At 41.2% G+C, this 60,948-nt stretch overlaps 1 protein-coding gene and 1 non-coding gene across 2 annotated transcripts; one reads left to right on the top strand and one right to left on the bottom strand.

The window, feature by feature from the left end:
* Window positions 1-4,237: 4,237 nt before the first annotated feature.
* Window positions 4,238-54,816, bottom strand: Tsc22d2 (TSC22 domain family member 2). Its single transcript, XM_020156335.2, has 4 exons — window positions 53,869-54,816; window positions 43,737-43,808; window positions 11,733-11,784; window positions 4,238-10,894 (listed from the first exon to the last, which is right to left on the bottom strand). The coding sequence occupies exons 1-4, from the start codon at window positions 54,711-54,713 to the stop codon at window positions 10,634-10,636; spliced, it is 1,230 nt and encodes a 409-aa protein (XP_020011924.1). The 5' UTR covers window positions 54,714-54,816; the 3' UTR covers window positions 4,238-10,633.
* Window positions 54,817-57,103: 2,287 nt separating this feature from the next.
* LOC141418651 (U6 spliceosomal RNA) lies at window positions 57,104-57,207 on the top strand. The gene has a single exon (XR_012443318.1). It is a non-coding gene; the product is annotated as a U6 spliceosomal RNA (small nuclear RNA).
* The last annotated feature ends 3,741 nt before the right edge of the window (window positions 57,208-60,948 follow it).

The raw sequence follows: 60,948 nt of genomic DNA, 5'->3' as shown, positions 1-60,948 counted from the left end.
TGGAGATTTAATGAGTGTTTACTCTGTTTAGGAAAATAGAGCTGTCCTTCAGCTCAAGCGACGCAGCAATGTTGACTTTTTCTTAGATGCAGTAGGGAGAAAACCCCATTCCTTGAAGAAAGGGATTAAATATTACTTTTCCTACACTTTCTTAAGGTCAGGACTTTATCTATGAAAAGCAGCACAGTGGTGTTTGTCACCTGCATTCAGCAGCTGGCGTTCAGTCTTTTCTCATTGAGGGTTAGAACGATGAATACCAGTGTACTTGTCTTGGGCTGCTGTTTGTCCATCCTAATCAGAATTGCTAAATGATAGGATTCAAAAACTTGCTACATGCTATCATTTGGTGTGCTGATAATCGGATAAAGGACTTTGTCATGCAAAAAAGCTTTTTTATTAGAACTGTTCAATGAGCTTAAGAAAATACACATTTCTTATTTTTTCACTTTATTAGCATATATGTTTTATTAGCATGGATGGGGGGTTTGTTATGACATTGTACATTGGTTAGGTTACCCCCTCCGTCTCTCCCCAACCACTTAAAGCAATTACAAGAGGTTTTATCGTTCCATTTCCTTTATGTATATGAAGACCACCAACCCCATTCCTTCATCTAAATAAACCACCAGTGCCCATCTGCTGAGTTCAGAAAACTGAAGTCCATCTGGATGGAGACTAACCTTACTTCCTCCCAAGGAAGGCATTCTGTCTTATGCTGTCCTCGTTTTGCCCATTCAATAAATGTCATTTATTCAACTCAGACCCACCTCAAGGAGATCAAATAGAACTATAATGAGGAACAGGCCGGGTTCAGCTTCTGTTCCAGAAAAGGAGTTTTGTATTCTGTGACCTCTAACCCGCTTAAACTCCACGGGGAGGGAAATGTGGCCTGGAGTCCAATTCTGTCACTGGCCACGTCTGAAACCTTGCATGGACCACAAGCTGTCTGGATTCTCTGAACCTGGTTCCAAACCCATCAGATGAGGAAACCCTTGCTTCCCTAAGCCTTCTAGAGCCGTCTCGGTCTAGAGAGGTAAGGGGGAAATAGGTTTGGTCAGGTTAACGCCGTGAAATGCACGCATGTTATTTGGGGAAGGCAGCTGGCCTCGTGTGGCTGAGCTGAGTCGTCATCCTTGCTACATCCAGGGCCCAGTCTTTCTGCAGAGACTCTGGGCATAAAGTGCTGAGAGGAGCTCTGGTGGAGCGGCTGGGAAGAGAGAGCATGGCTTTAGCCAGATGCCCAGAGGAGGTGAGGGGCCTATGTCCTTACCATGGGTGGCATCCCCGTTCCGTGACTTACGTGCGTTATTCTGCTTGAGCGTCACCATGAGCCTGTGACCTACACTGGCCAGAAAAGGAAGAGTCAATCAATGACGAGACAGGTGTGACTCGGCTCTTGCTCACTCATTCTTTCAGTAAGAGGACGAGGTGCCAGGAGAGGCAAGAGTGAGCACAGAAGTCCCTGCTCTCACCGAACACACCTCGGAAGGGGACCTGGCGGAGGTTTCCCAGCTAGCAGGGGCAATTCTCACTAACTTCAACCACTTTAGGGTCTGGCATCCTTCTGCCCAGGACCCTGATCCCCCAGCCCTGGCGTCCCCAGCCCTGGCGTCCCCTGCCTGGGCTGGCAGTCTCGGGCATCTGGGGGTAGAAGCCGTGTTTAAGGGCTTTTTCCTCCCGGGTGTGATCCTAAGAAGGCAACCTCCGGAAGGCTTCAGATGAGTCACTCATCACTCCTCACGGCCATTACCTCATGCTGAGCTGGAGGGTTCGGGAAGTCAGGGCAGTGACGAGCCAAGACTCACAGGTTTGGAACTTGAAGCCGCCGGAGCAGGGGCTGGCTGTCACTGCCACCAGTGCCAGGTCTCCCGCCACTTGTTCGCTCTCTAGAGAACACACAGGGCTGTCTTCAAGACGGGGGCTCCTTCCAGTTGTTCCCAGCGAGCGCTTTAGCAAGACTAGGGTAGGAGGGAAGGGGAGAGGGGAGGAGGGGGACGGTGCTGGCTGGAGAACTGGTTACGGGGGGCCAGGCATAGCTAGGTTCAGGGGTCAGCCACCTCGATTCTCAAGCAACGTCCCAACACTAAAGCCTTTCCTCGTGTCCAAAAGGATGAAACTGGTCTTCATGGAACGCCAAGGCCTAGGAGCCAGTGCTCTTGAGCCACTGTTCCCTTGCTTAGAAAGTGTTGCAAGGGCTGGGCAGTAGAGCCCTGCCTGGCAAGCTTGGGAGGTCCCGAGTTCAAACCCCAGCACTGCCAAATAGCCATAATGTCGCCTGTGCTAGTGGTACCCACCCGTGCTGTGTGTCTCAGGAAGCTTTCTGGCTTGTGAGCTTGTGAGGCAGTGTGTGTGTGTCCCCTCACTTCGGGGGAAAGTGAGCAACAGAAGCCCAGGACTCCTGGGCTCCTCAGGACGACTTGACTTGCTCTTCTCTGGCTATTGCTGCTTCTTTTGGATCAGGGGCGATTCTGCCCAGATGTGGGCTTCCTAGCCCCATCCCCACCCGGCACTCTTGACTCAGAAGTCATCCCTGACTCAGCAGCACACAGACAAGTCTTCAAGCTGTTGCCTCCTATCATCAGTTGTTTGCTTTTTAAAAACTTCCTAGCTTCTCCCCACAAGCCCTGTTAGTTCAGTGCCCCAAATCAACTCCCCTCCTTCTTCCTAGAGTGAAACATCAGAGCACGTCTTCCTTAATCACTGCGTTAATTTCATTCCTTTGTAGGTACTCAATTAATTATTTTGAAAACTGGAAATAAAAGGAAAGAGGTCTCTGCTTTTCTTACATTAGCTACAACAAGGCAACCAAAGTGACAAGAACAATTGTCTCCCTAGAGCAGTGTCACTAATGAGTGAGAGGAATAATGTATTAGGTAACAATTATCAATGCTGCCAACATCACAAGGTAGAGGTGACCAGGCATGATGTGACAGGAGTTTATACTACCACTCATGAATTAAGTTTGACAAAATATAAACCTCAATCTGCTTAAGGTTCGAGATCCCCTAGGAAACCCAGAAGGCGAAAGACTACAGGAAGGCCGCCAGGACACGCAGACTTCAGGAGAAGCTGAGGCAAACCACCCACACTGTGAACGAATTCCAAGGGAAGAGAGTTGAACGCAGAGCCTACAGCTTGAAGCAGACTCAGGGGCATGTCAACCAGTTACAAGGCATGGCCCTCACTTTGATCCAAACTCATACACCACCAAAATATCTGACAAGCTGGGTGCCATGGCTCACACCTGTAATCCTAGCTACTCAGGAGGCAGAGATCAGGACTGCAGTTTGAAGCCAGCCCGGGCAAATAGTTCCCAAGACCCTAGCTCAAAAAAACCCATCACAAAAAAGGGGCTGGTGGAGTGGCTCAAGGCCTGAGTTCAAGCCCCAGTACTGCAAAACAAGAAAAAGAAAAAGAAAAAACCCTCTGCGACACGCACATTGCCCAGATTTTTAGTGACGTTAACCCAGAGGATATGATGGTAGCACCACGGACACTTTTAAAAGAACCCTTACCTTTTGAGATACATCTGAAATATATAGGAATGGAGTCTGTGATCATGGGTGTCCTTCAAGAGAATCCAGAGCCTCACGGGGGTCGTGGGTGGGAGTTTAGCACTGTGCAGGAGTACATGACAGTTTAAGCTGGGTGACAGGTGCACGGGAGTTCATCCTACTGTTGACTTTTGATATGACTTTCACAACTTCACGGTAAACTTGCAAGGGACCCTAAGAGAATGGAATTGGAATATCTAGCTTCCAAACCACAAAGGGTTAAAAAAACGACTCGCCGATTGAATGAGGTAGAAGGGAAAGTGCAAAGGCCACAGAAACATTCTAAGAGAAAATGCAGAAACTGATGGCAGAAGTACATCCAAATTTGCCAGAAATAAGTGGCGACAGATTAAATCTTATATCCATTAAGAGACAGATTGGGTGTAAATATAAAAAAAAAGAACCAACTATATACTTTTTACAAGAGAAACTCCTAAAAGATGAAAAGGAGTAAATGAAAGTGAAGAAAAATCGAGAAACAAACAGAAAACCGTCTCCTGTGCTGATCAAACACTAACAAGCACAAGTTAGACACCATGGCTCAGTAAGAACATCATTCAGTCCTTGGCCTGTGTAAACACGGATGTAAGGAAGCCAGAGGAAGCCAGAGAAGTGGAAAGCTGAAGGTGGGAAGCAGGGCGCCAGGGGAGATATCAGCAAAGACAAGAAGAAAACACCGTCTATTTAATTTTATTTTGAATTTATTAATTTGTCAATACACAAACAATACATGAATGCATATTCAAAAACATCAGACATTACAGTTAAAGCCAAATGCACGCCACCAAGCTACCTTTAACAGTTTGGTTATGTTTCCACACTCTTATTTCTAGGTACACGGGTAGGTACGCAGAGTGCCCCACACAGCAATCGTGGGAGCGCGTGTGTTCACGGCTACAGTATCTTCTGTATGCGCCACTGCCCTCGATCCCCCCAGCTACGGGCAAACGGAGCAATGGATCCCAGGGCCTCTCCGTATCAGCACAGGCAGGCGGGGCGCTATTCTCTCTCACTGGACCCTAAGACTTCATAAAGCCTGTCACATTCCATCCTCTTGGTGGGCACTTTGCTTCTCTCCAATTATAAAGCATTACGAGTGCTGGTTCTGTACAAGCTGCCATGTGCAATGTGTCTTTCTTTAGGGTTTATATTAAACGCGGAATTGTTGGGTGGCAGGGGACGTGAATTTTAAAATTCAGTGGAGAATAAGTTTAGAAATGTGTTTATAAGTGGCTGTGCCTGCTTGAGTGATCACCAGCAACTCGGGACTCCTGTTTCCACTTCTTCTTCATCTACATACTTAACGTTTGCCGCCGGAGCTGAGATTGTGTCTTGTGTTTTCCTGCTCGTTTTTTTGTATCTTGCTGAGGTTGCGTTTTCTCCTCACCATCTATTTGTAAAACTTTTTACTTAGATGCATGATCAGAACAATCAATTTCTAAAGAGACATGTGCCCCCAAAATAGAAGATTCATGCCAGTGAATATTCATTTTTCTGAGAAATCTGAATGAGTGGCTGCGCTGTGGCAATACTAACTGTTGACTAATTCTTTCTCTTCTGATGTGAAACGTCACTTCGATCGATTGATCGATTGGGAACAGGTGTATTTAGATGCTCAGTTCTATTAGATTTTTGCCATCCGGTACCTATTTCCTCACTTGGTTCACTGAATACAATGACTGGTCAGCCAACATAAACGTGCTACTTATGAGACAAGAGACGTGTAATTCATGGCACACGACTATTCTAGGTCAGTTAGGTCTACATCAGTTCCAATAGCTAAAAACTTGAGTATTAAAAGTGTGTAAACTTCTCTTCCGGACTCGTTCTGTTTTTGGGGGGACACTGCACAGGCTCAATGTCGAAGAAGGAGGCTACAGTTCCCTCCATTTCCAGAAATGTTATTTGGTGTTAAAGCTTTTTGGTGATTCAGTTATGCTGGGCAACTGCAAAGGGTTTTGCGTGGCATGGCAATATTCCTGCAGAGCTGTAAGACCCTGTCACTTCGCTAATGCTGAGGCCCCAAACCATGATGCCGACTGTGGACAGACGACATGGCGCTCCAGCCTTCCTGCTCACACAGCACAGCGAGCTCCTGAGGGCGCAAATCACGCCCGTCCGTCGTTCTATCCTCGAACAACCAGTAGAGGGTGCGGTGCCTGAACTGGGGTAGAATTGCATTGCATTTCAACAAGGTTTCTCTAAAAAAAAACAAAACAAAAACCAAGCTTCTCCAAAACTTCAGCTTGGGGGCGTTGCAGAATTATACAGATTTTTTTCTAGTCTGCTGCCTGATCAAATGATATGTTTTAGTTTTTAGCAGAAAAACTAGAACTAGACACTGACCTGGTATGTCATGCCCAAGTGTGGGGAAAACGCTCCTTTGCTGTCGGTGGGCTTCCTCGGGTGTCATCTGTCTGTGGATGTGTTGCTGGCCTGGGAAATGACGGCTAAGACTTGTGGTCTTTTGTATGGCAGCGGGCACTTGTCATCTGGACATACTGAAGGCAGAGGACTGAAACAAAAAGGTGACTTCAAGTGTGGCATTTATCTTGTTTTAAAATCTCATTTTTTTTCACGCCTTTTCCTTCCCTCTTCCCAAGGGATAACTATGGCTTCTGTAGGCGATGCCAGTTTGTAAACTTAGAAACTCCAGCCCCATGATACGATAGTGGAAAAACTCAGCAAACTGCTAATCTATCAGTTTCCCTGGTAAGGAGGAGAAATAAAGTCAATTCTCGATCTAGGTTGAACAAGTTCATTGACCAAGTGGACTGCACCAGTGAGAAATATCAGCTTCTTCCTTTGCGGTCACCAATCCCGAAATGCTGTCTTACTTTTTGACGGTTCCATTAAAAAAAAAAAAAGTGCATCTGTGAACTTTCACTTGCTTTTTGCATAGTACCTCACTTAGCAGTTTTTGCTTTAAATACAGCACTTCACAGCAGCTGTACTCACTAAGGAAAGTTACCGAAGCACCTGAAAATTAAGTAGTCCTCCACCTACTAAGGTGGCATGGAAGCATGAGTCAGGGATGTATTCTGGAATGTCGAAAAGGGGAAACGGGTGCAAATACATATTACAAAGCAGTAAACGATGAGTATTGCTAGAAAACAGGTGTCGATTATCAGGAGGCTCTAGATGGGGGGAAAGGCGCAGTTCTGCAATGAGCAGACTCACAGAGGACGGCCACTGGGCTCATCTATGCTGAAGCTCAGAAACCTACTGATTTGGGTTGTCAGTACCTGCAATGGGGCAGAACAAGGACTAGCTCTCAGGGAGAGGATTAAATTTAGTCTACCTTTTGGGATGAAGTTAAATTCCTTAAAGAGGCATAATGTGACGACCAGGCAATTCCCCTTTTTGTTAAACTTGGGGAATTCCTTTAGCAGTAAACAAAGATATTTGCGTCATAGATCCATGGCTGCTGGACATAAAACCAGACCGAAACTTTCAAGTATGTGTCGAGGTTTGCTGATTTATCTCGAAGGGCAGGAACAGCATGAGGTTGGGAGTGAAGCACTTGCTGAAAACAGAAAACTTCCAAGTCACACTTCCTTCGTGAGCGTCACAAGGCTGCCTGTGTCACTTGCTTTTCACCATTTCCCTTGTGGATTATGGAACTCCTCAAGTATTTCTCAGCTTCCAGCTTCAGTCCTCCAATCTACCCCCCACTTGCCACTGCGACAGGGTTGAGCACAATAGCCTACTCGTGAAATCGTTCAGGAAGCCATTCCTGCTTTCTTAGTAGATGTCACACTGCCAGCGTTGGTGGGCCAGTCACTGTCCCAGCGAATTCTGGGGCTTGGATATGACTTTAGATCTTTGAGTTTTCTTGTGCTTGGAATGCCCTTCCCCTTGGCTCTTGTGACCTTTAAGACGCAGATGTCACCGCTTAGGAAACTATCCTGAAGCCATCCCTGACTGTAGCTAAGTATTTCTTGTTACACTGTACCAGTTGGCTTGTTTATCTCCTTAAACTGTGACTCTTCAAGGCGGGGACTAGCCTTTTAGCAGGACTATTAAAAGTACAGCGCTTCATTTAACTTAACAATTGAAGTAACTTAATGTTAATACTTAATCCCAACTCCCTACTTGTCTGTTTTGTTGGGAAGCTGTATAGTCACATTGGAGCTGCCTAAAATGAATTTTCTTTGGGGAAAGTTAAATTGTAAACACTTCTTACCTACGATTTCCTGGTTGGCTGAATTACACCAACAGAAAGCTTATGTAGCACCTTGGTCTAGAGGAAACTCCAGTAAGACTAAGCTTCCAAACTGGATTTCAATTAGGTAACTGTAGCTATCTGGAGCAAGAGATCCTAAGTCTCCAAGGTAAAACTGAGTTCAAGGTCCTAAGCGATGTGACCAACTAAGGGTAGCCCGACATTTCCAACCACAAGAACGGCTTCCCCGCCTTCAGGTTGTTCCTCACTCTGGAGTGTGGGGTGTGTGCTTCACAGGAAGACATCTTTCCATGGCTTTTTTATTTTGAGGGGGCTTTTGGGGTAGTTTGGGTTTTAAGGGCAGAAGTGAGTAAATGGAGGATAGGCACAATAATTTTGCATTTTTGAACACTGCACCATGAATTGACATACGGCATTAAGCTGACTTTTCTTAATGTTTAAGGCTCTTGATAACACATTGCTGAATTGCGTTCTGGAGTCACAGCAAAGCCTGCCTTACTACAGTAAGACTTGCACTTAAGAGATGGAATAATTCGGTAAAAGTACTAATTTGCATTTCTTAGGTTTCTAGAGGTTGAACCTTTAGAAACCAATTTATTTTTTCTGTTAACTGTTTTCTTTTTGTATTTTTTAAATATAGTAGCAACTACTGTTAATTATTATTTTAAACTTTAACATATTAATCCTATCTTTGATGACTACTATCATACTTCGCTTACGAATTATATTTTCTATTCCCAGAATCAAAACCTATCTGTTCATGAAAACTGCCACTGGTTTTTCTGCGGTGCCAGGGATTGAACCCAAGGCCTGACGTATGCTGGGAAAGTGGTTTACCACTGGGTGCCTCCCCAGCCCTTTCTAGGGTTAGTTTCCAGCACTGTCAGGACGCACCCCAACAGCAAAGTTCCAGGGCCTGCCTCACCTGTGGCACTCCACGCTGAAGGTTACTCAAGTCCACATACTCAGCTCCTTTCAACTTTCCTAGCATCATTAGTTAGCATTCAGACTTTGCTCACTGAACCCTTATCCTGCAGCATTACAATATAAAATATTTGGCAATCCCACGTACACCTCAATTTTATGCCTTTAGTTTGTGGCTAGTCTATTCCAAACAGATAACCCTCTTTACACACAGAGAGCTCACTACTGCTTTTCTTTAACTCCTGACCAGCTGGCGGGCTACAGATACAATGCATGTTAATCTCTGCAGGCACCTTTCTGAATTCAAGTAAAAGTTTTGGTAGACAAGGATTTCTTACTATCATTAACATAGTAATATGAATATTGAGTACAAATATTGCTCAGCATTCTTCAAATAATTTTACTTTGAGAATTTAAGAACTATCATTAAGTCATTAATAACACAGGTTTCCATTTAAGGAATATTTTGAACTGTGAAAATACAAATCTAGTCAAATTTTGAACACATATAGAGCCAAATATTTCAACAAAACTGCAGTTTAATTTCAGAAAATGTGTTAAAATATAATTTATACATCAATTTCTGACATACACTTAATGTGTTAGTATCCACAAAATGATGCTTTCTCTTGAAACTGTATTTATGAAATGTACAATTTAATTTAAATACTCAGTATACACTGCACTTAATCTGCATGTTGCATTTATTAAATACATTAAAATCTGCAATGTAACAAAATGTTTTTTTGCATACGAAATTCAAAACACCATTTTAAATGAACAAAAGATGGCTCACTTCATTTTTGTTTTTGTACAACTAGTGCACTGTGCACTACTCAGCTCCACCACACGACCTCTTCGTTCTTTTTTTATTTGACGCTGTTCACAGACTAGTACATATCACAATAAGAGTGCTGGGTAAAACGTGAGGTACGAAAGGGTTCAAAGGTTATAGGTCATGCAGATCATGCTAGACAGCAAAGAAAATTGTGACCCAGAAAATACTAAATAAAATACATAAAGAATGTGCATTATTAAAAAAAACAAAACAAAACAAAACTCCATTACACAGCTTTGCTTCTTTGGTTACAAAGTAGGTTGAACAATTTCACAGCTTTTTATTCCCACCCAAAAAAAAAGTCATACGAAATGTTGAAAAGCAGAGGAATCGTGGCAATTTCTCTATAAGAAAGTAGAAACAAATGAACAAAGTTTTCTTCATCAAAATAGCCCAATTATTTATTATATCACAATAACTGGTGACTACCTGTACAGTTGCACTATGTTCTTCATCTTACACTATACAAAATTTACATTCGAGCTGGGTCTTTACTACTGAAAATAAATACCAAGGGTAAATTGCCATTAGTGTTAGAAATATGCCAGGATTCTTTTGTTCAATTATTGCCTAAACGTTTTACCTATTAGATGCAATCCTGTCTTCAATTCCTTTACTGATACTTATAATTATTCAAAAAAAATTAAAAAAGTTCTGTGACATTGTTCATGTACATTATGAAAATAGCAGCCCTGTAATAAATAAAACACAAATAAATGAAAACTTATGTAGGCAAATGTTACTGATATGGAAAGAAAAGTGGCTCTTTAGATGAACTGTTATTTATAATGAGAGGAAGGCTCAAGGTAAATCTATGGGCAACAGGAAACACAAGAGAGCCACCAAAACTCTTCAAGACCCTACCCAGGCAGACCTTGCTTTGCTCTGTAAACCCCTTCTTTCTACCATTCTCCTTGTGCACTGATGACAAGACAGGATACCCACTGTGCTGAGGACATCTCAGAGAGAGGAAAAGCTCTTGTAGGATGATTGTCTAATACTGAAAAGGCAAACACACAACCGAAGCGTGGCTACTTGCTTTCGTACAAAGTGGGAATTTAGAACACCAGTGGCACACAGGAAAGACTGCTGTCAGTCTTCTGCACTGCACTGAGCAGGCGTGAGAGGGCTTTAGGCTGAGGAGACATTCGGCTGCTGTGGAGGCTGTGCTGGCTGAGGAGGCTGTGCTATCGCTGCTTGCTGCTGAGAGGTGCTACTGGGGTTGGCCTGTTGGGCTGGGAGTTGGGATAACTGATCATTGTTGGAAAGAGATTTTAACAGTGCATTTTCTCGTTCAAGTAAAGAGTTTCTTTCAACTAATTCTTTTATTTGTTCCTTTAGAACTTCCACTTCTTCTCTTACTGCGTACATCAAATGGCTTTTCACCAGATCCTGTAAAAGACAAAACCAGGAACGTCAAAGTGAGTAAAGGGGTGCACTGTTGTTAGTTCTCCTGCCATCTCTGCCTGGTCTACGGGAGACGGGGTGGGAAAAAAATCTGGTGCAGTGAGCGCGGTTTCTTTTCAAAATTTAGAATCATTTCCAAAAATGTTCACTCCCTAAATTGCCAATTGTAAGCTTAGAATTTTTTTAAAAAGTCTGAAATCATATGCCTACATATGTTAGAGCAAGAGAACAAAGGAGTAATACTTCAATGGAAAACTATCTGACATGAAACTGGTCATAGCAGTACTTCGAGATTAAAGTGACATGTGATTTCCAATTTAAAATATTAGGATTTTTTTCTAATAGTTTGAGATAAATAGTCCTTATTTATAGCTTTATCTATACTTTCAATAAACTTGAATCAAAGTATTTTATAAAGTCTAAACAAAGTATCTTTAAGGGAACAAAAAAACTGATAGCAATATCAAGAACCAGAACCAAGTCTACTTATGAAAGCTTATTCAACAGTGCCTGGAAATAACCGAAGGATGAGGATGAAGACTTTGTGCTGAACACACTGCGTTTAACTGTGCACACCACTCTCCAGCGGCTCCACTCTAGGGCAATGCATGCTGCATGAGGTGTTGAAACAGGAGAAAGCTACTCCACTGTGCTTCTCGACTTACAAATTCTCAGTGTTCAACATTTTCAATTGATTCTCACTCTCAAAAATATAATTTTATCATCACTGGTTTAAAGAATGTAGGTGCTTGTGGTCTAGGCTTGATAAAAACAAAGTGTTTCACACAATCCATGAAATGAGGGACTAAAAACTTTTACTTACCATTGCTTGTTCTATTTTGTTGTCAATGGCTACAACACCTCCCCCAGATGCACTGGAAAAAATTAGAATATTTCATTATATTATTCTTAAAATTTTAACCTCCCTTCCAACTCTTTAAGATAATGTAAGACATGTGTTTTACTACAAACCAAACCTGAGCATTTAAAATAGTTTCTTAATTTGTAACTTCAATATTCAGAGCCCTGACTTTTAAAATGAGGGCCTCAGTAAATGGATGACTTTTAAAATCCTTTTGTGGTTCAACATTTACAATTTGCCTGATACACAGCTGCCTTACTCAGGAACTCTCTTCAGTACCCTCTCATTCTCCCTCAAACTTCATTAGCCACCTATCCATTCTAGTGCTTTTCCTGTGAAAATCACTGTGATTACTTATTGCATTAAACTCATATGATGATTTTCCTTCTACATGCTTTTATTTTAGTATCTGTTTTTTTAAATTTGTAGGAATGGGCTTTTAGAAAGGCTGGTTAAGAAGGAACTTAACATCTGGTACACCTACATGCTTTGATTGTAGGCTACTTGCTGGCAAAAGGCATGTGGTTTAGACGAGTTTGTCCTGAAAATAATTAGAAGTAGTCTAGCCAGTACAAACATCCCAAGTTCAAACATCACCTCAGCATTTGTACAATCACACAGAGGGTTAAGTAATTGTTCTCTTTGGTGGTTTATATCCCCCCATGTATGAAGCAGTAAGCAAGAATTTATATCCTCTGGTATTTTTAAATTTTGAAATAGCAACTAGATTTAAAAAAGAAAAATTACTCATACAGGAAAATCTGATACTTCATCAGTACAAAATAGGTCTTAAAACAATTTTTATACAAAATATCAGTAAATACTCTTCATAAAGTATACCCCACCTTAGAAGATTATGGAGCTAAAATGTCTGAGGCTATTTTACTTTACATGTGTGGCCCCTCAATGTTACAATGCTACATTAGATGGGGCTCAGAAATACCCTGACTGGCATGTATGTTTGAGACTGTGATCCCAGTAGGCCTGGCCAGATCCCTGTTCCGTTAACTCACGCTACCCATGTAATCACCAGCAAATTGCCGTCTGCTTAACTTCCCTGGGCTTCAGCTTCCCTATCTGTGAAATGCAGGGGTTGGGGCCCATGGGTCAATGGACTGCCCACTCCTCAGTCCTTAAAACCCTAAATCAACACAGGAAACCACTAACCAAGGGATATGGTACACAATTTAGTTCTGCTGCTGCTAGATGACAAGGCCTATGCAGACCCTATCTGGAAGGATGTTCAGATCATTCACCAGTGCTCTTCACATGCTGGGCTTTTGATGCCGGCAGAGCTGTGCAAGCAAAGTGAGATCAGCTACATAAAGTGTGGGCCTCAGTGCGAGAGTCTACGTAAACACACTCACCACCAGTGTCAACTGCACTTGGACAAAAAAGATGGCAACAGGCACTCAGCTCATTATTTCCTTGACAATCTTAGATTACACTTTCTGTATTTTTATTCCGACAGGTAAAGACTGAATTACTTTAAGTCATTTTAGGGCTTAAATACATACTATTCTTTTAACACATTTGGGCGAAATACAGTACCTTAAAATATTAACTTCAGTATCAGTTTTATAGGTTTAACAAGCGGTGTGTACGAACTCATCAAAAAGGACTTCCTGCTTCTTTTTAAAATAGGTAACGTGCCATCTTTCCCCTCTTGTGGCGCCCGTGCAAACTCGAGGCAAGCGTGCTACAACTGAGCTGCGCCCCAGCCCTTCCCTTCCAATGCTGATCTCACAAAAACTCTGTCCTGACTCTCATCTCTTCTGCAGCAACAGAGGAAACAGACTCACAAGGTACAAATGGATTGTGTTAAGATATGTATCCCAGAAAAGGTATAAAGCTCCAGTTGTGTTGAATACTGACACTAGTGGCAGTGAAACAGTCACCGTTACTGTCACTGTGGTGGCCTCAGCAAGCAGTCATGGGGGCGGTCTCTGACTCAATAGGCAGGGCTAGGACCCAGACAAGGGCGAATCTCCTGCCTGACCATGCTTGGAGAACCACAGGCTGACAATCATGAAAGGTACAGGAGAAAGAATGAACAAAACCAAAAAATAAATAAAACTCTTAATACTATTTAAACAATTTCTGGTTTGGAGTACAAAATCCCTCATGAGCTCGACCTCTGCCTTCCAGAGGTTGGTGCGTCTCTCCTCCCCCGACCTCCTGTTTTACTCTTACACGGTAGTGCAGTCTGTGCAGTACGTGCTCTCTCGGGCCTCCTGGCTTTGCACAAACTGCTCCCTCAGCTGGAGGTGCATAGCTGGGATGACAAGCATGTACCAACATGCCTGGCTTGTTGGTTGAGATGGGGTCTCCTTAACCTCTTGCTCAGGCTGGCCTTGAACCACCTCCTGAGCAGCTGAGATTATAGGCATGAACAACCATGTCTGGCCTTAATTGTTTTGAATTCAGATACGTTTGATTTTTAAAGTGTAGTTCCTAGATCAGAAGCATCATCACCTGGGAACTTGCAAGAAATGGAGCTATCTGGACCCTTAGACCTGAATTACATCCTCTTGGGATGAAGCAGGTAATGATTTTTGGGGGAGCGGAGGGAAGGGCAGTGGGATTCGAACTCAGGCTCATCTTTGCTAGGAAATGCTTTACCACTGAGCCAGATCCCAGCTCCAGGTAATGTTGTTTTTTTTTTTTTTAAATAAACCCTCCAGGTGACTGATACACACTAAAGTTTGAGAACCACTACTTTAAAATAGCCAGGTCTATAATACAAATACCACTATGGTAATCTTAACAAGTAAGAGGGTACTGTTTTATTCTAATTCCAGAACATGACTTAAAAATACTCTCGCAATAAAGGTAGAGAGGAGCTTTCTCTGCTTTCTCTGGTGCGGAGGCTAACAGCGACTTGGGGCTTCCTTTTAACACAATTTCCCTCATCTACTGCTGCACAATTACTCATGTTTCTTTGTATTTTCACACCCGCCACCCCCTATTTTGATGGCAGCCAGCTTCTGAACTTAAGCCCATCAAGGGAGGAAGGGTTTCCGGTATTTCTTTTTTGTACCCCATACCCAGTATACAACTAGGCACCCCAAAAGTTGGCAGGAAGAACAGACCTATACCACAGATTAAGGGCTGTGTGTGCACACAGACATTCAAGCCAAAATGAACCAATTTAAACCAGGGGCTGTCATCACTGCTATAGAAGAGGGAGTAAAGAGCTTGGAGGGTTCTTGTTGAGTTGCTTTTTCCACAAACTCTAAATGCTACAGAAAAATCAAAGGAGAATTTTCATTTTGTTTTCTTTTTTGGTGGTACTGAGGTTTGAACTCAAGGCCTCACACTTGCTAGGCAGGCGCTCTGCCACTTGAGCCACTCCACCAGCCCTGTTCTGTGATGGGTATTTTCAAGGTCAGGTCTCGAATTATTTGCCTGGACTGGGCCTCAATCCACAATCCTCCTGAATAGCTAGGATTAAAGACGTGAGCCACAGGCCCCTGGCTTAAAAGATAATTTTTAAAAAGAAACTTTCTGTTTATTATTCTTTTAGAAAAAAAAAAATCAAAACTTGATTAGTACTGACAGATAAATTAAAAACTGTAGGTATGGAAAGATGTGCGTAAGGAAGACAGTAAGAACTATGGTATTTTCTATACACTGAATATTACTGGAATCGCCCCCAAAGAACCACATGAGCTTGGGGTAGAGGGGTGCAGTGCTGGGGTCTGAACCCAGGGTACTGTACATGCTAGACATTGAACTACATCCCTAACCCTAAACTTGGTGTTTATTTAAATAAAGCCAATTACAATCCCATTCACAGCAAAGTAAAACTCCATACACATCAACACTGCAGAGCGGCCTGCTTTCCACACTGTCCTCTCTAATACAGCCTTTCCCCAGCTTCCTTGCCCTCGTGACAAGAGATCACCTGCAAGTCACAGAAGACACGAGGCCAGATAAGAACCCCTCCACTTGGCGAGTGGAAATTAGTGAAGGCAACTAACTTGATTACACAGTTTAAAAAATTCTGTGAGATATCAATTTTTCTTTGTCCGTAGTAATGGGACAGGTACATCATAGTTACTTGTATAAAATAAGAACAGTGAAATTTAACTTCTTTTCTTTCTCCAAGTGGACATATTTTGCCTTCCTTATCTTCTGTCCTCCCCTCTATATAAATGCTAGTTAATAAATAAAGCAATAAGGTTGAGGAAAATAAGAACTCATGACTGTCCACTTATCTGCAGTGATGCCTAATGAACCTGCGTGCTATCTTCATTTTACAAATAAGGAAACTGAGGTCAAGAAACTTGCTCAAAGGTACAACGACAGGAACAGTTTCAAACAGACCTTCTGTCAAAACACATCTTTTTTCCCCTAACAGTTAAGACCAAAAGAAAGCAACTGTGTGTAATAGCCTAACCCCCGCCCCCGCCCCCCAGAGCAGGGTATATAATCAAGAGCGCTTTAAAAAGCACCAAATTTAGTTGTGACACCATAAGCATGATCCAAAGATTAACGCACGTTCCTAACCTGCTATTTATCTTATCTAGCACGTTCCCAGAAGAAGTTCCGCTCTGAGAATGAGGGAGGCGACTTCTCAGAAAAGGCCCTTGCTAGGTGATCTTTGGACAGTCAGTATCACATGCCTATTCACTAAGAAATAAAATGTTCTTTTCATTTGTTTGAGAGCTCATAATCTTACAATTGTATGTATCTCTAAGTAGAAAACTTTAAACAAACAAACAAGAAAGTACCTGGCTTCACTTGAAAATCCTTCTTTCTGTGTAGAACCACAAGCACAATTACAAATGAGATAAAGGAACTCCTCAAATCACAGAATGAATTGTTGTAGTGAGAACTAACTCCTTGAAGCTGACAGATTTGACTCCTTAGCCCTAGGGGAAGCCAGGGAAGGCTTGATGCCTCCCTCAAACTCCCAAGAAGAGAATGCTGCATGCTTTCTGGGAGCTCAGTCCTCAGAAACCACACACTGCTTACAGAAAACTACCTGCCGCCCCCACAACATCCACTCCCAACAGAGCTAATGGTGTCATTGCACTAAAATGTATTAATTTTAATCTGGCTAGCCTGCTTTTTTTTTTTTTTTTTTAAGTGAGAAAATTAAGAAATTACGGTCACTTAGAATTTGCAAAAGAGTAAATTGAATTAATGTATACTCTAAAAGCCTATGAAAATTAAATTGTAAAAACTCTACAATTCTTTTGTTAACAGGGGGCTAAAAATATTTATAGTTCAACTCTTTTAATTTAAGAGCAAGAGAGCTTACATAGATAACGTCTATGTAGAATTAATATCTGGCCAAGTGCAAATGTCTATGGTTAAAAATATTAAGGGCTGGAGATGTAGCTCAGGCATGTGTGGGACCGTGCGTGAGAGAGAGGGGGGGAAAGGCAAACAAATATTAGATGAAAAGAAGAGTAAACTAAGTTAAGCGCTCAGTTTTGGGTTTTTTTTTTTTTTTTTTGCAGTACTGGTGTTTGAACTCAGGGCCACACCATGAGGCAGATGCTCTTACTGCTTGAGTCACTTTGTCAGCCACTTCTTTCCTCCTTTTACACATTTAAAAAAAATGCACAAAAATGCCCCATGGAGATTATTTTTAGCCACATAAAAGAAATGATTTGAAGAGCTACTATTTTTCCTGAGTAAGGAGGATATTTTGAAAACTTATGCGTTGTTTCCTCAAGTAACCAGTCTTGTGCTAGAGGCATACCACAAGTGATAGAAGGCTTGTCTAGCAAATGCAAGGCCCTGGGTTCAAATCCAAGTACTACCAAAAAACAAAACAAAACACCCCACAGTCAAGTATACAGTCTAATAGTGTGTGAAGAAACTTTTACCAAGAGCTATTAAAAATGGGCTAAATGTTTATGTAGTGATTGATACTTCTTGTTACCATGTTCTACAAAAATCAGTTCACAAATGCCTTTAGTATGTGTTACATTCATGAAGGTAACCGTACAGCAAATTCCTGGCCAGAAAAGAAAATGTTTAAAAGGAGAAAAGAAGGGCTGGTGGAGTGGCTCAAGCGCAGAGCGCCTGCCTAGCAAGTAGGAGGCCTCAGGACCACCTCCTCCTCCTCCCCCCAGAAAAGGAGGGTAGACCAAGCCACCTTTCTGGTTCTGACACTGCACTACAGTCATGTAAGACACTGTCGTGGGGAGCTTGTGATAAGTGCACAAGATGCCTGCGCATGCATGCATGCATGCATGCAATTTCTTACGAAACTTTTCAAAATAAAAGTTTTAAAAAGATATAGTCATATGGTTAAAAAATAAATTCAGAGTATGCATAAAAAAGTATGCAATCAACACAAAGTTCCTTTCCTACCTCAGTCTCCCTTTGTCCAAAGTCAACCATATTGTATTTAGGGCCTCAAGGAATCAATTTCATAGGAATAACTTCTTTAATACTTTGGAGTGGAAAATGCCTATCTAACTATATTCCAGGAAATACAGGAAAGTCGAACATTTCTTCAATCATTTCCCTAAGCTACCAAATACTTGTGTGAGACCAGAAGCCCAAGAGAATTTCACAAGAAGACATGAAATCACAATCAACGCAGGAAGAGTAATAATGCAACACATTCCCACCAGGCCTCCCACCAGCTTCACCCTCTTTATTCTCTCCTCACACCAGCAATTTTGTACCTGAGAATTTTCCCTCTAGACATTTACATGCACAGAGGGCAGAGCACTGCATTTATAAAGCTTCTCACGACAGCACCATTTGTGAGAGCAGGGCTCCCGTCGACAGAGTTAACGGGCTGAAAGATCACGGCCTAGCCATCCATGGTGGATAGTCTGCATCCATAAAAGACCCGTGAAGACGTGTACCTACGCACTGAGACAGGGTCAGTATGTCCCAGAGATCTTTAAAAGTACAGGCACACATGTGCACAATGCAGTGTCCTTTACATTTGCTCGTATACGTGTACAAAGAAACCGAAACCAAGAAAGTAGTCATCTGCTTGGGAAGGTGGGCAGAGGACAGAGATGGGATCAAGACGGGCTTCACTACACTCTGGAAAAAAACACATTCCAGAGTGAAAGTGATGTTGGAAGAAGTCACTGCCCCGAACCAGGCACTCTTGACATGAACAAATGGCAGGGAGGAAAAGTTTGTAGCAAGAGGAAATAGGGAAAGGAGGAGGGAGGGAGACGTGCCGACTCCTGTTTGTCTAGGAACTGTTTCATTTTGGAAACATGAGGCAATAATTAATGTAAGCGATATTTATGATTTATAAAATTAATGTCCTTAGTTTAGGGTGAATTATAACTACTTAAGAACATGGTATAAGTGCTGATTTGTAACTACCAGTATAGTTATATCTACCTATTCAAAGTCAATTGGTAAGTAGTAAAAACTGTGGCAAACATGTATGAAACAAGACCACAAAAACTTACACAATAAAAATGTTACATTGAAATGCATCCCAAAGAAGATGTAAAAGTAACAGAAACAGAACCTTCTTTTTTCTGTATCTCATTACATTTCTAAGTATTTTGAAGGGATCATTCCAAAATGTATCAATAAAATTACGATATTAGTTTTTCTTGCAGGGTCACTCTAAGGAAACCTATAAATTAAAATTCTATTAAAACTCTTAAAATGGAAGATATAAGCATTTAGCCTGGAAAAACTGAACACTGATAGAAAAGTGAAGTTTGCATGGCAGTATCACTACTTAAATTCAAATATTTCAAATAAACTAAAACAGATTAATTAAGCCAGGTACTGGTGGCTCACACCTGCAGCCAGCCCTGGGCAAATAGTTCACAAACCATATCCTGAAAATACCTGACATAAGAAAGAGCTGGTGGAGTGGCTCAAGTGGTAGAGCACCTGGCTAGCAATCATGAGGCCCTGAGTTTAAATCCCAGCATCACCAAAAAAAAAAAAAAAAAAAAGCTAATTGATACTGTATTAAATACTTCTAAGAACATGGAATCATATCCACTCAAGATAAATGACTTTATGCACTAGCTATTTTTCTTTGCCTTTTTTTGGAGACAGGGCCTCTCTATGCAGCCCAGACCGGATTACAGCACCACCACACAAAACTCACTACTTATTTCTTATGACACTAACACTGGGCAGATGAAAAACCATTTCCTTCTTCTGAATCAGAATGAAATAAGAAAGGATGTGAGAAACGGGCATTTCCACAATGCTACAGTGCTTACATTTAGGAGGCTTTCTTGAAAGAAGCTTCATTAGTGTTTACACAGCAGTAAGGTAATGTGTAGTATTGAGGAGTGAGAAGGGATTTAAATTCAAATACGAAACAGTGCTACAGTACTACAGTGCTGAGTACTTTCAATTATGTCCTGGAGACTGGGAAATAGTGTGTGCTTGACAATTACCTATACTTAGATGGACACTGTACTTAAGGAAAAATAGGAAGGAGTAGAAAAGGTATCACATTTTACCAGTGATTTCTAGCCCCAACACCTAAAAAAAAAAAAAAAAAACCAAAAAAACCAACCCAAACCCTAAATGATGTACTTATGCTGAAAAGGAGAAAGTACAGTTCCATGTGTTTGTTCTACTTTTAAAGGGTTCTCTCCTCAAAAGTACAAAATTTTAATTAAGGAGATGAAACCAACAAAAGTCTTACTCTGCAGGCATCTATCTAAAAACAAAGATTCAGGTGACTTGGGCTAGCCTGGGCTGGGAAAGGGTAAGGGTATGAGTACCAAGTGGATGTCAATTCTGCTTTGGGTGAGCCGCAGCAATCCTTTCCTTGACTAAGAACAAAGATGGCATTCTCTCTACTAGCTCTCTTGTGGTACTGGGACTTGAACTCAGGGCCTCATACTTGCTAGGCAGTCACTCTACCACTTGAGACACACCTCCAGCCATAATGGCATTTTTGCTACCTAAGGAACACATGGTGTGACATGGTGTGAAAATGAACACAATCAGAGAAAGATAAGACAGGAAAGAATGCCATTGGAAATAAAATGGAAAGCTTTATTAAGATCAAGATTTGTGCTAAATTTCACAAACCAACAAATACTGAATAAATTTTCACCCAATAGTGGGGCACAAAAACATTCTTATATATAGAATGGAAAGGTAAATCCAGTTAACCTTTCTAAAAACTCAGAATTCTTCAGTAATGACAAAGTGGGCCAAAAAAATCAGTAACTTGCTTATTTGTTATGAGTCCTAACCTTTCTATTCTTACCCCACTTCAAATGTTTACTCAAATTTTAAGTGGGATATTCTTCACTCCTTGCAACCCTCCGTGGGGTAGTCTTTTATTCTTCCATAGCTTACAGCTCAAATGCTTTCTCTTCTGTAAAGGCTTCTCTAACTAACAAAAGTAAGGGTATTACCATACAGAAAGCCAGGACCCAGACTGCCCTCTGGCATTCACCACACATACCATGGTAACTCAAGCCTTAAGGTGCTGTGTAAAACCCACCACACATCTAAGTCATCTGCTCAAGAATGCACAGCTCTGCACTCACTTGAAATGTGAGTCTTAGTATGTCACTTGCAGGCTGCTTTCCCTAGGCATTTCTGGCACTCATTTGCATACTGGCTTCATACAGCAGCTCTTGTTGCCCAGAGGATTCCAGCATGGCTAGTGCTATAATTTTAAATGCCCAGGAAAATGGCCCTGAATCTCATTCCTTATTTTTAATCTGAAGCTAAACTTGGCTCATGCTCTCGCAGCTAAGTGTCTAATTCGCAGATTTAGATAACAGGTCACAAATTCTTATCAGCTCTTACTTCCTATATAGCCAAATCTCATTAGCATACACCTTTCTGGATGACTCTCATTGAAAAATGACAAATTCCATTTTGTCTTTCCTACACGATGACTGACATTCAGAAATACTGGCTGAAGACCAGGTGGGTAGCATCCACCAGTGGGAAGGTCTCTGGAAGTGGAACTAGCAAGTACATATTGTGCCTCAGCCTGCCTCCAAGTGATTTGTCCTCTAGAAAATTACTCTTCGGACTTACCCTGTTATAAGTTAGGTTCAGAGTTTTATGCAACTTAGTGTAACTGTGCAAATATTGTTGGCTTCTTCCTTTCTTTTTTAGGTGGAAGAGTTGGCAAGAAAAGGTAGATATGTAATAATATTCAAGAACAGGTCCTGGGGAAAAAGTTAAACAAGAGAAGCAGAAGCACTAACAGCAGGACCTTGCAAAATGCTTGATGACAGGTATGAAAAAGCACAGCATATTAAGGGGAAAAATAATTTAGTCACTGATACAGAAAATGTGGTGAGTGATCAGAGATGATGAGGGAAAGAGACTCACCCGTGATCAAGAAAATGCCAAGGACCATGGGGGTTTTAGCTTAGAGCGACTAGATGATCACTGTCTTAAGGAAGATGATTAGTTTTTGGTGTATGGGGGTCACAGTTGTGCTGTCTTAACTTATTGCTGTCAGGGGGTGAGGCTGTTCACCATGGTAAATAGATGCTGTGTGAGTCAATTTGGACTTGGCACCATCCAAGGTCTGCTTTTCCAGTGTAGTCTTAAATCACAAGTTAAATAAGAGTTAAGCTCCTGAGACAGTGAGGTGTAAATAAAAACCGTTTTTGATTAGTGTTAAGAAACAGGTTTTGCAGTTGTGTCTCACTCAAAAGAACAATTTTAGTTATGACCTAATAAGCTGACTTGATTTTTTGGTATTCAGTGAGTCAAGTTGTTAGACTTAATGCAACCCTAAACATATGTGAATAAGGACTGTTTAACTTGAGATTTAAATACACAATAAGGTGTATTAAACACAACAATCCTGTGGGCTGAACATTATACAGTGTTTCTAATCCTCCCTAGCTGCTCAAAGTTTCACTGTTTAGAATAAAATACTAACAACTCACTATGGGAAAATATCCAAAGGCCACTGAAATAGAAATGAATCATTCAAAAAATCTCTAAAAAGAGGATTAGTAACTAAAATTAATCCCAGGTCACATGAAATTTCAATGATAAGTATTATTAAAAGCAAAAACAACAGTGGGGTAAAGCATTGTTTTTAAACCACTTATGCTAGGAGTCACTGCTTCAGAATTACTGAATTCAAAGAGGGATTCTGATACAGAATAAAGTATAAAAGAGCACTAGAGAAAATCTCAAGGATTACAAGCATTTTGGTTTTTCCAATCCAGTAGACCTGTATTCAAACAGGCACATGGTCAGTGAGAAAAGCTGTTAACAGCTGACAGCTTTCTCTCATCTCCAACTAGATACATGTCTCTCAACTCTTCTAGGTAGTGACAATGACACAGTACAGAGATGGTGAATGACAGAGCTTTGTAACAGTTGCACCATTAGTTTGTGTAACCTTTCACGATGAATTCCAGATTTACACAACAACCTGTGTTTGTTAAATCAATTTAGATTCCAGGATGTCACCTGAGACTAGGATGCCTCTTCAGGCCTTTTCTTCTCACCAAAGGGCTTCACCTCTTTGATTCTTCCATATATAATTTTGATTCTGTTGTCATTATCAAATGTTCTCCTTTGAATTACAACTTAAAGACAGAAATTACTCATCTCAAGGATCTACTTATTATAACTGCGTATTCTTGACACTGAACATGTTACTCAAAGAAACATATGGAATGCAACTTATATTTAACATAATATTTTGAAAAAGAACTTTAGAAATATGTTCAGATTTTAATACCTGGGTTCCAATGACCCGGAACCCAGATTAGGGCAGCTATAAAAACACAGAAGTAACTATAGAATGTGACCGTTCAATATTTCCACAGAATCTGTAGTACAGCTAATATTCTTTTATATGTTTCAAGTAGTAATCATTTGATTTCTGCTTGTACAGGAAGAGTATGTGAAAGGTTTAAACATGATACAAAAAGAAAAAAGAATATGATACCAAGGTAACCATCACTGGAGGTGAACCAGTGGTTCAAACAGGAGGTGACAAATTGGAAGGTATATTGTAGACATGTTCAGGTGGGGGACAAGTGGTCAGCATAAATGACCATTAAATTCCCTGCAATTCTGGGGCTTCAGTGAGATAACGCACTGGTGTCTGGCACATGGCAAACACTTGGCATGTTACCTATTTAATTTGTATTAGTAAGTTATAGTGGCCAAAATCTAAATATCATGAAATACATAAGGAACACTAAATCAGGAGTTAGATGATCTGTCTTCTACATTTGATTTTAGTCTCTGATAGTACATAATGATTTCGGACACTGTTTAAAGATACCAATTTTTGTGATGCTACTTTCTAGAGTGTTTTAATATACTTAAACATTTATCAGAGTTTGAGTTTCCAGGAGATATACAGGTTACAGTCTTGGTAAGTGCTAAGACAGGACAAGATTTTAGAGGGTGTTTGGGGGCAAATAACCTCTACTAGGCTCAGGGAAAATGTTTAGTAGAGAAAGCATCACAGCTTGTGCGGAAAAGAACACATACAAAACAGTTACAAGAAAAAACAGAGAAAGCATAGACAAGCTACAGGAAGAAAGCACTTCACCTCATCTTCAGGGTACAGACACGAGCTGTAAGTTTAAATAGACAAAGAATTTGGTGTCGGGGCATAATTATGGAACAGGCCTGATCAGAGTATGGCCTGGCTGATAATTATGAGTAGTTCTGGAGAAGCTGTTATGTTGTCACATGAGTGGGAACAGTCTGGTCAAGGAATACAAAAGGCATTATTGCCTGTCCTATGGAGGCTGGGGTATGCTTTTCTTGGGGGCAGTTCCCTCTACCATCCTTGTTATTGCCATTGGATCAATAACATCTGTTATTGTCCTTCCTGGATTCCAAGGTGATTGAAAATGAGTGCCGTAGGAATAGCTCAGTGCAAAGAACATATACAAAATGGAGACAGAGAGGTCAAGCTTTTCTCCTGTTTTTAGTTAATTCATTGGCCCAATAAGGAGTCAGCGCTTTTTAACAAATTAGATTTTTTTTTAGGGGTGGGGGCAGTATTGTGGCTTGAACTTAGGGCCTACACCTTGAGCCACCCCACCAGTCCTTTTTTGTGATGTTTTTTCAAGATAGGGTCTCACAAACTATTTTGCCTGGGCTGGCTTCGAGCTGTGATCCTCCTGATCTCTGCCTCCTGAGGAGCTAGGATTACAAGGTGTGAGCCACCGGCACCTGGCTGCAAATTACTTTCTAAATACCTGTTACATTAACATGGTCATTTGATCATCAAACAGGTCTTGATCAAACCCTAACAACAGTCCACTTAAAAATGGACAAGTTTTCTTTTCTCATTCAACTTCTCATCTCATTGGTTAACTGTGAATTAAAACATTCATTTTATAGCACCTAGGATAATTCTCGACACACGTAGTTGTAAAAATCTTAATTCACTTCCTCTCTTTCGTTATGAAAGTTCTGTAATAGAGACATGTCACTCTTTTTTTTGGTCAAACTCACTGCTACTAGAAATACTGAACTTGTGTGTTCTAAGTAAGAGTAGATGAAAGTGATTTCAGCAATTCAATTTTTTCTGCCAATTTCTGTCTGCAGTACTTAGTCCAAGAACTAAGCATTTATACCAAAAAATAAAAATAGGCACACTTAACCCCATGAGACCAGTGAGAAGACTGCTGCATTTCTACCTAAGAAAGGGCAGTGCTCTGAACAGAGATGAGTAAGATGGGGAGGATTAAGGAACACTCAGTACTTTGTGACTGAACCGATGATTCGAGATCAGGGAAACCTGAATGCTGAAAAAATGCCCTAGGCTGGAAGTAACCAATATGAGTGCCTAGAGGATACGGATGGCTTCCTATAGCATAAAGACAACACGTAAAGCCACCCACATGATCTCAGTATAATGAAGAATGTGAAAAAACATGGAATGCATTCTGAGGACTCCAGTAATATTTAGAAGGAAAGGCTCGTCCAGGGTCTTAGAGGAAACAATCAGTGAGGGAGGAAGAAAAAGTTAGAAAGGTATCAGAGATGTCAAAATAGTTTTAGTCCAAAGTTCAAAACCTGTTTGTTGTGGACTGCAGGTAAAGTACCTCTGAAAAAGGCCTGGTCCCCAGCTGGTTATCTTATTGAGTTAACCTGACCACGAGAGCACTAACTTCATCAATGAGCTCATAGCTGAATGGGCTGTTAGGAGGTGGGGCCTAGTAGGAGAAAGCAGGTCACCAGGGACATGCCTCTGTGGAGTTTCTTTTTCCTAGACTCTTGTGTTTTCACTTTGCTTCCTGACTGCCACAAGGTGAATAGCACCTGTCCTTTGCCACACACTTCTGCCACGAGGTTCTCATCATCAGCAGAAACCTATGCAACTGTGAGACAAAACAAATCCTTCCTCCTTAAAGTTGTATTCTCAGGCATTTTGTCACAGTGATGAAAAGTGAAAATTGGTATCAAGAAGTGACATGATTGCTCCAACTTCCCAATCACATGATTCAGAAGTCTTTGCAGGAGGAATCTGGGAAAAGTTTGAAGCAGCAGAATGCTGAAAGTGGCAAGCTTAACGACTGATTCTGGTAGAGCCAAGAAGACCAGAATTAGAAAAAAAGACGGTGGACAGTAAAGTCTGTGCTCATTTGGTTTCAGATGGAAAGGAGGACTCTACTAGGAACTGGGCTAGAGGCCATTTGTTTTACATTCCGGCAAAGAACTTGGCTACACTTTGTCCATGCCCCAAGGCTTTGTGTGAGGCTGAGTTTAAAGGTGACATACTAGTTTGGCAGAGGAAATTTCAGAGCAGCATAGATAGCATAGGTAGACAGGCCGCTTTTTACCAGATTTACAGCAAGAATCAAAACGAAAACCAGAAGGATTTAAAAAACTTCCAGTTTAGCTGGAAAAGGAGTGCATGTAAAAACAGGGCTGAGAAAAGGTGTGGTTGCAGACGATATCAATGACAATGACACCAAAAAGAAGCCAAGTACTCTGCATCAGGATAATAGGAAAGATGCCTCCCTTAGGGCATTTCAGGAATTGACTGGACGCCACTCATTGCAGGAATCAGAGTGTAAAAGTATAAACTCATTGAAAGATGGGTGCTCTGCTTGCACAGGGTCACCTAGGGAAGTGTCCTCTCTTGTTTTGTCATCCAGGCACTCAGAAGCTGTTGCAGCTTTGGTCCATGGGGACCTGGTTACTGCTCAAGTTGGCAGCCGACCTTGGTGCTGTCTACAATGCTGGCTTAGTAGGCACACAGAATGCAAGAGTTGTGGAGTCAGGGATATCTGCAGCAAGGTTTCAAGGGCAGACCAGGTGAAGTGTGACTTGGCACCTGCAGGCAGCCACTGGGAAGGCGATGCGCAAGGCTGTGAGACTGAGGCTCAAGTGACACGGAGATGACAGAGCAAGGGACAACTGTCAAGGAAAGCCTCAGGCAGCAAGCAGAGTCCACCCAGGAGAGAGGCCCTGCAATGGGTGGGGCTGCCCAAGTGTTTTGGAGCTCACATTATGTGACCACATATGGTGGATGTCAGACATGGAACTATGGAATTTAATGTTTGCTCTACTGGGTGTTGGTCTAATTCCTCTGGTCTGTGCCCTCATTTCTCCCCTTGAATGGGAATGTTTATCTTGTGCCATTTTATGTTGGAAGTATGTAATCTGTGTTTGATTTTTCACAGGGGCTCGTAGCTAAGAGTTCGCGTTGCGTCTCAGAAGAGACTTTCAGCTTTCTTGGAAACTCTTTTTGGAACTGTAAAGACTACAGATGCTTGGAGATGGGCTAAGTGTATTTTGCATTATCAGATGAACACGAGTCCTCAAGGGCCAGAATCAGAACGCTGTGGTTTATACATGAAGCATCTCCCCAAAGTCTTACGTGTTGAAGGCTTGGTCCACAGCTGGTGACAATACTGAGTTAGCTGGACCCACGTCCCAATGGGCTAATACACTGATGAGTTCATGGCTGAATGGGCTGTTAGAGATGGGGCCTAGTTAGAGGAAACAGGGCATTTGGAGACTTGCCTTTGATGAATATGTCTTGTCCCCCTCTTGTGCTCTCAGTCTGCTTCCTAGCAGCCACAAGGTGGGTACCTTTCCTTGGCTATGATATCCTGCCTCTCACCACAGGACCAGAAACAGAGCCAAGGGACCATGGACTGAAACCTGTGAGCCAAAATTAATGCTCCCTTAAGTTTTCCCATATTGATGAAAGGAAAAAGTGAATAACAGAACTATCACTTATCAGTACTGGATTTTTCTTTTTTTTTTTCGGTACTGAGGCTTGAACTCAAGGCCTACTACACCTTGAGACACTCCACCAGTCCTTTTTTGGTGATGGGTTTTTTTCCAAGCAAGGGCCTTGCAAACTAGTTGCTCAGGCTGGCTTTGAACCATGATCCTCCTGATCTCTGCCTCCTGAGTAGGATTACAGACGTGAGCTACTAGCGTCTGGCCAGCTTTAGTTTTTAATTAAATGGTTTGATTATTTAGCCATACAAAATGAAATTATGTCATTTGCAGGAATATGGATGGAACTAGAGATTGTGTTAACTAGGGATCATCATGCTCAGAAAGACAAAGGTCACGTTTTCTCTCATACATGGAATCTAGACCTAATGATATAAACATACATGCATGTATGTATATACATGTAACACGATTGTAACTGTGGGACTTTGGGAAGATGGGGGAGAAGGAAAGAGAATGATGAAGGGGTGAATAATATCAGAATACTTGTGTCTGTATATGAAGTTGTCACAGGGAAATCCACTGAACACAGTTGAAAAACAGGAAGAACAAGTACAGGGAAGAAAGAGCAAGAGGGGTTAATCTGAGCAAAAGACAATATATGCACAAGTGAAATGCTATAGTGAAACCTCTTTGTATAATTACTATACACTAATAAAAAATAAAGGTGTTAAACCTAATTTAAAGTTACTAAAAAGCTACTTTCCCACCATGACTGCAACTATTAACATATATATGTACTCAAAATCTGGACGGGAATATGCAAACACTAAGACAGTTAAGTGTTTTAAAAACTTGCGTTAGGTGCTCTCATTCTATCGCCTGAACTTTCTACAATTCTTGGAAGCATGAATATATTACTATCAAAGAAGGTGAGGTACAAATGTATGTCAAGAACACTCGGGAGGCTGATCAGGAAGACAGCAGTCCAAGGTCAGCCACCTCGAAAATGTCCAACACAAAAAAGGGTTGGTTGGAGTGGTTCAAGTGGTAAAGAGTTTGAGCTTGCCTAGTAAGTATGCGACCCTAAGATAAGAAAAAAACCAAACCAAAACAACAACAAAAACAACTTTAAAGATAGCATTTTCATATTCTGATTACATATGAAGCTGTTTGCACATTTTTTTTCACCACAGTAGTGAAGAAGTAAGTTTATACTTGATCTGCAGACAACATTAATTTAACTGAAGAGTAAACAAATTCTTACGGTTTTAACTTATACTTGTTTTAAGCAGTATTATTACTGCTATTAACTTTAACTCTTATTTATTTGCTTTTTTACCTATTTGCTATTTATTTATTTACTTTTTGCAGTACTGGGATCCAACCCATGGCCTTGCACATGCTAGGCAAGTGCTCAAGTGCTCCACCCCTGAGCCACACTTTTTTTTTTGCCTCACAGGAGAAAGCAAAGATTTACTGGGACATCATTAAAGGGGGAGATAATGACAGGTGGCTATGTAAAGGAGCAGTGTTTTTTTTAAAGACAGGGTCTTGCTATGTAGTTCAGCTAACCTTGAATTTACTATGTAGCCTAGGCTGGCCTTGAACTTGTAATCCTCCTGCCTCTGCCTCCCAAGTGCTACATGGGCGTGCATCACCCCACCTAGCTTTAAGCCACATTTAAACACACAGGAACTTTATTATAAATATTTTAATATAGGGAAAAGGTTTGGAGCTCAACTAAAGAGTAAAATCAAAAGGATATGGGGAAAGTAGGTGCTAGATGAAAAAAAGTTCATGTACCTAAAAGAATCAGTTTTGCCTGATAAATGCTTTAAAAGGAGGCACAGGTTTCTCAATTATTCACAACAAAGGGCAAAGGGGAATTCTGACATAGCATTCAGTAGGGAGTCACATGTGCTATTTCCTACCAACCCAAAAAATATTGGAACACAAAGAAGCTTTTAAAGTGACTCCTAATTTTTGCTATTTATAAAGTTTAAATATTAAAGTGTGAGTTCCTTAGTGTTCACATTAATAATACTTTCTAGTAAGTACTAAGACTTTTCTTTAAGATATTTTAATACATATAGATTTGATCATAATCATAAGCATTAAATTTGAATAAAACTTATTTTCTAATGCAACAAATTTAATTTTACATAGTAAGCAACTCGTAACTCCTATTTTTTGGCAAATGCTTTAAAGATGATTTTGTAATACAGGATGACTCATTCCTGCTTAAATTCAATGTAAATCAAATTTATGTATTCACCAGTCTATACAGAACAAAATTCTCCTGTACCTTATCCTTCAAGTTTTCTAGGGTCCCTTGGCCTACCAGTATAGTGCCTGAGAGCTCATGTTCCAGTTAGAAAGCTGGACCCAGCTCCCAGCTCTGTCATTCAAGGGCTGTAAAACCTGAGCAAGTTACCTAACCTCTCCACGGTTTAGTTTCCTTTTCTGTAAGTGGAGGATATTGGTAGCATCTATAGATATGACTTAGGAAAATTTACTAAGATAGTCACAAAAACACTTAGCACTCTGTTTGACACATAGTAACTACGCAGTAGCAAAAACACAAATACTTTGTGGAGAAATTCCATCAACAATTGTGCACATATTGACAATGTGAAATTTTTAAACTAAAAGGAGGTAGATTCTGACTTGTTCCTTCACTCTAATGGTCACTTCTAATAAGCTAGCCTTGGATAACATCAGTAGGGATTGATGGGATCAATGTAGTTAGGAAATTTCCTCTAGTAAGTCACACACTTAAGGTGACTAACACAACTCATCCTTTCAGACACAGAACACTCATGAGCAGTATTAACATTTTTGAAAACCTGACAGATGCTCTGAATGTCTTATATGAAACTGAACAAAAAATTCTGCCCCAAATTCCACAACTGGGCATCTATTTTAATCTCTGAAGAGTAGTACAGACAGTTTCTGATAGGAATGCACAAATTTAGTTGTCAGTAATCCAGTCCAAACATAATCCTCTGAAGTCCTTTAACTGCTAAAGATGGATATCCTATAGTAGACAAATTAGAAATTTTTTCCTGATACAGTTACGGGCATTTGTTGTAGAAAATGAAGAAAACAGAAAAGTAAGAAACAACTGTTATTCGTTTGTTGAATTTTCTTCCAGGCTACACTGATCACTACTGCTAGTTTAAGACACTGAAGTTTATAGAATATGGTAAACACAAGGTTATGGAATCCCACCCAGGAACAGTTCAGAGTATCATTCCAAACTATGTGGGTGTAAAGGAGACGACAACATCTCTGGCTAAGATAAAGCTGAAACACACATTGTGGCCTGCTTAATTGCTATCAACCCATTCCTTTTGGCTTTTTTGGGAAATAAACTTCAAATAATTTTTTGACTGAACTGAATGTAAGTTCTACAACGGCATGAGACTTTGGAAACATAACCTGGCTCAGACATTCCTCCTGCATTTGCGAAATCTAATCATGTTCTGATTGAAGGTTTTAAAATCTTATCCTGAGCTAAATTCTAAAAGTCCACCCCCTCAAAATACAGCTGTGTAAAACAAAGTAAGAAGGTACATAAAATTAATTAATTTTTTCTAAGCAGAGTATAATTCCGAAAGGAGTGAATTTTCAGGTCATATGAAAAGTGCATACTGACTTCTCATGCATCGTTTCATGTGATATTGGCATCCCAGGGTTCTCAATGTAAAACTGAGAAAATGTTTTGGCTTTCCCTTAGAAACATTTAGAAGTGTCTTTTATCAAGAAAGTAAAATCCCTGAAAGCAATAAAATTAACTTCAACTGTATTTTATGTAGAAGATGGGCGTATTTTTTGTGAAGAACAGGTACCTCCTGAAACAGTTAACTGGGGTAACTGGGCTCTCACTATGCTGTGACATCTACAGCAGATGCCACAGCAACACACGGAACTGATTTGACTCTAGCACGGGATTTCACTTTCTTTTTAAACTGATGTTGTTACTAAACATCACTGCAAAAATATGGCCCTGGGCCTTGTGAGACTAAAAATATTACGTACTCAAGGTATTTGAAATCAAGTATTAGCTTATATCTTATACTCTTAGTCACACAATGTGCTGCTCATTTGTTCATAAACAGTCATCTCAACACAATAACATCAGGTATAATACATAAAATCTAAGCCATTAAGTCTTACCAATTTATGACCTGATGAGACACTCTTGTGGACAACACTCAGTCCTTAGAAGCTAGAATAACCCTTCAACCATGTGAGGGCATCACAACTTTTAAACTCTCGGCTTTCCATCATTATTATGTCACATTCCTCCTCCGATGCTGAATTCTAAAAAAAATTCTAGCAAAGAGTTTAAGTAAATAAGTGTTGTAAGCAAATAGCCTTTAAAAATCTTTTATAGCAAAAGTTTGGTTTACCATGATCACACAACTAATATTTTGTAAAATAATTTCATGTTTGATTTGGATACTTCAAAATTTCAACATGGACTTTCCAGCCATCAGGAATCCTTGTTGTGAAGACCCAAGTACAAATAGAACCAATTATAGGTCTGAGATCACGATCCAGAAATTCTGATTTAACACCATATAACCTGATATGGACAGTTCTGTAATCCTGTAGAATGGCATGACTTCTACTGTTTGGCCCACATCCATGAGTTCCTGGAGTCTAGCGCAGGTGGCTGGATCAGTTATCAATCTAAACAGATCAGTTAAATGCTTAAGACAGCATTCAACTTTCATTCCCACATCTCAGTCTATCTCTACTATCCAGATTATTAAAGTAGACACATGTAGAGTATTTGCTTTATATAATAGACATAACACATCCTATTTAGCAGTGGTCCTACTGCTTATCTGAGTATGGGCACTGAAGAAAATTAAAGATTTAATAACGGCAAAAAAAAGTCTTCATTTTAAAAATCACCTTAAATTTGTTAGTATTTTGCCAGGAAGTTTTCAACTGGGCATCTATTTTAATCACTGAAGGGTAATATTTTCTGTCTAGTAAGAATGCACAATTTTTAGTTGCCAGTAATCCAAAGAAAAGGCAACCCCTCACTGTGGGCCTAGTTTTACCTATTAACTCCTAAAGAAAATGATACAGCGAGGTAAGGTGAGGAAAGAAAGAGGCCATTCCTGAGAAATCAGTGAGTACAAAATATAGAAAACTCAAAAGCACAGGGTTGAATGGAAACTGCAGCTATCTAGAGATATTCGGCCCAAATGTATGGGTCGGATTATGCTGTTTACAGATTTTAACTTTCAATGCAATTTTTCTATTACACACAGTCATTTACAAATTATCTTTCCAAATGTAATCTCACAACACATTTGACTTCAATAAACCCAAAAATATTTTTATCTTTTTTTCAAAGTGCAGCCTTATAATGAAATCACCTGGTGAAGGCAAAAATCCATATTTATGAGGATAATTAATAGTTTTAGGTTGTGGTCATTTCGTGCACATATAACCAAATGTTTTTAGAATGTTTTACGCAACTCTAATTTATCAATAATATCTTACCACAGTTTTTTAAAAAAAAATGTTTACTTTTGATATTTTTCTCTTTTGTGGGATGAACTGCATTAGAAGATACACTACGAAGTAATCCTGAGTGGAGCAGATGCTCTCTGAGACGTGTCACTAATGCTGGTAGCCCACTATTTGCAAGGCTTTAAGAACTGGTCATTTAAAGGGCGGATGGCTTGGACCCTTTGTTAAAGGGCCTGCCAACAAACACACATCATTATGGTAAATGCCTGGAAAGCCTTTGGAAGTCAGAATTAAACCAGACATGTAGAGCAAATTCAGTTACTTTACTCTGAAACTTACAGAAAAAAATCTTAAAATATATACAAATGTATGTAAATCCAGAGTTTAGAGCTGTCTGAATTTAAAAAGATATAAAACAACTTCAAATTTTCCCTGAGCATACATTCTAAAAATTAGCTGTTACCGAGTACAAGGGTCATATTTCAAGAGTGTCAACAATTCAATTCCAAACTGTAGAGGATTATTATTAAAAATCTGAAATGAAACCAGGTAACTTAAGTACTTACAGGTGAATAAAGATTAACCAGATATTCTTTAAAATTTATAATTAGAATTTCTTCATAAAAATAAATATTTACTCAGAAAGCTGTACTAATATGTCAACCATAATCTTGAATATCTGGCAATATTGCTATCAAAAATAAATGCTAAACATTCCTGTATTTACTTCTTTTATCATTTCATTATTTTTCAGAAACACTCATTTAACTGAGAATGTGCCATTAAAAGTTCACACACTTTAGCAAGAACTAGGCTTATGTTTATTGTTACTTTCCTTTGTGGAAAACCTGCATTAACAGAACAAAATAGTGAGTAGGAGTTAATTATTTAAAAAGTGATATGCTAAAACAATGAGCCTGTAAGGGTTCCTAAAGGTACTTTTTTCTTTTTCTTTCTTCTTTTTTTTTAAGGTACTGGGGATTGAACCCAGCAAAGGCCTCACATCTGCTAGGCAAGTGCTCTACTACAGAGTTATAGCCCCAGCCAGGTATTGCTATTTAAATGAATGTGTTTAGCTTAGCTCAATACCAAATTTCACTTTCAAATATAAGCCACATTTCTTTAAAAAATATTCCAAAAATTAATATTTAGCTGGATTTTAACCCTGCTGCTCAAAAAAGGTTCATTATACTGTTTTGAGAAATCCTAACCATGATAAAAATACTTGCTTCTTGGAAGGCAAACTTTTTTGCCTGGGTTGGCCTAGAACCATGATCCTCCCGACAGCCACTGCTGCCTCAACACACACTGCAACCTACTGAGGACACTGCTATTTCTGTTGCAACCATCACAGAATTAAAAGCTGAAAAACACAACAGCACCTTATAAATCTTACAGTATTTATAACCAAGGATCTTCAAATTCTGAAAACAGGAGATAAACTGGCATAAAAATGCTATTTCTTGAGGTCATTCAACTTATTATTACCTACTTAAACCTATTTCTGACACAAATGAAAAATAGTTTAGAAATAACCAACTAAACCCTAAACAAAGAAGCTAATTTCTCTTAAGCTGGAGCATTTGAAAGCTGTATATCACTCACAAAAGTCCTAATATATTCCCCAGTTTGAGGAATTTGAGCAAGTGCATACACGTACAAATAATGTGTTTAACTACTTACCACTCAAATCTTCATGAAAATCAAAAATTAATATTTCCTTCTCCCCAAAAGCTTGCCAAACTACATGTAGGCTTAAATATACCAAAGAGGTCCAAATCTAAATTTCTGAACTGTTGAAGACTACAATCAGACAGAACATCACAAAAAATGCTCTATGTTTTTTCCTTCTAGTCTGAATACGTTCAATAAGGAGTTTTTTCTAAACCTTACAAACCTTTGCTACAGGTCTAAGACTGTATAGAAAATAGTTCAGCAAATTAGTTCAAACACACAAAACTTTCTATTCGAAGTCTTAGTTTACATAAGTCTGTTTGGTAAAAAGCATAAATAAGTAAGTAAAATAAAGAGACCTTACCAACTATTACCACCTTAATTCACTTCACATTTACCCTGAAAATAATTACCATGACCCCTGATAGTAAGATGGGGAGGTTAGGCTGAGAAAATTTTTAAAAATGCAACAAGGTGATGATCAAATGAGCATACGCATATAATGATAGGTTAGTTTAATGCAAATTCTGGAGTTGTCAGTGCTGAAAATAGATGTGTCAGGGGCCCCGTTCAGCTGGCTACAGAACAATCAGGGAAGATCGACATTAAACATCTGGCAGCAGACAAGCCGCCTCACGGTACTAATTACGCTGGAACTAAGAGGACAGGACAGAGCATAATCTGTAAACCCAAACGATGGTGTCAAAAATGTCTTCAAAAATCACTACTTTTCCACCTAAGATAGTTAGAATTTCACCTCAGTGTAAGTATAAAAGTCGCTGTACCCAAAGACAGCAAGTGAATGTGCCTTATGGACTCCATCCTGAGGGACACACCCACCCACACTGATAAGCGCACGCACTCTTAGAAAACCTCCCAATCCTAGGAGCTGTCTCCGCTGGATTGTCAATCTCCCAATAAACCAATCGAACGAGGCAGCCAGTAGTTTACCCACAGCATCAGCACTGCCACTTTTGTGACTATTTAAACTTTTAAACAATTTGTATTTGCTTACTGATTTAAGACAGTAGAAAAAAGGCAAGTGTTTCATAACTAAGTAATCTAGGATCCTGTGAGCCTCTTCAATCAGGTAAAGAAAATGGTTATGAAGGACACGACTGGACAACTGGCACATCAGTGTTAAAGTCCTGACTCTGTTGTTATCTGCTGCATCTAAGTGAGACACAGCTACTGCACGTGAGGCTCAATGGATGTGACACCTGCAAGCTCCTCTTCAGTGGCTCCTAAAATGTGAGGATGACAAGCGAACACAGCAAAACGTTAACAGGGAAATCTTGCTAAGATGACTGAATTCTTTTTCTTGAATTTTTTCCTACAAATCTGAAATTATTTCAAATAAAGATTTAAACATTCTCCCTTTTTGGCTAGGAAATAAATACTATCAGAATGTCCTAATCTCTAAGACACATATTCTATTCTATAAATGTAAGCAGTGATGCTCAAAGTCCTGGCTTGACCTTCTTACTACTCTGCTCCTTGGCAACCCTGGCCTTTCCTAAAGCTTAACTCAGCCCTCCATGAATCAAAAGGGAAAAGTAAAGACTCTTCCGTCTCTTCTAGCCTTAACTTCGCTGCCCAGCGGTACCCTGAATATTCCCTCCTTCATTTTCCACCATCCTGTCCACTCACCCATAGAACAGCCAAAGCAGACCTTATGACTACTTTCTGCTTTCCAAACTAATTCTTTCCCTAAGACTTCCTTAGTATTCCTTCAGTCAGTTAGGTTTTTGAGACTTGGAAGTCAACTCTGAGTGTTTCGTAAAATTTTCTGTATCTTTTTTTTTTCTTCCTTCTTTTTTTTTTTTGGCAGTACTGGGGATTGAACTCAGGGTCTCAGCAAGCACTCAACCACTTGAGCCAATCCCCCCAGTCCTTTTGCTTTTGATTTTTCAGATAGGGTCTCTCTCATTTTTGCCTCAGATTATTATCTTCCTACTTCTACCTCCAAGTAGCTGGGACTATAGACAGGAACTACCACATCCTGCCCCTCTGTAATTCTTATCTTTTTTACTGGGGGAGGGGGACTGGGGTTTGAACACTGAATTCTGAACTTGCAAAGGAGATGCTCTACTGCTTGAGCCACACCTCCAGTCCATTTTGCTCTGGTTATTTTGGAGATGGGGGGTCTCATGAAGTACCTGCCAGGGCTTGAACCTCAACCCCCGATCTCAGCCTCTCAAACAGCCAGGATTACAGGCGTGAGCTATCACACCTTTCTAATTTCTTGGTATCTAGCCTATCCAGCTTCTCTCTCTCTTTTTTGGCAGTACTGGGGTTTAAACCCAGGGCCTCACACTTGCCAGTCAGGTGCTCTACCACTTGAACCATTCTGTCATCCCATTTTTGTGTTGGGTTTTTTCGAGATAGGGTCTCATGAACTATTTGCCTCGAACCTTGATCCTCCTGATCTCAGCCTCCCAAGAGGCTAGGATTACAACTGTGAGCTACAATACCTGGTCCAGCTTCTGTTTTCTATTGTGCATCAGTAACATGTAACTGTCCTATTACATGATGACCCTGTACTTTCACAGTGGTCTGTAATATTTTTTTTCAGTTCTTTAGCTCTGCAAGATCAAATTCTACCCACCTTTCAGTTTCCAACCTGAGAAAATCACCTTCTGAAGAGGCTTTGGCCAGTCACTAAAGCTGTCCTGAGGGGTGTGAGGTGCCTGAATTTTGTAATTTGTATATTTGACTCACTTTTTCCATATTAAGACCACGCTCATTTGAAGCAGATACTAAATTTTGCTAATCTTATTTCTTCTAGTATTTACTTATAGAAGCTGATAAACTCTTGCTGAGTCAAACAATTGCTCACTTCTCTGACATTCTCTCTTGGCTTCATTCTGAGCCACCATACAAAAGTGAAATTTTAAGGCTTTAGAGTCTTTTGGTCAGGCAATGTGATCTCTCAGGACCACTTAAAATGGCAACAGGAAAAATCTCTTTAACGCCAAGTGCCGGACATTTTGCCAGACAGTATACAAGTCATCCCTCAGGGTCAGAGTCCACAGGAACTGGATCCAGGATGCTCTGGATCCCGGATACTGAAATCCTCAGATGCTCAAGCTCTGTAGGTAAAACAACATAGCATCTGCAAAAGACCAATGCACACCCTCTTGTATGTTCTAAATAGTCTCTAGGTTACAAATACCTAACACGAGGCAAATATCATATGAGCAGTTGTTATACGACACTGACACAAAGAAATGTCTATACATGTTCAGTACAGATCTAACTTTTGTACTTCTGCTTTTTTGCAAGCTGGGGTTAGAGTACGGGGCCTCGCCCATGCCAGGTAATGCTCCACCACTGAGCTATATCCCTAACCCCACACACGGCTTCAGAAATTCTTTCTGAGACTGGTAGAATCCAAGGACGCAGAACACAAAGGTCAGAGTTATACTTTATAACACTTTACTGAAATTTCAAGTAGCATGGGAACACTGCAGGCATGGGTTTCAGAGTTCTTTGTGACCTTCTTTCATTAAAACCCCAGTAGCCTACATTCACTACATATAATTTGGACTTCCCTCCTACACGCTGCTCTCATTTCTGCATCAACAAGAATTTGACTCACACTTTGAGAACATCAACTTCCTAACTACGCATTATGGCGTCTGTTTGTTTGTTCATTCATTCACTTATTTATTTATTTAGTGGTCCTGAGGTTTGAGCTCTGGGCTTCATGCTTGCTGGGCAGGCACTCTACTGCCTCCAGCCCATGGATTTAAGTTGCAGTCTTGTTTTCCAACGGCTCAATGACTGTAACCTTGACTTTGAGTGAAATTAAACTTCTTAGATTTTGAAGTCCATCAGTTTGTAACATGAGTTATTTTTTCTCCAAACAGAATTTCATCTCTCTTGTTTACAGGATGCTGCTGCTGGTGCCTAGTTACCTGTGGGAGCTTCCCTTTTCTTTTTCACTACTTCACTGCTTCCTGCCTGTGACATGGGATGCTTTCCTAACAGGGCAGAATAGTACCTTTTCTTTTCCCTTTAGAACTAGGTTAGACATTTAAAAAGTAACTGGTTCACACCTGTAATCTTAGCTATGTGGAAGGCTGAGACAGAGGGGACTGCAGTCAGAGGCCAGCCTGGGCAAATACTTCACAAGACCCCATCTCCAAAACAACCACAGCCAAAATGGACAATGTGGCAAGTGCAAAGCCCTGGGCTCAAACCCCAGTCCCAACAACAAAAAAGAAGGTTCTCTAGTTATTCAAAACTGTCACACACACCTGGGGGTGTAGCTCAAGTGGTAAGAGAGCTTACCTTGCATGCGCAAGGCCCTGGGTTCAATCCCCAGTATGGCAAAACAAATCAACAAACCAAAAAAAATTGAGAACTTGACACACAATAGTTGTCTCCATTTTGTGACACTAGTCTAATTCTACTAACAATGCCTAACATATTAGTTTTCTGTAGGTTTTTGTGTTGCTGTTGTTGTTTTATAGGCCTTCACTGCCTGATCAGTTTCATAAAATGTAGATGACTACACATTTGGGTATTGCTCAACCTCCCAGTAAGTTCTTTCAATCTCTCAACTTCTGTATGTGCTTCACACAGCTGTATTTATAAATCCTTCATCTGATGATAGCTATCATTTGCTTTAAGTCATATGAGCATTTACAAGCATGTCCTTAGGTTTTCATCTAAATCTGGGCTATAGCTTAAAAAACCTCAGTTACCACTGATGAACCATCCCTACTACCTTGACCTGTCCCCACATAGTAACTGTAGAGAAAGGCATCCCCACACCAAGACAGACCAGACTTGGTGCCTCAGATAAATGCTTATTACGGAAGCTAGAACCATGGCTACAACTTCAATTTAAATCTAAAATGATTTCAAAATTATTAGCCGAGGAAGGGAAACAGAAAGGAGGGAAGGAGAAAAAAGGATGGAAAGAAAGGAGGGAGGGAAGAAGGAAAGGAGGAACACCTTTAAAAGGTCATTAAAAATCTTGCTCTCTGATTTTTGGGTTCTTGGATTACTCTCTACAAGGTGTCTTTAAATAGGCTAAAATGTAATCAGATAATAAATTAAGGTACAAATTATCAGGAACTATATTTAGGTTGGCTACAAAATGGTTCGGGTCTAGCCTCTGAAGTTATTCACAAGTAATAATTATTAGGAGAGAACATTTAACCGGTAGCCAAATACCCCACTATCATAAATCCTTAAGAGCAGCAACTACGTAGAAACATAAGGGTGAGTTTCAAACATAAACAACAGGGAAGAGGCCAGACACAAATACACAGTGTAAGAGTCTACTTGCAGCATTAGCAGTTAGGACAGGGACAGGAAGTGACTGGAGGGGCATGAGCAGGTCATGAAGGAGGTGTATAATATCCTGTGTCTAGATCTTGTGGGTGGTTACATAGATGTTTTCAGTTGAGGTATGCATCTATGAATTCCAATACAAGCTACATTTCATCAGAGAGATTTTGGAGAAGTCCTATCAAAATCTGCTTAGCCATGTTGTGGAGCATACTACTTGGGAAACAAGTCCTGGTTAGTGACGGGGCCATACATTCGTAGAGGATGAGCAAAACACATTATCTCATACGGCACCCACGATACTGACAGAAGAGGCTTACATCCAGTTTACTCCTTGCCTCAAAAGTGAAATCTCATCGAGACCTATGATATTCCTAACACAAAATACTCAAGGTTATCTAAGAATATATTTAATTTGGTAATTCTCAAATTAGAGCTGATGCCAGTGGCTCACTCCTGTAATCCCAGCTACTCAGGAGGCAGAGATCAGGAGGATCCAGGTTTGAAGCCAGCCTGGGCAAATAGTCCTCAAGACCCCATCTCAAAAATATCCAACACAAGGGCGGTACAGTGGCTCAAGTGGTACAGCACCTGCCTAGAAAGGGTGAGGTCCTGAGTTCAAACTCCAGTTCCACAAAAAATAAAGTCACTATTCTAAAATGCTAACATGCTAGGTTATCACTCAACATCTAGTTCATGATAAGATACTCTCCTAGAAAGCTAATTATGTAAGCTTCATTATTCATTTGAGTAAACAGGACTTCCTAATCAAGGGCTGAATTAATTATTTTTGAGCTATCAGTCAGTATTTACGATCCTTACACTGGGTGGAAGATGGCTTCACTGCCTAACCCGAGGACCATGCAGGTGACACACAGGGAAGACAGAAACTCCACAAAGATGGAAAGGGAGGCTTCAGAGCAGTTTCACTTTAATACAGTAACTAAGGAGCACTGACTATCCCCAGGAGAGAATATTGAATATAAGCAGAGGCAATTTGCTTGTTGAAAAGCCTCTCAATTTGCTAATTTTAATTTAAGCAGAGAAGGAAACAAAAGGGCCATTAGAGAACTTGAAGTTGATGTGGGAAAAGTATAGCTAGGCTACTCATATTTTGATCCTGTGCTAAACTGAAAGAATCCTGGGGTGGGGCGGGGGTGGGAGTGGGGGAGTTGAAGTGGAGGGGAGATTGCGGTCTTTCAAGTGGGCAAAATCAGGGTCTTCAGATATCTATGGAATGTTTAGTGAAAAGAAGCATGAGGCTTAACAGCTGCCCCCCACTGTAGATCATCCCAAGATTTCATAAGTGTCTGAAACACGATCTGCCAAACTTTTGCCTCAAAATAAGTGAACAGGGTAGGAGTTAACATAAGGAACATATGGCCTAAATTCGAGTGGTTCTAGTTACTAACAGAATCACCCCTGTAAGATGTTTTTCTGGAAAGTTACTATTAAAAAAAAAAATCTAAATTCACAACAGTCAAAGTGAACAAGGTAATTTGGTGAAATCCAAAACAAGTAAGGTCAGAAGTTCTATTTAATATTTTTTAAACCTTAACATCCACAAATCTTCAGCCCGTATGCAATGAATTAATACAATACTTTCTTAGTTGATACACCTATCAACAAGTCTATAGGTTTTTGTACAATTTAGAATAAAGCTAGCCACTACTGGTCTTCTCAAGTGAAAATTTAATAAGCCAGATTAAAAAAATCAAAAGGGGGTCATTGATCATCTCCCAGCTGGGTTGGGTTTGTCACCTTGCCACCAACAAGGCCGACTTACAGTGAAGAATGGCTGATCAGGAATCTAAGTTCGGATTATTCTGCAGTAACACACTAATGGATAAGTGTCCATTAATGTCTTTGGCTCTGGACAACAAGCTCCAAGAAGAGAAAATTTTTTTTTAACTTCTAAGAAACTACAGATACAGTAACTTGCCTCATTTCTGATACCGTAAAACAATCTGGTATCTAAAAAAGAAAATGGGTAAGAAGTATTTAGCTATCACAAATGATGATTAAAGCCACTAGAGCTGTTTTATATGGCAACAAAAGGACCCCTGTAAGACTTGATGCAGATCGTAAAGCTGGGCGCAAGCCTTCTGCCCTGCTCTGCTGAGAATAGCACACGCTCAGGAGCGGGAAGTCAGAGGTACAGCACAGGTGAGAGCTGCATTCACCATGTTTATGAACAGAATACCATTTCTTCCTTCTTCAGGAAAAGTACAAGGTACACCCCAAAGTACTTAGATTCTGATAACATTTGGTAAACTATTTCAGTAGCTAAACCTTCATATTTGTTTCATATAATTTACATTTATTTATGAATGTATATTGCTACAGCAGAACTACTTAAAATTGATTTTATAAACATGGTACTATAAATTTTTAAACTTACTGTTCTAAAAGTGATTGTTTCAAAACATTTTTGGTTAATTAAGGGACACACTATTTAAAAGATACTTTAAGATACTTTGTTTAGAAAATATCATTAGAGTAGCACGCACAAGCAAATCAAGCCTAAGAATGAGGTTTTACCATTTCTGGGCAAGGTAAGCATGTCTTAATAGGATACGTACATGCATTTTGCATCCCTCTTTTCTAGTGAAAGAGGTGGAGTTGACTTTGAGTGTTATCCAAAACTGTATCAGAAGACAATGCGTTGCCAGGCAGTTAAAAGAATCTAACAAGCCTTGTGTGATTGTTTAGAAACACTGTTTGAGCTCAACTGCAATTAATTAAACACAGAATGATGGAGTGCTAATATTCAGCAAAGTAACTGAGCAGAGCGTATGCTACTTAAAATGTGTGATAAGCAGAAAGATAAACCAAAGTGTCTTTTCGCAAAAATGAACTCCAAGACTTTATAAATCTATGCACTATTTCTGTGAGAAAGCAAGCTGTTTCAGGGGCTTACAAATCATAACACAGATCTAGTGAATTCTAGTAAACAAACTTCATGTTAAAACTTCTTGTCAAAAATTAAATGACTATTGCTACCCAGGTCTTGTCCCTCCACCAATCTTTAAATTTGAAGTAATAGTTTGCTTTCCTTTATTACAGCTTTTACAGAGAAATCATATAGAGCAAAAATTCAAGCACCTGTGGTTTATTTTATAGAATTTTTTTTGCATTAAAATGTAGGGACTGTTGTATCATAAAATTCAATAGAATGCGTAAATTCTTCAAAACATAAATACGCTCAATGTGCACAAATGCAATGAGAAACAGGTAGGTTTCTAGTCTATGTAAAATACAGACTAGCCTTTTGGTTTATTTTGCTGCTTGTCTCATGCTAGATACATGTGACCCCCTTAAATTAACCCAGAAGAGTTTATGCGAAGCAGTCCATGCATACACCTCTGCATGTATGCATTCATATGCAAGTTTTCATACCTATCCCAGAGGCTCTTTGATTCCTGACACGTGTTCAAATGGAACGCTTGGTAGAAAGCAGCTGAAGGATTCCTGTGAGATCCAGAATCAAATGGAAATAAGATTGAGAATGTGCAGTAAAATCACTACTTTAAAAAAAATGGAAGATTTCAGATTTCTAATACAGTGTGACTGCTTTAAAATAAAAAGGAAAAAACTTAATATACGTGCTTAAAACAACATTTTGAAAGAAATTTTAAAATGTCCTAGCAGTAAGTTATTAACAGATATTAAAAATAGTACCATCCAATTGTGGATGTGTGTACATGTGAGTGTAGCTATCAACACTATAGTGTATCACACACCTTTATAAATATCTATTGGTCTAGCAGTGTAACAAAGCTATTCTCAGACACAGAATTCATGTAAAATATTAACCTATACCTTTCTCATGATTTGCTAAAAGTGGGAAGGGTTGATAATGAATGATGAAGAGTCCTTTCCTGGGATGAACTTGACATATTTCAACCTTCAGAATCCACTTACATGTGTGTGGTCTCTCTGGATTAGTTTTTAAAAAAAAAAAAAGAAAAAGAAAAGGTACTGTCACTGTACATCAGCTCTCTAATTTCTTATATTAGTACAATGCCCCCTTTACAGGCAGAAGTCTATTCACGGTATTATTGTCCCTTTCTACAACCCTAGGGACACATTCCCGAGGGCTGACACCACAGCATCCTAACTGGGGCCCATCTGGGCAAGCTCCCGGTATGCATGATACACCTCTGTATCTCAGGAGTAGGTTCTTAAGGCCCTGAACTTCTGACACACCTGCTCCCGTACAGTTCTCTCTCCTCCAGCATAGTTCTAAGTCTCCTTCAACAACCTTTACTTTTGGGAAGCTAGCAAACACTTGTCACATCACTTTGAAAACTGACCCATGCTATGGCAGAGTGACAGCAACACTAAGGACGTAAGTGGTTATTACAGACCAGACATTATTCTAAGTGCCTCATTAACTCAACTTCCACAACGCTTACCTACAAGGGTAAAAGTTCCTATTCCCATCTCACAGATCAGAAAACGGGACCGGACAGAAGTGACTTGCCTGGTGGATGATCCCAATTTTTATGCTCCAAAACCACTATGTTAAACAACGATTCTATTGTCCAGTCTGACAGGACTGAAATACTGAGGCTGCATCTAAAGCTCCTGAGATACAGCCAATGATCTAGATACAAAACGAACTTTGCAAACAATTGCCATTTACAACAGGCAAATAAATCCCTTAAATTTACAGAACTCTAAGTACAATAAGACAACTACTTCCAAGGTTTACATCAGTGATCATCAAATAAGATAAAACACAAGAGAATTCTGTGACTACAAAACTCCCATTAAGACTCAAGTTGTGTTATATACTGGATTTTTAACAATTATTTTAAGAAATCATTTTTAATTTTAACCAGTAGGTGACAGACACACAGATCTAGAGACCAGATAACCACCACAGCAGCTGATGGCTTAATTATGATTCTTTCCCTGCCCCAACTTTTTTTTTTTATTAACCTTTTCTCTTAACCAGGCCTAAGGCAATCAAAGGCACTGACTAGATCTGCCAATAACAAGGCTTAAGAGGTTTTGAACTACTGTTTAATATCTTACATCCTTGCAAGATGCATTTGTAAGGCAATTTTTGTCACCGTGTAGAGAAATCAGGGTGCCAAATTGAATGAGAACCAAATAAACCAATTAAAAACTCGTTTTTTTTTTTTTTTTTTCTTTTTAAAAATCAGGCCTGCCCAGGACCATATGGGAACTAGTTCACTAGCCTCCTGAGATCTCAAGTTTAAATGGAATGACCTAAAGAGGAAGGGAGTAAACAGACTAACAAAGAGTAAACTTGGAAGTTATTCTCTACATCTGGAATTAAAATACAAGGATGACATTTTTAAAAAAGAACAAAAAGAAGTTCAGATCTCCTGACTTGGAAATATAAATATTTAATCTGAAGCAAATTCATCTGTCAAATAAATTGGTTTCAAATGAAGTCACATGACCTAAGTTATGAAATTCCAGGATTTTTTTCTGTGTAATAGTACAATGTTTCGTGCAAGCCAAATGTAAAGTGAAAAAAGGTCATACTTGCAGATACAGTAAACTTTAGGGTGTAAAAAGAACTTGTAAAATGACTCTGTTTAGTCTTATACAGTTATGTACTACAGAAAATTTAAATAGATTCTAGGGTTAAAAAACTGAGTCTTAGGAGAAACAAATTTAGGACTGGGGACATAGTTCAGTGCTAGGGCACTTGCCTAGCGTATGTGAGGCCTTGGCTTTGATACCCATCACCACACACACACACACACACACAGACACACACACAGACACAAAAGTTTTTTGTTTCCAGAATACTTCAACTCGAATGTTGCCACAAACTGAGGTCCTATTTTTTTTTTTAAAGCAAGTAACAATGATAAATCTCAAAATATTATTACACACAGATAAAGAGTCAAGTCTCTGAAACCTACCTAATTAAGAACTTCAAGGGAGGGAAGGAAAAGTCACTTGCAAATACTAATGGGCATGACCATCAAAGACTGCAGCTGTTTTAGAATGGCACAAAAACTGAGGGGAGAATTCTGTTAATAGGGCCGTTTCAAGGTTAATCTATAAAACCTGAAAGCATCAAGAGGCAACCAAAATATAAAAACTTACTAGAAATATTAAATTGTATGCAGCTTTGGTCACAAGTCCTCCTGTGCCCCAGAAATAAATTTTGAAACCAGTTTTCTAAAAACTTCTTTGATGTCAATATAAACTACCATTCAAATAAAGGACCGATGAAGTACTTACACTGAATTAACTTCAGCCACCTAAGTGAAAATGCTGTTCTCCTACCCTAGACATTTTTCAGAACCACTGAATAAAATATATTCTTTCCTCCCTACTTTATATACTAAGTAGTCTGTCGAGTACATTTCCAAGTATATGAAACATGTATATCACAAAGTGACAAAAAGCATGTAACATGTCTACTTGCTTTAGCAAGGTATCATGTTTGTTGGGTAACTATAATACAGAGGAAAAAAAACCACATCTGCCCTACACCTCAAACTAGGCTACAAAAGCTATGGTAGTTTAAATGGAAAGGTATGTGAGCAGCGAACTCAGCAAACACCTCTCTCTCATGTCAAAGCTCAACTTCAGAAATCTAAATAGAAATCAGGGAAATACAGAAAGCAAATCAACAAGGGCCATCTCCAATAGTATCTGAGGATTATAAAAGGTTAAAGTATCCTTTGGATAAAGGGTTACCATACTAACACATCAGTGGCTACAGTAACTTTTCTCTCCTCCCACATCATGACCTACCAAGTAATAAAGCAAAGCTCTGGGAACATAAAAACCACTGGTTTTGGAGCTGAAGATGTATTTGGTCTGTCACTTGAGAGCTCCGTTCCTCATTCCACAAAAAAGATCCCTTCCTTACAGGTTATTGAGAAGATCAATGAGATTATGTATGTGCAGAGTCTGGCGTAAAGCTTGGTTTCCATTTAATACAGGGTTACAGTTTCCAAATTGTTCTGTGTAAAAATCACCTTTTGATAGAGGGACTGGCAGTGTGGCTCAAGTGGTAGAGCACCTGCCTAGCAAGCATGAAGCCTTGAGTTCAAACCCAGTACTGCGGGGGGTGGAGCAGGGACTTTTCCATTGCCATGGATGGAGGTAACAGTGAGGCAAACAGAATCCTTAAATTTCAACCGTGGCACACATTCTATTGAATGCCATGGAATGAGAATCGAGAATCCTGACTCTGGGGCTCAGTACTCCCTAAACACACTTCATCACAAGATTTCAGTTTCAAACACAACAGTCACTGAAAGGAGTTCTGATGTGGCTGTGGGACAAACGCTACTTTGAAAATAAAAGCTCTGAGAAATACCTTTAATAGCAACCATAAGCTTACTATTGAAAGCCAAACTTACCATGACCTTCAAGCCCTTCATTCCGCTTCCTGCCAACTAAATCAAATCATTTCCCAAATGATGAATTCTCTCTTCCATACCATTATACAAGCTGCCTTTTCCCTCAGCTTGGAAAATCCTCTCTTTTATCAGTGACCTAATGTAAATGACCCTTTTAAATAATGGGGTGATTCTGAGGACAGAAAATGCTGGTTGGAGAACAGACAGACCAGAAAAGCTTTCAATTTATTCTGTTCTACGTATTTTGAATTTTTGTTGGGGAGGGCAATACTGCAGGCAAGTGCTTTACCACTTGAGCCACACCCCAGCCCTTTCTGCCGCAATTTTTTTCAGATAGGGTCTCCAGCTTTTTGCCTATGGCCTGCCATAGACCATGATCCTCCTATCTCCCCCTCCTGTGTAACTGGGATTACAGGCATGTACCACCATTCCTAGCACATGGAAGGAATCTTAAAATTTTACCAAGTCCCAAATTTTGACTTTACCAGTGAGAAAAACTGAGGGAAGCTAAATGACTTAACCAAATAAACCAGCAAAGTAGCTGAAGAGTCAAGATCCAAACACAGTTTGCTTTATTTCTCACTCCTACATCATGACTTCTCTAGCCTGGAACAGTATCCCTTTTCTCTGACTACATGGGTGCCATAGAATTATACTTGCAGATCAAAGCTGAAGACTCTTGGCACAATTCATAACATGTCAAGGTAAAATCTGGAAAGTAGTCTGGACACTGAACTCTTCCCATTTCTGTGATGTACGCTTACCATAATATTGCCTTGTGTTATTGATTATTCACGTTACTTGCAAAATGAATACTTTCAAACTGTCCAAGGTAGGTAACCTCATTTTTCATGTGGACAAAGAGATTTACATGGCTAAGCAACTTGCCTAAGGTCAAGTTCCTCACGCTGCAGCAGTGAATTTTAGTACAAGTATGTCTGCTTCCACCGTCTGTAACGGTCACTTGTACGGCATGTGGGTATGTGACACTCCGCTGATGATTCTACTTAATCAAACGTGTCCCTTTCTTTTGATTTTATCTTTGTTTCTGTTTCTAAGCTTAGGTTAAACCATATGTTTTGGTTTAAAGGACAGAACAACTTGGTAAAACTGAATTCAATTCTATTATAGAAACTAGTGGGCTTTGAATTTTGCTCTGGAAACCCTTTATTCAGATTAAACAATTTACTTCTGCAATAATGGAAAGGGGCAGCCTAAAATAGTAAGAGTAACATTTAAAATCCACCAGCAGTATTTATTAATTGACACTTATTCACAAAGTTTATTTTCTGCATATAATACTGACTGAATTTTAGAGAAAGCTTATAGCAAGGATATTTGTAGGTAATTGGACAAACATTATACAAACATAGGATGACAGCTTTTTTTTTTTTTTGTGCAGTACTGGGGTTTGAACTCAGGGCCTCATGTTTGATAGGCAGGCACTCTACCACTTGAGCCACTCCACCAGCCCTCCCTCCCTTTTAAAGAAAGACCTTTTTAGCATGAGTATAAAGAACTAAGACTAAATACTTAAATCTAGTTTGGGGTTTTAAATTAGAAAGAGTCAAAGCAGCACACGTGAAATTTAAAAGTGGAAACTGTGCAAATATCTTAAGAGATAAAGCAGCTACTCGATACAACTTAAATATTACCAGCCAAATTTGAAGTGTACTTATTAAAAAGTATATTAATTAGTGTCATGGAACGAGGTACAGGAACAAAGCAAGCTGGTTACTGCTCCTAAATCTTTATGGAAGACAACTAATTTTTGCCCTGAACTATGCGAGATTAAGAATATAACAAATATTGAGTTATCTATTAAGTCCACGAGTTGCTGTGGGTAAGACATTAAACCAATGACTCAGGCATGCCTGTTCCTTGTGGATGTAGTAATTAGTATCATACCTTCTAAAACAATAGCCACGACTCACAAGTCAACTGGTTGAGTATAAAGAAAAACGACAGGCTTAAAGGATTTACTCCAATCCGGGAGTTTTGCTGTATACTAGCCTATAAATGCTGTCAACTAGTAAACTTTCTGAGCTAGGGTTTTTTGTTTCTTGAGGTGCTGGGGATTGAACCAGGGCCTTGCCCATGCTCCTCAAGCACTCTGCCAACGAGTTACAGCCACAGCCTGATTAGGTTTTGTTCTCCGAGATGGTCTGTTTTTTCTGTCAACTATTAAGACTTATGCTGAGAATCTGCTTTTCTGTTTATGAGTAATCACCGGGGAACATGAACACGGTCATTCGGCAGGCGTCTGCTTTTGGATAGCTTCCCTCATACCTACTTAAGGCGCAATGCAGTTAGTAAGCAGCATCTCTTCAGAAAAGGAAACGCGTACTGGTGCAAAACAATCATTCAAGAAAATTACACCACTATTCCCAGTAGTAGCAAACAAGCTCCTTCCTTCCAAGACCATGTTTCATGTCATTCTACTCTACTTTCTTCCATCTTGGTTATCTGCTACCAACCTATCCTTTCCCAACCCCAGCTTTCCTAACCACCATCCCTCTCTTTGGTTTCTTTAATGTTTGGTGGGCTGACTGCTGCCAGTTACTAGAGGACACTAGAGTAGGCTGCTTCTAATCTCTGCTCCTGCAAAGAAAGATCCACAGCACTCCAAATGAGCAAGCAACAGGATCACACCAGTTCCAATCAGTGCTACCAGAAGTCTTGAGAGTATAAGGGAATTACATTTATTCTAGGAAGCAGAGCACACATACAAAGTGGCTTCTCAGAAGGGCAACCTTGTTCAAGATTTGTGATTTGACACTCTCTGGAAAACAAGTTTTACTAAAGTAGGCTGAGGGTATGGCTCAGGTGGGACAGAGCTGCTTGCCTACTAAGTGTAATAATGACCTGGGTTCCATGGGAAAGTTACTATATATATGAAATCCATACACACGTAAGCCCCTAAATAATTAACTAATGTTTGGCCCATATTAATCAGTCCACAAAAAACCTTCAAACACGTGTCCCTATGAATATCAAAGGCCAAACTCCAACTGATGCAGCTCTTAGTTCTGGGAATTGCAGGTTGTTTGGGAACTCATCAGCCTTTCTGGCAATCTGTAATTTCCTTTACTTATAGTCAGGCTTTTAAGTATATTTTAGCAATCAGATACCTCTCTCTGATCAATGAACCAGTATCAGAACACTTTTTTACACTTAACAGAGTTAACACACACATGACTTTGTACATGGATTTCTTCTTGGTAGGAATACTCCGCCCAAGTCTTAGATAAGTATAAATGGTTATCTCGTGTGTGATTTACACACGTAAAGCTGGAAGGGCAACATTACCTCCATACTTGGATAAATAAATACAAACTCCTATGAAGTACCGATTCAGGCACCGGGCTTTCATTTTTAACAACTGAAAAATGCAGTAAGACTTTCATGTAACTGAGCTCTAAAAAGTGCCTATAGGCTTTAAAGCAGGAGTGACAGTTCTGCCTCAAGGTATACATTTACATAATCCTCTCACATGTCAAGTAAAAAATAGAATTCCATTATAATACATGCACATAAGTGTGTAAGCAAAATTTGTATTTATAGCACATACCAGGACACACCACTTTGAATTATCAGAAGTACTGGAATTATTATTAGATAGTTAGCAAACTACAGTAATGAAACTGTAACACGATAGAGTTATAAGCCACCAAGGGATCCTTTCGACCAGGTTTTCAACAGTCAGTGGGGCTGCAGTTGACAGTTCACAGTTACAGCCATTCACAGGAGTTCCTGGAATGCAGCCTCCAGAGTTCACATTGGTCAGTTATCTATGGAAAGCGATCTGTACTGTGTTCCTTTTAGGGTCAGTAATATTTTGTACCTCCTCCAATTAACCGTGAAGGCATCTGTTAAATGTGAAGGTAGTTTCAACGAATTTTGTAACGTTCACTGTTTACAGTGGCTACTCAATTCTTTGTGAGCTCTATTTTCAATGAGTGCACCAGTTTACACAAAACCAATCTGAAGAGTCTCAATAACTAACCAAAGCTCTTCTGATGAAAACAGCTAGGAAAATAAATCAACTTAATGGTAATGGTAACTAATAATGCAAGGTGAGTAGGCAATGATGATTAAGAATTTTTTTCATTCAAAACCAGCAGCGTTTTGAAGGTGTGATAAAGGTAAAATGTAGTAATATAATGCCTAGTTCTTCAAATATAAATTATTTCAAAACTGAGTCAATACAGGCCTTTGTATTAAGTAATGGAACCAAAATCACAAGATAGGATTTCGATGTATCCACCAAAAATCCACCTCAATCTTTTTTTGTTAATCTTCCATTTCCTTTTTCTCAAAATCATAAACTGCTTATTAAAGCCGTTTTTAAAAAAAAAAAAAAGCAAACACTTTATTTACAAATATTTCCTTAGCATCTGAATTTGTTGATCTATTCACAAAATTTAAGTCATAATTACTCAAGACCTCTGGCTCCAATTTGTTTCTTTTACATTTTGCGTATTTTAATTTAAGCAGCAAGCCCACATCACATTAAAATGAACGTTTCTAGTTAGTACTGTTTCCTCAAAAGTACTCATCTCGGTAATTTAGACCTATGCCTGGAAAACTGTTGTTGAAGTTCAGGTGTAGAACTTCAGAATGCCCTCTTCTACAAGGGCTTTCCATAAAAAAGTACTCTATCTACTTAATGGATTCATTCCTTCACCAGGTGTGTTGGTCCAGGGATTTTTAAAATGTCAAATGTGTAAGATTACATTTTGGAAGCTAACATGCTGAAAAAGAATAAAAGACTATTAACAAAAATTAGAAATGCTTATCTGATAAGCAATGCAGATTTTCAAAGACTGAGGTGAGGGAAGTAAGTGGCACGTTTAAATGAGACTGCACAGCAAAGCCCTGCTGTGGGTCAACTGCTCAACTGGAAGAACCATGACACGCTAGTTTGTAGTTCAACACTCGTGTGTGAAAGTGAGATTTCTGAGATGACCCACTTTTAATCAGTAAGAGAAGTACAGGCGTCTGAGGTCATACCCTACAGCAGGCATGTCAGCTTCCTTCTGTCAACAGATCTGAGCTTCCTGCCCTGTCACATTAAAGTTCTGATCCGTCTGATCGCATATGCTGTATGAGCAGAGGGGTGAAGAGGAGGGAAACACGTGTTCATTCTGAGTTCATGTGTATGGACAGGAGGGGAGACTGGAACCCAGTCATTTCTAGAAGAGGCAAGTAACACCAACTTTGAAAAAATGGCTTCTGGCAGCCAGAAAAGGAAGGAGCCTGTTGACTATTATTACCAAAGGTGAAAAGTGCATTCCATGTGAGCCCCTGTGTGTGAAAATGGAGCAACTGTAAAAGGAGGGGCTTTCTGAGTGGCCTGTGAGTTAAGTTTCCTTACTGACAGTGCCATCGTGTTCGCTGTGAAATGACTAGCTATCTGGACACGCGGGATTCCCTAAGAGTTCTCAAGCGGAAGAGAGACTCCCAGAAGCCAGTCACCTACAAAAAAGAGGAACTTTGAATTATAAACAGCAGAGAAGGTGAACTTCAGTGAGCATTTTCAACCAACAGAAGTACATGACCAAAAATCCAAGGCTAATGAGAAAAGGATGTGAAGGGACTAAGAGACAGGCAGAGAAAGTCTTCACAGGCCTTTGTTTTGTGTACACCAATTATTCTGGGAACTCAGAGAAGTAGTTATGACCTTTTAATTTACCTAAAAATAACTTCTCAAAAATCCCACGAAGTAAGTGTCCAGGTGTAAAATACCTGCAACTTTCTCTGTAACTTTCACACGCTGTAATGTGGCTGTGTGAGCCTTACATGCGACACTGCCTCAAAGCGACCGAGTCGTCCTTACACCATCAGCAAACGTGAGCGCCGGTCACAGGGCTCCTCTTCCAGGAGGGAAGCCGGGCAAGGCCTTGGCACTTACTGTCCTGACTGCAGGGCACAGGCCGGGCACAGGGACGCTTGTCCCTCCCTCCCTTCCCTGCAGTGGACACCGGTGCAGGTGACACCGTCTTCCAACAGCCTCAACGGGGCCGGGAAGCCCTGGGAAAGGACTTGGGAGCAAGTCCTGGGTGGGGGGGGCGGGGGGCGGGCAGCGCTGCGTCACCACGCACCTTCCATTCCTAGCTAGCTAGGGTCTCCCCGGGGCCCGCGGGGGACAGGGCTCTGCGTACCTGTCCTCGTCGCCGTCCACGGGGATGGCGATGCTGAACACGGACGTGGCCAGGCTGCTCACGGCCGGCGCGTCCGCGAGGAGCGTGGGCGGCGGCTGAGGTAGGGGCTCCGACTTCCTCCGGGCGGCGGCGGCGGGGTCGGGGGGCTCGGGGGGCCCCGCGTGCGGGCTGCGGCCGGCGGGCGTCTGGCCGCTGGGCGGCAGCGGCGGCGCCCCGGTGGCCGCGTCGCCGGGCGGGCCGGCCACGTGCTGCGGCGAGTCTCCAGGGCCCGGGGGCTGCGCGGGCGGCAGGTGTCCCGCACTGTCCGTCCCCGAGTCGGGCCCCGGTGGCGCGCCGGGCACCGAGCCCGCGGTGGCGCCCAGGCCACTGTCGCGCTCGGCCACGGGCTCGGGCGCGCCGCTGTGGCGGATGCAGTCCCCGGAGCGGGCCAGCACACTGCTGTCCGCGTCCCGCTCGTAGTACTCCACGCACGTCCAGCGGCCGCGCCGGAACGGCTCCCCGCTGCCGTGGTCCAGCTTGATCACGCGGAAGCGCGAGCTGCAGGCGGCCGCGGCGGTGACGGCCGGGGCCGCGGCGGGCGGCAGGTTCGGGGACACGGCGCCCGGCGTCTCGGCGTCCCCCACGTTGTTGAGCGTCTCCTCGGACGAGCTGCGTTCGCACGCGTCCTCGGGGCCGTAGTCCGTGGCGCGGGACACGTCGAAGATCTCGGACGACAGGTCCTCGGTGCGCGACTCGTCGGGGTCGTCCAGGCTCTCGGTGTCCTCGGTGATGCTCGAGGCCACCTGCGCCGTGGTGACGCTGGTGATCTGGAAGCAGCTCTTCTTCTTGGCCGGCATCTTGGACATGGTGGTCAAGCGGCCAGGCCGCCGGGCAGGGCAGGGCAGGGCAGGGCAGGCGCGGGGCCCGGCGGCCCCCGAGACGCGGTCCGAGTCCGCGGTCACGGGCGGCTGCGGGCGCCGGCCGCCGAGGGACACATGTCCACGTCCGTCGTCGGCCTCCTGCTCCGGTCCGCGCCGCGGGGACGACGGGAGCGCGGCCAGACGCAGGCCGGGCGGGCCGGGGGCGGAGCGGGAGGACGGGTGGGGGTGGGGGAGGGACGGACAGACGGACGGACGGACGGACGAGGGCGCGGGAAGCGAGCGGCGAGGCCGCGGCCTCCTCCCCGCCCGGCTCTAGCCGGAGCGCGGCCGCGGGGCCATGCCGGCCGCGGCGGCGGAAGCCCGGGGAGGCGCGGGCCCCTGTCGGGGAGCCGGCCCGCGACGGCCTCCTCCCTGCTGGCGGCGGCGGCGGCGGCACGGGAAGCGCCCGGCCGGGTGAGCAGGAGGAGGAAGAGGCGGCCCGGCTCCTCGCAAGCCCCGGAGAAACAAATTCAAACTGCTGAAGCGGCGGCGGCTGCAGCTCCCTCCCCTCGCCAAGATGGGGCTGAAATGGCCGCGCCGGGGATGCTGGGAGGAGAAGGAGGAGGAGGACGAGGAGGAGGAGGAGGAGGAGAAGGAGCAGCAACAGCAGCAGCCGCCGCAGCAGCGCCGCTACCGCCGCCGCCGCCGCTGACTAAAATGCCGCCGCTGCCGCAGCCGCCGCCGCCAGCGCCGCCGCCGCCGCTCCGTGACGCGCCGGCGTCGTGACGTCAGCGCCCCGCCCCCTCCGGTTTCCTGCGGCCCCGCGTGCCGGCGGGAGGGGGAGGGGAGGGGAGGGGAGGGGAGGGGAGGGGAGGGAGGGAGGCGGTGGGCGGGGCCCAGGTTGAGCCGGGGGAGCGGTTTCTTGATTTAAAAATTTTTCAAATTTAAATCTTACGCTGAGGGTTCTGTAAAGAATTGAGGAGCCCAGGACAGTTGAAAAAAAAAAAAAAAAAAAAGGCCAGCCAGGGAGAAAAGGGCCGCGCCAAGGAAAGGCTTGAGAAGCCTGAAGGTCGTCCTAGGGACCCAGAGAGGGAAGGGGACGCTGGGGGCTTGGCGGGACAAAGGGGACAGAAGTGCTCAGAGTACTAAAAGGAGTGGACAGCGAGGAGGGCGATTAGCCAGAAGGAGTCAGGAACTTCATCTTTGAAGCTAGAAACTCTGACCCCAGCGAAGGCATTGAGGGGTGCTTTCTGGCCAGGGTGAAGTCAGCTTTAAAAGACCAGGAGTTCCTAACAGTCCTAATGTCCTGAGTGGGCGGGGATGGCAGGGGGGACAAGGGGAACGGGAGGGGCGGGGGCACAGGGGGAGGAGGGGACGGGGAGGACAGGGGGGCGGGGGGCGGGGGGACAGGGGGAGGACCTGAGGGGCGGGGAGGGGAGGGGCAGGGAGGAGGGCTCAGTTCACTTCTGAGACTGTTGGTGCTTTCAGCAGGAACCAGCTCTGGGCTCCAGAAATGTGGGACCTGCCGTGTCTAACAGTTGCAGTTCTTCCTTTTGTTTGTTCTCAAACTCCCAGTTGGAGCCAGGTCTGGATGGGGCCTAGCCGCCATGTGGTTGGTCAGAAGCGTCTTTCTGCCTAGTGCAGACAGCGGCCATTTATCATCCTGCAGTGACTTTGCAGCCAGAGAATGGAAAGGCCATGCTCCCAAACACTGCCAGCTCTTCAACTTTGACCTGCCAGAGCTGTCCTCCTTCAGGTGAAGATCCAAGAAGTGTCCCTGAAAGTCAAGACTGTATCTGTTGCAGCTTTGCAAATTGCATCACCATGACATAATCTCTGAAGAATAGAAAAACTTTATATTCAGATGTTCTGAGAATTAAAATGTCAGTTCCTTGGTCGTAAGTATTTTACAGAGCTCGGTCTTTTAAACTCAGTGGGAACTATGCCCTTCAAACCCAAGTGACAGAGGTCAGGATAGGAAGTAAGACCACATAATAACATCCCTGTTTCTCCTGGGGATGGGGGAGTGAAGAGACAAAGTGTAACATGTTTTGCTACTGGTGGCAGAGACAGCAGTAAAGCTTCCATTTCTAAATCTGTAATTTCAGAACTTGCTGGAGACACTTTTTCCATCTGTAAATTAGATCAAGTGGTTAAATCCAATGTGAACTTGTAAAAGTTTCTTAATTTTGAGTTGATTTACTAGATTGTTGCAAGTGGTTATCTGTGGGTGGTGCTGACGGTAGGGCTTTTGGAGAAGTAAGGTATGCCTGCTTATCTCAGGATTTATCTTACTACATAAACTTCTCGATTATTTGTCATAATACTCAAGTCACACATTTAAAGAGGAAAAAAGTAATCTGTAAGGCCAGTTCTCCTTTAAGAATATGTAAAGGGTGCTCGCTTCGGCAGCACATATACTAAAATTGGAATGATACAGAGATTAGCATGGCCCCTGTGCAAGGTTGACATGCAAATTCGTGAAGCATTCCATATTTAAAAATATATATATAAAGGATTTATTAGGAAATGAAGGTAAAGATAAACCTACTTTAGTGGAGATCAAGAAGTGAACTTCAGGCAAGTGCTGGTGGCTCACGCCTGTCATCCCAGCTACTCAGGAGACAGAGATGAGGATGATTGTGGTTCGAAGCCAGCCAGGGTAAAAAGTTCTCAAGACTGTATCTCAAAAAAACCCTACCACGAAACAGTGCCGGTGGAATGGCTCAAAGGTGTAGGTCCTGAGTTCAAACCCCAGTACCAAGAGAAAAAAAAAAAAAAAAACTGTTGGGAAGAAATGATAAGAATTCCCATTGTTGCAAGTAAGTTTGAAATCATTGAACAAAGGACCAAAAAAAAAAAAAATGGCATAACCATCTCCAAACTACAAAAATATATGTAATTCACACTTGGTCCACAGACAACCAAAAGCCTTGAAATGACTCATGAGAACCATGGAAGAAGGTAGGGTACACATGCAAGAAGCTGGTGGGTGTCTTCGGTGTTGTGAATGACATGGAGACCCAACCCAGAAACGCAGAATCCCTGGAGACCCAAACCTCACCACTGAGGGCCTTAATGCAGCAGTCCTGGCTCCAGACCTGACCGCAGGCCCTAAGTGCAGGCTGTGGGAATCCGTGATTACTGCTCCCTTAGCCCCTGACCTCACCACTTGCCCTGCATCTCATCCTTCCCTTCAAGGCTTCAAGTTGCAGCAGGGAATGGGAAGTTCTTTTAGGCAGAACAATGTGTGTGGGGGGTGGGGGGCACTTAAGAACTATTTTCACTGATGAAAAAATGTGATCTTTTGATCATCTGTAAACACCATACCCCTGAATCTTACCAGGTTATCATCTAGCCATATCAGTGCCAGATGGTGAATTATTTCACAGTCACAAAGTCCCAGAATGTGAGTGAGAGGCAGATACTCAAGAGAAGCTGACATTCCCGCCCTCCAATAACTGAGTACTTTGTTTAAAATAACAATGATAGAGAGCAAATGAAATTCTAGTTTCAGTTAGAATTAAGCAACTGCCCAGGTTAAGAGCAGTCCACTTTGGCATTAATGCTGAGGCCGACTGTGACTTTTGTTGTAATTTGTGTGTTCATTATGTGTGTGGGGAGTTACACAGCCTATATCCCAGTCTTCAAGTTTTTCTAGTTTTTAGAAAACGTTTTCTATGTTTTTTGTCACCAGTTGTTTGAAAAACACAGAAGGAGGAATAGGTTTCAGCTTCTGGAAAGCACTTGCTAGAAGTAAATACATGTTGTCTAGAGATTTATTGCTATGAGTTTTCTGATGTTTCATTTCTGGAAAGATATTATATTAATAAACCCTTTGCAGTGAGACCATATGATGTTATCCAAAAAGAGGGGGAACCCACACAGAATGAAAAAGGACCAAGGCCAATGAATTCCTTAAATATTTTTATGAAAGAAAACATGATTTGATTGAGACCCACAGATCCTTACTTGAAGATGAACCGTGTAAGATTTTCACATTTAAGAAAACTATTAGACAGCTTGAGACTCTTAATATTCCATGAGGCAATGAGGTCTCCCCTCCAGTTTGTTTAATGGTGACAGTTTATTTCCTTGAGTCCCAAAGACCTTTGAAGTTCAGGCAAAACGTCGTACTTTGGTGGAAGAAAACAATGCATTTTGAAGAAACAATAAATATAATGTCCTATTGCAGCCTGTTTTATTTTGTTGTGGAATTTAATTTGTAACCTTAGTATATAAAATATTAGTTCTGCAGCTCTATCATCCAGCTTAAATGCTTCAATGTAGGATGAAAAACATGAGCAGAGAAATCTATCTCTACTTTCTCTTTGTATGTTATATGTATGTAGTCACTGGAAAAAAAATAAAAAGTGCACATTGCCTCCTTGAACCAGGAGCAATCTTTGCTATAACCTGTTTCCTGGTGGCTATAAGTCTACTAATCCCTCAGTTTTCCCATCCCTAAAAAGAAGTAACAGTGTAGCAAAGAGGCATTTCTCCCAAAGCTGAATGTAGACAAAGACAGCAGATGCTCCAGTACTTGGGTGTCTTTGGAGAGGACACAATAACTCAGAGTGATGCCTTGGGCAGTGCCATTTTCAATACCATTTGTCAATTTACAAACAAAGCATGATTTTATGAAGAAGTCATATTCAGTCAAGGATGAGCTAGTTATTTTCAGATAGTCAGTGGTATTTCCTTCATAAAGAGAGTCATTGCCATCCACTCTGTTTTGAATATAAGAATTAGGTGTATAGGCAGGTTTGATTATGTGTTGCTTAAAGTGCTGATAATACCTGTAATTTTAAGTTGTAGTTTAGCACTCACAAAAGAGCATATAAAGACATTACTAATTTCTAGACTTCTGGGTTACACTTCCCTCTGCATGTTACTATTACCAGCTTACAAAGTTTTCAGAGAGTATGTTTGACGGTAGAAATTTGTATAAATTGGATTTAGGCCTGAAGGATCATCCAAATGTTCTTAACTGATAGCCTGAAGGTCACTGTAACATGGTTGATGAGATTACTTTTAATTGATAGCAGCCAAAGGCTCAGAGGCACAGATAGCATCTCGACTACCTTGCAGTTGAGTTTTAATTCCAAAATAACTAGCACTTGATTCACTGGAAATAAAACTCTTGGAGCGTTTAACTTCAGTTGCTGGAAGTCCTGCTTTGAAAGCATTCACTCAACCCCTGGTCTGTGTTTGCACAGGGATCTGAGTGTTGCTTGAAATACCCATACAGTGAGCCACTTCTCGGCAAATTAATCCTTGCCCCCTCCCTGGTCCATAACTTGGGATCTTTAGCCGAGATTGGACATGTTCAGGGTGGTATAGCTGTAGACACTTGGGATTTTTAGAAGAGAAGGAAGACATAGAAGGGAAATTCAAGGTGAAAAGTTAACCACAGGATCGGTCTAGTTTTGGCCTTCAAGCCCTAATGAGTCATAGCAACACTTTTATTTTACACAGTTTTGTGGCATTGATCTATTTTTAAGCTAATTTGACTAGACATAAATAAATGTAATTTCATCTTCAAATGCTTAGATTTGTAGCCTTCCCCTCATTTGTTTTTACTCATCTTTTTTACTAATCTTTCCTCTCTGCACATTGCATGCTTACCCAACTGATCTTGTAGCTCTAGAATTTTAGCATCTATCACTTCTGCTTGTTTTGTTGGCACTGATCAGTGCAGGGTTTCTGCCATCTAAGGAAAAAAATCAACCCCCCCCTCCCAGAAATTATGCATTTTCATGAAAGATCAATTGTGCAGTGATCATTCACTCATTTTATTCAAGTATTCACACTGGATTCTATAAGCTCAACTAACTACTGCATTCAAAATAGATTTACCTATTAATACTTCATTTGAAGGATTTTATTTTGGTATAAAAAATTCTCATAGTAGCATCAAGCTTATGTTTGAACAACCAGCTCCAAATATAGCAAATAATATGAGCTCTGCTCATTCATTCATTCAACATAGATTTAAGAAGCCTACTAGGTGCTGTGCTCCTTTTTTTAGACTTGGGGAAAACAGCTGTGACCTAGAAGAGAAAAGGAAAGCTCTGGTTCTATTAGCTCAGAAACTAAAGAAATAAGATGTATAAATCAAATACAAATATTAAGAAGAAACAAGGTAGCCATGCAAGATGGAGGGCAGTTCCTTTAATTGGGTGTCCTATGCTGGCCTTGAGAAAGGCTATGTGAGGCAGTGGGGAGCGTTTCAGAAAGG

This window comes from Castor canadensis, chromosome 17, assembly GCF_047511655.1.
Source record: "Castor canadensis chromosome 17, mCasCan1.hap1v2, whole genome shotgun sequence".
NCBI classification, from domain to species: Eukaryota; Metazoa; Chordata; class Mammalia; order Rodentia; family Castoridae; genus Castor; species Castor canadensis.
The sequence above is the reverse complement of the archived record's forward strand: the minus strand, read 5'-3'. Positions and strand labels throughout refer to the sequence as shown.

What these genes read in the sequence shown, in the direction of transcription:
- Tsc22d2 (XM_020156335.2), bottom strand. Translation starts at nt 54,713, where the DNA reads ATGTCCAAGATGCCGGCCAAGAAGAAGAGCTGCTTCCAGATCACCAGC. An exon ending in TCAAAGAGCCTCTGGGATAG is followed by an intron (nt 11,785 to 43,736) that starts GTATGAAAACTT and finishes AATTTTTTCCAG; the next exon opens with TGCATCTGGGGGAGGTGTTG. An exon ending in ACAAAATAGAACAAGCAATG is followed by an intron (nt 10,895 to 11,732) that starts GTAAGTAAAAGT and finishes TGTCTTTTACAG; the next exon opens with GATCTGGTGAAAAGCCATTT.